Genomic DNA, 71,409 nt, shown 5'->3' on the forward strand with positions numbered 1-71,409 from the left:
AAGTTGTGTCTGACTCTTTGCAACCCCATGGACTGCAGCACACCAGGCTTCCCTGTCTTTCACTATCTCCTGGAGTTAGCTCAAATGCATGTCCATTGAGTTTGTGATGCCATCCAACCATCTCATCCTCTGTCGTCCCCTTCTCCTCCTGCCCTCAGTCTTTCCCAGCATCAGGGTCTTTTCCGATGAGTCAGCTCCTTGCATCAGGTGGCCACAGTATTGGAGCTTCAGCTTCAGCATCAGTCCTTCCAATGAATATTTAGGAATGATTTCCTTTAGGATTGACTAATTTGATCTCCTTGCAGTCCAGGGGACTCTCAAGAGTCTTCTCCAGCATCACAGTTCAAAAGCATCAATTCTTTGTCACTCAGCCTACCCAGCACAAAATATTCTATGTAGAGAGTGATCTTTTACAAACAGAAATTGGACAATGTTAACCCTTGGCTCAAATACCTGTCGTGCTTTTCATATCACCCAAAGTGAAAGCGGAAGTCATGTCCGACTCTTTGCGACCCCATGGACTGTAGTCTACCAGTCTTCTCTGTCCATGGGATTTCCCAGGCAAGAATACTGGAGTGGGTTGCCATTTCCTTCTCCAGGAGATCTTCCCAACCCAGGGACTGAATCCGGGTCTCCAGCATTGTAGGCAGACGCTTTTACCGTCTGAGCCACCAGGGAAGTCCCCAAATCATCCAAAGTAAAATTCATAACCTCAGGCTTCCCTGACCTGCCCTTCTACCTGTCTGACCTCATCTCCTACTGCTCTTCCCTCACTTCCCCAGGGCCACCTTGACCTTCTCTTAGAACATGAAGGGTTTCTGCCGTTGTTCTCTCTAACTGGAAGTCCTTCCTCCATACAGCCACAAGCTTCTCCCCTGCTCCCTCATTTCTGTAACGAGTGGGTTCAGTGCAATGATGAGAGGCCTTCCCGACCACCCTCATTAAAATAGCAACTCTCATGCCTCTCTATCCTTAGCCTGCTGTATTTTTCTTCATACTTCTGAATTCAACATCATATTATATATTTGCAAGGTGTATTGTATGTATGGGAGACTGGGGTGGCTCAGACGGTAAAGAATCTGCTTACAATGCGGGAGATCCAGCTTCGATCCCTGGTCAGGAAGCTCCTGCAACCCACTCCAGCACTCTTGTCTGGAGAATCCCATAAACAGAGGAGCCTGGCGGGCTGCAGTCCATGGGGTCACAAAAAATTGGACATGACTGAGTGACTTTCACTTTTCATTATACATATATGAAACCCACTTTTTTATTTTTAAAACATTTATTTATTTGGCTGTGCCAGGTCTAGTTCCTGGACCAAGATCAAACTCCCATCCCCTGTACTGGGAACACAGAGTCTTAACCATTGGACAGCCAGGGAAGTCCTGTCTTCAGTTTAAGTTATATTATTTTTCTACTCTTCTATTTGTGAAAGCATTTTTTTTTTTTAACAAAACAGAACAAGTTTAAACTTACTTATAGAACAGCTTTTTCAAGAGGTTAAAAACAGAGAATGGATGTTTTGGGAAAGCACGGAAATCTACTATATATCCTTTTTGGATCGGATGTGTGTGTGTGTAGCTGGGGGCAGGTAGTGAGGTTTGCAGGAGGTTAGAAAGAGAATCAAAAGAGCCATCAAGGGATACCACAAGAGAAAAACTTTCAGAATCATTTTCTGTGTTGAAACACTGCTCTCTTTGAAATACAATAGTGAAGATAATGGTGATACATAATTAACTCACATCATGTACATTGACTGATCTGTCTTGACAATCTGCTCTGAAAAAAGGAACCATATTAAAGCACTCTTTCACATCCTTTGGCACATTAGAATAAGCAGTGGCTGCTGACCGCAGGAGAACTTTTGTAGTGATCAAGGTTTAAAATGACTTTGCAGATTTTAAAATATGAGAGGACCACAACCACACTCTCCTGTCTTAAAAAAAAAATCTCTATTTAAGCATATGTGTCAGTGGTGATCAGATTTAATATTTTTAAGAGGGAAAATGGATTCTACCAAGCTTTTCATTTTGAGGGTTTCAGAGAAGTCTCATCTAAATAAATACTGTGCCCCCATCAGTTACCTCTGTATATGTGTGTGTGTCTGTGTGTGTGTGTGCGCTCAGTCATGTCTGACTCTTCATGACCCCGAGAACTGTAGCCAGACAGTCTCCTCTGTCCATGGAATTTTCCAGGCAAGAATAGTGGAGTGGGTTGCCTTTTCCTTCTCTAGGGGATCTTCCCGACCCAGGGATGGAACTTGAGTCTCTTGCATCTCCTGAATTGGCAGGCAGAATCTTTACCACTAGTGCCGCTGCTAGCCATTGCAATACTAATCTCAGTGGCATGCAACAGAAAGCATTTATCTCTCACTCTGTGGGTCACAAGGGTAGATCACCTAGGGTAACTGTATCAGTCCATTTGGGCTGCTATGACAAAACATCGTAAACTGGGTAGTTCTTAAGCAACAAACAATTGTTTCTCATAGTTCTGGAGGCTGGAATGTCAAGATCACAGCACAAACAGGTCTGGTGTTTGGTGAGGACTTTCTGGTTCAGATAGCCATCTTTTCTCTGTGTGTCTTGTGTGGCAGAAAGGAGCTCTCTGGAGTTTCTTCTATAAGGGTACTAATCCCGATCATGAGGGCTCTGCCTTAAGATCTAGTCACCTTCAAAGGTTCCACTTCCTAATACCATCACTTTGGGGATTAGGATTTCAATAGAAGAATCTTTGTTGTTGTTGTCATTCAGTTGCTCAATAATGTCTGACTCTGCGACCCCGTGGCCTACAGCACACCATGCTTCCCTGTCCATCACCAACTCCCGGAGCTTGCTCAAACTCATGTCCATTGAGTCAGTGATGCCATCCAACCATCTCACCCTCTGTCTCCCCTTCTCCTCCTGCCTTCAATCTTTCCCAGCATCAGGGTCTTTTCTAATGAGTCGGCTCTTAGCATCAGGTGGCCAAAGTATTGGAGTTTCAGCTTCAGCATCAGTCCTTCTAATGAATCTTCAGGATTGATTCCCTTTAGGATTGACTGGTTTGATCTCCTTGCAGTCCAAGGGACTCTCAAGAGTCTTCTTCAACACCATAGTTCAGAAGCATCAGTTCTTCGGCACTCAGCCTTCTTTTTTTTTTTTAATCCAACTTTCACATCCATACATGACTACTGGAAAAACTAAAGCTATGACTAGATGGACCTTTGTGGAAAGTAGGACAGTGGAAAGCTGAAGATCCAGCTATAACACGTCTGGAGAGATGAAACCTTCAGCCTCAGGCGAAGCTTTGTTAGCACAGTCTGAGGAAGTGGGTTAGCATAAAACCAATCCATGTTCACAGGGATACACAACTTGTACTAGCATAAGTTTATTGACTATTCTGGAACACAGAAGCTAGAACAAGAGAATCCACGCTGTCAAGAGCCAATGACACTCTCTCCATGCATGATCTGACTCCCGCGCCTCCTTGACTCTTTTGTCTGACTGACCCTCTGCCCCATCTCCAGCCGACTATGCTTCAGCCACTCTGCCTTCTGACTCTTTCCAGAACACTTCGAGAAACACTTCAAGATATCTCCTACTTGGATGGCTTGCTGTTCCCCAAGCCTGGAAAGCTATTGCTCATCTTTTGGCATGGCCGGCCCTTTCTCTTCTTAATGGGTCAGCTTAAACCAGGCCTCCTTATAGGAGCCTTGGACTATCACAACACTGCTTACACTGTGTGTGTATGTGTGTGCATACTTAGTCGCTCAGTCGTGTGTGACTTTTCTGTGACCCCATGGACTGCAGCCTGCCAGGCTCCTCTGTCCATGGAATTCTCCAGGCAAGATTACTGAAACAGGTTGCCATTTCCTTCTCCAGGGGATCTTCCTGACCTAGGGTTCGAACCCAGGTCTCCTGCATTGTTGACAGATTCTTTACCATCTGAGCGACCAGGGAAGCCCTATGCCATGTGTAGCACTTATACTTTGCAATTCTCCTGTTCATTTTCACTTGTTTATGATCTGTCCCTCTCTCCACGATGCAAGCTCCATGTATGTCTTTTCACTACTAGCGTATCCGCAAGACCTACAACACTGCCTGGCACATAACTGGTGTTCAATAAATATTCATTGAAAAAAGGGCTCTTCAGTGTTTAATATTTGGTTCAAGATCCTGATGGAATATGGGCCATGCTCTGGAGAGTGCTGGGAGGACAGAAGTCCCACTGCACACACTAAACTGAAAGAGAATCCATATGAAATTACTCGTGGGCCACAGCTACAGTCCCCAGTGCTCCAAGAAAGACATAAACAGCAAAAAAAAAAAGAGAGAGAGAGAAATTTGGAATTAAGTAAGCACACAGAAAAAACAAACCCAGCATGAATGGCAACATGAATATAAATTAAAACAATTCAAGGTCAAAACCATTAACATGGTCAAAGAAGAATAACATGTAATAGGAAAATGAAGAAGCTCTGTGTAAGTCATAAGCACTGATAAACAACATAGGAGCCAAAAATATGTAGCAAAAATCCCAGAAATACTAGGAGACGTTGATGAAAACACTTCTATTGTGGAATGTTTTTAATATTTTTGCCTCAGAATATGACAGTTCAAATATACAATTAAGACAAAGAAGTGATTTAAAAATACAAGTAACTATACATTTTTTCTTCTGCTATTCATGTAATACACAAATCATTCTTATACTTGGCATAAAAAATGTTTGCTAATTTTCCCAAAGCAGAGATTTGTTTTTCAACTTTCAAATTCAAAATCAACAATAATGAATTTTTTACTCCCCTAATTATTGAAAAATTAAGAAACCTCTTCCACATAATTCCTGGTTCAAAGAGGAAACCAGAATTGAAGACACAAAGTAAGTATCCAAAAGAGAATGGTGAGAAAACATTATATCAAAACCCACTGGATACAGTTATAATTAGGTGGGAATAGGTTGGGAGGCAAGGGATGATTTTCAGCCTTAAATGATTTTATTGTTTAAAAATAAAACAAACAAAATTACACAAAGTCACGATGAAATTATAATTCAGAACAATTTGGATCTTATTTTTTCTTGATTATTGAGAAAAGAACTCAGTTACTTTCAGGTGTTCTTCATTTGAACTATTTTCCTTTAAAATCTGTCCTTTGGTCCACATCACAGTAAGAGCGAATAAAGCGATCAAGAATCTGCCTTTCTGAAAATTATGAAGAAAAACAGGATGAAATTTTCCACTTAACTATTTCAGGGCTAAATAGAGAAATTTCTAAGGAGACAAATACCTGACAATAGTACTCTAAATATGAGTTCAATGAGACCAAAAGAATCATGATAATCAAAGCTATTATGTCTAATAGCTAAAAAGACTTCAATATTCAACATCTCTTGAATGTAATTATTGACTAAAAAGAGCAAACAATATTCAAGGGATCAGCGAGACTTCCAGGAAAGAGTGTGGATTGTGGAATGAAATAGACTTAGGCTTTTGTTCTGTGCAGCCACTCTAGTATTCTTGCCTGGAAAATTCCCTGGACAGAGGAGTCTAGGGGGTTACAGTCCATGGGGTTGCAAAGAATCAGACACGACTGAGCACACATGGCATACATCTGTCATCTCTATTTATTTGTTGCCTCATCTTTGAATCAAGGTACTGATACTTACCTAGCACAGTTGTTGGAATGAAGAGTGCTATATGTGAAGCACCTGCTACTGCTGCTGCTGCTAAGTCGCTTCAGTCGTGTCCGACTCTGTGCGACCCCATAGACGGCAGCCCACCAGGGTCCCCCGTCCCTGGGATTCTCCAGGCAAGAACACTGGAGTGGGTTGCCATTTCCGCCTAGACGGTGCTTGTTCTGGGTGACGCGGTGATAAAGAAAACAATACAGACTATTGTTCCAAAAGTTTCATGAAAGCCAAGGCTGCTTTTCTGCCCACCAGTATTGGTAGACTTTGCAGCCTTTGAGTGATAACTGATCATGGGAGGCCCCTCTCTCCCTGGCCTCCACTTCCTCATCTGGAAATTGAAGGAGTCTTATCTGGTTATGAACATCTATGGTCCCCTAATCCTAATTACATATTTTTAAATTGTACATGGTGGAGCTGTACAGCTTTGTCACTCTTAGCAATACCATCTGTGCAGCCAAAACTAAGAGAAAGGAAGAATGCAAGTGACGTTACCTGTCCTTGTGCTCAGTGTGAGGAATGCCACCCGAGGGCTGGAGATCAGGATGTGTGTGTGTGTGTGTGTGTGTGTGTGTGCGCGCGCGCGCGCGCGCCTGAGTTATTCTCACTTAAGTTTGCATTTCTTTTTGTGATCTCACATTTAACTTTGAATGTTTTATAATGTACATAACATGTTAGTTTGGTGATACAGGAATATGTGTCCTAGAAAGTGACCCAAGCAGTCCTGAATGACATTTATCTCTTTGAGGATGAGATACATGAAGATTCGCATGTACCCTAAGAAGACTGTCACACACACACACACACACATACACACACACAAACAAACCCACCAAACAGGAAATAAAGATTACACAAACTAAAACAAAGCTGTGAGAGAGTACATACTTCCACTGGAGAAATCAATTAACCGTAAGAAAAAGAGAAGTCGCCCTGGAGCAGTTCAACCACAGCAAAGTGAGATCAGAAGTAAGTCAAAAGCTAGATGTTTTCTTTTTAATAAGTGGGGATATAGTCACTGGGGCCTCTTCGAAGAAAAATTTGTTTTCAATGGGTTGAAGTTTACACAAAACTATATATGTTGCATGCGTGCTCAGTCATGTCTGGCACTTTGTGACCCCATTGACTGTAGCTCTCCAGGCTCCTCTGTCCATGGGATTCTCCAGACAAGAATACTGGAGTGGGTTGCCATGCCCTCCTCCGGGGGATTTTTCTGACCAAGGGATCGAACCTGCATCTCTTGCATCTCCTGCAATGGCAGGTGGATTCTTTACCACTGTGCCACCATTTTGTATTCACATACATATATATTGAACACCAGGGGCTAGAAATTGGGAAAGTTTCTATTTGGTGGAAAGCCATGTATTATTATGATCTGTAATTTAGCAAATAGTAACTTGAGACCTCATCTTACCTTTGTAGGAAACACCCTGAAGGTACTTTGTGACTTGAGAGGGGCTGAATGAATTCAGGATCGTCAAGAAATCCAGGTAGGCTTTCCCGTAATCACTTTGGTAGATGGACTGCTTCTTTGTGCGCTCTTGGCTCCTCATGTGGCTGTAGAGCACAGAAGGGACTAGAGAGACACAAGGGAAGGGAAGACAAGAAGCTGTCACTGAGCAGAGAATCCCAGCCTTTATTTGTGGGACTCGCCAGGTCCCACAAATGTGTTGTGGAATGTATTGAGGAATCTCGGAATAAGAACAGTCTACAAAATTGTTTTAAAAAGCTACAGGTGTACTCACCTAGACCTTGAGAAGCAATGGGTAGGCTTGAGTAGCATCCATATTTGAAACTAAAATCCTGTAACTCAGGAATTTTAGCTGGAATTTGGTAATTCCGTCGAAATTCTGTGTCTGCTGGTCGGGGAACTAACTTTTTCCATTCCAGAAACATCTGAGAAGGCTGTTTATCCTTCAGATCTGGGGCGGAGGTACAAATGGAAGGCAATAATTACTCCTTGTAAGGTATTTCTAAATAGCATCATATTTTCATTCCATTTTGCTTCCGGCAGTAGCTTCCAATTTATCACACTCAGAACCCTCTCTTCTTGCATTTAGAGGTATGGTCAATGTACTTTTTATGGACGTTTCAACCAAGAAATAATTTTCTGCTTTATCAGGCACAGGAAGCATAGGCTAAACTGATCAGAAGTAGTTTCTAATGAATATACTATTCATCAGTTAGGAGTGTTCTTTTGTTTCTGCTTCATGAACTCAGAAAGCACGCCTCACTCCAGTAGTCCTGCCTAGGCTCTGGGGCTGGGGTTAGGAAGCAGAGTGAGATATTTTAGATAGGGCTATGGTTGCCATATAAAATATAGGAGTTCAGTTAAATTTGTTGTAGTTGCTGCTTTGGTTGCTGCACAAGGCTGTTGCAATGGAAATGTGTAGTTAAATTTGAATTTCAGATAATGAATAACTTTTTGTGTCTGAATAAGTACTCATTTTTTACCTGTTATTAGGACCTCCCTGGTAGGTCAGATGGTAAAGAATCTGCCTGCAAATGCAATATTCTTGCCTGGGAAATCCTATAGACAGAGGAGCCTGGCAGGCTTCAGTCCATTGGATCGCAAAGAGTCAGACACAACTGACCCGGTAACACAATATCATTATTCAGTTTTAATTGAGCATCTTGTATTTTTATTTGCTCAATCCAGCAACCTTAGACGGGCAGTACACATCATCTCCATTACCTGGAAAAGAACCACTCAAAAAAGGACCTTACTGATGGATGGTTAGGCCAGATCATTGTTATTAGTGGGTCATAGTAGTTTTATTTTTGAAAATAACTCTGTTAAGAAATATTCACTAATACAATCATTAAAACCTCTGACACACTAGCTAAAGCCAGGTTCCATAAGCATTACCAGATTAACGAAGGAGAGAATCAGGTCATCTCACTTAGAATGAGCTCACCCCTAATTCTTGCTACAAAATGTTGGTTCAGAGGCACATCACACAACATCAGCTTTAATCAGAACAAAAATATTAAAAACAGGATTATCACGAGCAATGTCACAACAGTGCTAATTACTACTGACACTAACCTTGATTCTTCTTCCAAAATAGTTTTTCAATAAGTTTTATCAAAATAGACTCCAAAGTACATTGTATATCAAGCAATATGTGATGTCATCTACTGGCACCCAAGAGCAGTTTAATATTGATTTTTTAAAGAATGATCTCCGTCCAGAACAGCACAGTGGGAAAGGGTTTCATTACATGGTGTCTCTTAATTTAGATGTCACAGGGAGAGAGGACATGGGTACTCAATGGCCCTCATAATGACCTCATAAACCACCCAAGGAGAAGACAAGGTTATAGAGATGAGAACACTCTAGGGCTCCAACATCAGGACACTCCTTAAGATATTTTGGACAACCGTCTGGTATTGTTGCTAGTAAGCACCACCTATATAACTCAGTTTTTGTGAATTACTAATAGCTTTATTAATAAACAAATGCCCATTTGTTGCAGATATCTATTCCTTTTTCCTAGCTACCACTCAAAAGCAAATGCTTTCAGTTCCTACATGTGTTCTGTGCCAAAGTTAGAGATTATGAAATCATTGTTCTAGCTTAAGACAACCTCAAATGAGTGTGATGAGAAAGAGATAGACAGGAGACACAGATAAAGAATGTAATATCTTGCAACTGTAACAAATGGAGATAATACATCAGAATTACCTAGGAAGGATATGTCAAAATATACCTGCTGAACCTCATCCCAGACATTGAGAATTTCTAGAAGTGGGAGGGACCCAGGCACTTATACTGTGAATAAGCTTCCCATATACTTAAGAATCACTGACTCAGAGCTTTGGAAAAGGTGCTACAGAAGCCCAGAGGGAGGGACTTCTCTGGTGGCCCAGTGGTTAAGGCTTCACCTTCCAATGCAGGGAGTGCAGGTTCGATTCCTAGTCAGGAAACTAAGATCCCGCATGCCTCATGGCCAAAAAAACCAAAACGTAAAAAGCAGAAGCAATATTGTAACAAATTAAATAAAGACTTTAAAAATGGTCCTCATGGAAAATCTTAAAAGAAAAGAAAAGAAACCCAGAGGTGGAAGGGAGACAAGAATCAAAAGGCAGATACAGTGGAAGGGGACATGGGTAAACCTATGGCTGATTCATGTTGATGTATGGTAGAAACCAACACAATACTGTAAAGCAGTTATCCTTCAATTAAAAATAAAAAAAGACCAACACAATACTGTAAAGCAATTATCCTTCAATTAAAAATAAAAAAAGAAAGGCAGACACAGCAAAAGGTGTGTTTTGACGAATGGTCAGCACTGAAGCTAAAATGCATGCTGCATTAATCAAATGCAGTCTAGTTGGTGTGAATGTGAAGAATGCAGGGCAGAGAGGAGCAGTAGCTGTGGGTGAAGCAGGAGGGGAAGATTAGGATCCACACTGTGAAGGATCTTGAGAGACTTGTTCACAAGTAGAGCAACTGGAGATGAAGACCCAGAAATGACAAAAATCAGGCTCTGGATTTACTCCAAGTTCCTTCGAAGAGAAAGAGTAAGTCTTCATTGATCCTTAGTACATATCACCATAATAGACCTCATTAAATATTTACTAAATTGAGTGAACAAAAGAGAAAAAAGAAACCCAATCGTTATGTATTAGTAATTAATCTGAACCACACTCTAGTGACTGCCTACATGATATATGCTTACAGTAACTCTTAGTTCTTAATTCTTAACTAATGGTTTTATAGTCTTTATAATATTTCCTATAAATGAGTTCCTTCAGCACTATTGGGAGAAATTCCTGATACAGAAGGATCTGAGGAACACCACGTGAGTGCTGAAGTGCAGCTGTAATGTTGTTGAAGTCCCAACAGAGAAGATAACCTGACCCAATGCCAACCCCACCCCGAGGGACTATCCCTGCGCCTCAGGAGACCAATTCCCACTGGTTTTCCTTTCCAGTTGGTAAAGGTGATAGGGCTTCCCAGGTGGCTCAGTAGTAAAGAAACTGCCTGCCAATGTAAGAGCCGCAGGAGACATGGCTTCAATCCCTGGGTCAGGAAGATCCCCTGGAGTAGGAAATGGCAACTCACTCCAGTATTCTTGCCTGGGAAATCCCATGGACAGAGGGGCCTGGAGGTCTACAGTGCATAGGGTCGCAAAGAGTCGGACACAAATGAGTGACTGAGAACACGTGGACAGAAATAGGCTAAAAATAAAAGGAGGGAGAGATCGTCACACAAAAGAGGCAGAGGGCAAAGGGCACAAGGTTACAGGAGGCATTGTAAAACTGGAGGGTAGGGGGCAGTCACAGGGGCTGGAGGACACTGGGGTGGTGGGCAAGGACCAGATTATTCAGCACTCACCTTAAGGCACTTAGCTTTTATCCTGGAGATAAAGGTGGGGAGGGGGATATCACTGAAGGGTTTTAAGCTGGAAAGTGATGTCAATTGGCACATCTGGAAACTCACTATGACCCTAGTATGGACATGGACTTGAGGAGACAAAGTTGGAGAGGGGAGTGGATTAGAGGTCATCCAAGAGATAGATGATGATAGCCTGAATTAAGGCGGTGGCCGTGGGGAGGAAAAGAAGCAGATGGAGGTGAGAGATTTAGGAGGGAGTCTTGACAGGTCTGGGGTATTTATCCACACGTGGGGAAATGGTAATTTGTGCTTGCAGAAAGCACAACTCTAATTGGAAGCTCAAAGACGTCTTTTAAGAATGCTGACATTTCAGATGTTTTTCCATGACCCTTTATCTGCAAGTATGGAGGTCTTTTGATTCTGTTCCCATCCAGCTTCAGAAAGTATACTTACCAAACATTCTCTCCATCACTCAGATATTTACAGGGAATGAGGCTACATACTGTACTAGGTCCTGAGTGAATAAGAGCTTTAGGGGGCATACTGAGTAGTGGAGGAAACAGTAAAGCACAAACAACAGAACAAGAATCAGTCAACAAATGACTGCAAAATGCAAAGGCGACAGACAAACAAGATGACAGCACGCCTCTTCAGATAAATTTAGGAAAGGTCTCACAGGCAAGGTGACATTTAAGCTGGAGTCAAGAGAGTGACAAAATGAAACTGTGCCTTTCAGGCAGAGGGGACAGGCTGAGTGCTGACCGAAGGCGGGAAAGAGATTGCGATCTTAAAGGAACTGAAAAAATGCTCATGTAGCTGGAGACTAGTGAATGAGAGGGACGGAGTGAGGAGGAAAGCAAGGGCCAGGCCAGGCTTGCAGGGCCTTGTGAACCAAGAGAAGGAAGTGGAACATGGATTTTTTTCAAAGTGCAAAGGAAGACTGTGAAAAGAAGCAGTAGAAGTATTTGATCCAGTTTAGACTGTGAAAGAGCCTCTGGCTGCCATGTGGCGATGGAATTGCAGGGGTCTGTAGATAATACAGGAAGTTCAGTGCTAGGGGAAGAAGAAGGTGATGACTTGGAACCCTAATGAGGCCTCTACTTGGTCCCCCAATACACAAAATCAGGGCCCCAAGGAAGGACTTGAGGAAGAGATACACATGCAGAAATCCTCAGGATGATGGAGAGTTGCTTTTTTAAAGGAACCAGGAACCCTAAGGAACTCTGTTAGAGGTCAAGTAGAAGAGAAGACCAAAAAAGAAGGAGACAAAGCAATAGGGGAAACTGGGAGAGTGTGGTGTCACAGAAGTTCAAAGGAAGAGTGTTTCAAGAAAGAGCAAGCAGCCACCGACATTTCCTGCTGCCAGGTTATTGGGCATGTTGACAAGAGTGGCTTCGATGACCAGATGGGGGCAGAGACCAGACTGGAAGGGTTTGGAAGTAAAAGAATTAGCAGCGCTTCCTATGAAACCCAGTGGATGGTATCCATGCAAATGACTCCTCCCTCCCCACACTTGACCAGACTGAGAGCAGATTGGAGAGGTTAACACATTTTTAGAAGATGGAAACCAAATAGAGATGCAGCAGTTGAGTTAGCAAAGTAGAGAAAGTTGAAATGAAGGGACTGCAGAAGGAGTTAACAAAAACATGAACTAATCCACACAGCAAAACTGCAGCAGGCTCAAAGTCAGAGGGAATTGGTTCAGTAGAAGGCTGATTTGGAGGCTCAGGGCAGAAAACAGGTGATCTTGGTCAAACTTGGATACAGAGTGGTTAGAATTCCCTGGATCACCTTCTTAACCTCATGGTAGTCACATGCTTGCCCTTCCTAGTGAGGTTTCTTGTAACAAAATTGAAACAAAGAAGCTGTGGATTCAGGGACACCAGGCACAGCAGAAGGTGATATACTGAGATGTTGGACCAGGTGAAAATGGATTCAGTGAGTGTGACAGGGACATAGAAAACTAAGCATTTGAAAAGAGTTAATTATTAACTATGGTAAAAAAAAGCAAAAGAGAACTAAAAGGAAACATATCCATAAAATATCATTTGGCTCAGTAGTGTTTGTTGTTGCTGCTATTTAGTCTCTAAGTTGTGTCCAACTCTTTGTGACCCCATGGACTATAGTCTGCCAGGCTCCTCTGTCCATGGGATTTCCAGGCAAGGATACTAGAGTGGGCTGCCATTTCCTTCTCCAGGGGATCTTCCTGACCCAGGGATCAAACTCATGTCTCCTGCATTGGCAGATAGATTCTTTACCACTGAGCCACCAGGGAAGCCCAAGCAGTGTTAACATAATTATAATATATCATATGTTCATAATTATAATATAAACACTAGCAATTGCATTAATGCCAGATTTGTAATATAATTATATTGAGATGATGGATGGAGGGGACATGAGAAAGAATTGTAGGAGAACCACATCCTCAGTTACTAGAACTGAAGTCAATAATAATGCCTAAGACTGATGAATCAGAAATAATAGTGTGAGGATACGATTTTAAAATATGGAGAATCCCATAAGAATAAATAGTTGAAAGGATGGAAATTGATAGTCAGTGGGAGTAGGACTAAGAGTGGATGGGGGAGGGGTCAGGGAATTGCTGTTTCACTGTGAGCCTTTAGGTAATTATTAGATTTCACTCTATGCACATATCAGTTTAATAAAAGGAATTTTAATGTAAGTGTTTAAAAAATGGTAAACCAACAGTAAACAATTGAAGACAGCAGGCTTAACTCGACCCCATCATCTTCTCCTGGCTCGTCCTTGTCCTTTGGACCCAAGAAGCCTTTCTTGACCTCTTCCTCCAGGGTTAGGCTGAATGTCCTACTGTGCACCCACAGCGCCCTGCATTTCCCACAACGTGCACCTTTTTATAGGTGCTCACTAGGTCAACTCTTGTTTGCAAAATTGCCTTTCTCTACGTCTATACCGTGAGTGCCTTGAGGGAAGAGACCACATCTGCGACCACATCACTATGGAGACTCCGGTGCCTAACGTTTTACCAGGGAAAGGAGAGAAATGAACGTTTACCCTTCGATCGGTCCACAAAGTCTCTCTTTGTGATAGAAATAAACTGGTTTCCTATTGCCTTCCGAAGCTCTTTCATTGATGCAGCAATTTTCCAAGGAAAGTAGCTCTTTACTGAGGCTGTCGATTGAGGTAGTGTCCAGAGAAAGAAGTCCTATGGATACAAACACAACTTTCAAGAAAATCCACAGGGTTTCACCTCATGGGATGAAGAACACATGTGCTTTTGTATGTATGTGCTAAGTCGCTTCAGTCGTGTCCGACTCTTTTCCACCCTATGGACTGTAGCCCGCCAGGCTCCTCTGTCCATGGGATTTCCCAGGCAGGAATACTGGAGTGAGTTGCCATTTCCTACTCCAAGGGATCTTCCCGACCCAGGGATCAAACTCAGGTCTCTTACATCTCCTGCATTGGCAGGTGGGTTCTTTACCACTAACGCCACCTGGGAAGTGTTTTTGTATACACATTCTTTTGAGTTCTTTACACCCAGCTACCACACTGAAGTTGCAGTGTCTTGGAGAGCCATCGTCTGACCCAGCTATAACATGGAGCTTTGTCATTTCTTTGACTTTTCATGTGGAAGACAAGAAAATGTGACTGGGAGAAGTGATCATATTCTAAATATATTTTACAGGTAAATAAGGTTTCCTGATGCATAGAACATGGGACGTGAAGCAAAACAATGGGCCAAAAATGGCAGAGAGCCCTCAGAAGAGTAAAGAATGAAATAGACCTTCAACTTATGTGATGGGAGACTCTACAGGCTGGCAGAGGAACACTCATTGGCTTAGATAGCACAGGACCCTCCCACTATGGCTCTCATTGGTTGAGACGGCACAGGACACCCTGCCACCCTGGTTGTCATTTGTTGAGAGCCTTCAATAACACTTAAAGGGAAAATAAATGCTGTCCAGTATGTACGTGTATGTCATATGTATACATATACAGTGTAATATTGTAACTATTTTGCATTAATTATAAATCTTAAGGAAAATACTCAAGAAGTAAATAGATTATATGTGGGTGCCATGAGGAACCAAATTAAATGGGGCATGTGTGTGTGTTCTAATGACTCCAAAGTCTACATCTAAAGCTCACCTTTTCCATTCGAGCCACCGATTTGTGCATTCAACTGTCCATTGGACATATTCTCACCCAACATGTCTTCAACTGAGCTCACATTTCCCCTAAACCCTTCCCCACCAAACCTGGTCCTCCTGAAATTTCCAGTTCAGTAAATAGCATCAGCACAGACCCAGCCATCCACATAAAAAACAGGAACAGCATCCTTCATTCATTGCCCACCTTGTCTTTTACATCATTTCAGTCATCATATCCTGACCTTAAATTCTACTGACCTGACCATCAAATTCTACTACCTTATTACCTATTGAACATGTTCAGGTGATTCCATTCCAGGTGACATCATGCCGTGTGGCAACCCAATAAATGAAATCCTTTGCTACAACTGAGCTTTGCCTTTTATGATGGGAGAAGGGTACATAGTACCTAGAAAACAAAGAAGGTCAGCTACTTTCCTTTAGTGGAGAAGGGAATTCTAGCTGGCTCTTTTTAAACTAAGCCTATGAGTTTCCTTGGTGGACAAGAGAAGAGCATTCTGGATAATCAAAATGGTGTAAGTTCTGATGGTTTGAGACTGCATATACCAAATACAAATACTTGTACATGCCTGTTCATAGAAACTTTGTTCATAATAGCCAAAAGGTCAAAGTCACTCAGTAGTGTCCAACTCTTTGTGACCCCATGGACTATGTAGTCCATGGAATTCTCCAGGCCAGAATATTGGAGTGGGTAGCTGTTCCCCTCTCCAGGGGATATTCCCAACCCAGGGATTGAACCCAGGTCTCCCACACTGCAGGTGGATTCTTTAGCAGCTGAGCCAGCAGGGAAGCCCAAGAATACTGGAGTGGGTAGCCTATCCCTTCTCCAGCTTATCTTCCTGACCCAGGAATCGAACCAAGGTCTCCTGCATTGCAGGCAGAGTCTGCAGCCAAAAGGTGGCAACAACCCAAATGTCCATCAGTAGATAAACGAATAAACAAATTGTGGTATATACATACAATAGAATATTATTCAACCATAAAAAGGAATGAAGTGCTGATAGATACTACAATGTGAGTGAACTTTGAAAATGATGTTTTTAAACCATGCTAAGTGTGAAGCCAAACACAAAGGTCACATATGGTATGATTCCACATATAAAATATCTAGAGTATCACCCATAGAGACAGAAAGCAGATTGATAGTTGCCCGAGACTAGGGGAGAGAGAAACAGGAAGTAATTTCTTAATGGGTACAGGGTTTCCTCTTGGGATTATGAAAATATTTTGAAATGAGATAGAGATGGTGGTTGTAGAACATTATGAATACTAATTGCCAGCGATTTGTTTAAATGAAAATGGTTAATTTCATGCTACATGAATTTCACCATAATTAAAAAATGTTTCTTATTTAGGGGGATAAGGGAGAAGTAGTCAAAAATAATTGTGAGAAAGTGAGCAAAAAATAGTCTAAGAAGGACCATAGCTGCAGATGATGAAGGATCTTTGGGATATATCCAAACTCTCATTCTTATGGATTATGGATGCAATACTAAAGTCTAAAGATATGTAGATAGTATCTTACCTGACTAGGGTAAGATCTGTGGTTCTTGATTCCTCTTGAAGTCCCAACATTGATCGAATCCTCTTTAGAATATGATTTCCAGACATACTCATCATTGTACTGTGTTTGATTGGGAATAGGATCACTAAGTGAATATGTATATCCTAGCCTTCTGGTACTTTTCTGACTATAAGAAAAGAATAGAAACCAAACTAAGATTTACATACCAGATTTCACAACAGTACACGTGTCAAATAATTTTTCGAAGATTGGCTGGCTTAAGGCTTGATGCCAGAAATAATTCAATATCTAGGTTTCCCTGAAACAAAACAAGCCTGTATCTTAGAATAGCCCTTAACAAAAGTATGGGAGTCCTAATATGAAATTTAAAAGAATAATCTGAAATTCATTAATTTTTTAAATTAATTTTTTTAAAGAACTGAGTACTCTTCTGTATAAACAAGTAGTTCAGTGTAACAGATACTTGGTAAAGAAAAGTTTCTATGAAAAGTATTCCAGTTAATAAAAGGAAGAAATAAAAGAATTAGGATACCAATGGTTTTCAAGTCCCTACTGAAATAGTGAAATGATCAGCAGTTGCCACTGTGAATATACACACAAAAAACCACCTGTTAAACATTTTTGTCAAAATACCCAACCTGAATCAGATGAAGTCTTTGGAATATCAGATTACAGGAAATACATGAAAAAGAGGATGTTTTTAAATGACATGATGAAGGTGGAGTCAGAAAAATCCAGAAGAATAACTTGTTTCTTTGACAAAGAAATTCTCAAAAAAAAAAGAAAGAAAGAAAGAAAGAAAAGTGGAGGAACCTGTAGATTAAGTGAATAAAGATAATACAACGTGTAGACTTTGTCCGGATTCAATTTCTAGCCAACTTTTTTTTTTTTAATTATGAGACAATTGGGGAAAATTTGTTTGCTAATTGGCTATTTGATATTAAGGAATTGCTTTTTTAGGTGATATAATGGTATTGTCACATATTTTAAAAGAATCTTTATCTTTCAGAGAGACATAAAAACATATTTAGAATCGTATGTGTGTTGGTCATTCAGTTGTGTCTAACTATCTGCAACCCCATGGACTGTAGCTCACCAGGCTCCTCTGTCTATGGGATTCTCTAGACAAGAATACTGGAGTGTGTTCCCATTCCCTTCTCCAGGGGATCTTTCTGACCCAGGGATCAAACCTGGGTCTCCTGCATTGCAGGCAGACTCTTTATCATCTGAGCTACCAGGGAAGCCCAAATATTTAGAATTAACATGATATAATGCCTGGATTTTGCTTCAGTATTATCGAATGGGAAGGCTAAGTGGAGGATATACATTAAAAATGTCCATGTGTTGTTGATTATTATAGCTGGATGATAATCGGGAATTTATTGTATATTCCTTTTTCTATGTCTAAAATATTTCATATTGACTTTAAAAAAAAGAGGGATGGGTTAGATTCAGGTTATGTTTGTAAGAAACCAAACATCTGGAAAGTGGGATCCCTCTGGATGCTGGACTGTTTCACTTGTCATTCAGATGAGCAGATACAAGCATGAATGTGGTCCTAAATCAAACTGAAGTCATCAAAGGTGCATGAAGATTTTTGCAAAGGGAACACAGCACAGATTACTTTAAAGGAATCAATTTGCGTATCTGCATTTCTCAGTATACTCTTTCCCAACGTGTCTCCCCAAGTACAAATCTGCGTATCTATGTGGGTCTTTCTTTCCCACATTGCATCTCCCATCTCTTGCTCCCTGGATTCTTCTTCATCATTATACTTCGGGGTATAAGCTGCCAACCGTGAGAAGGGTGTCTGGCAAAGGGAGACTTCATTATAGTGATTTCAGGGAACCCTCTTGTAACCCAAATTCCATATACTTACCCAGGACTTGCTGTTCTAGGTCAAGAGTGAAGGGTGGGACTGTAACCAGAGTATTCTGGCCTGTATGGGGATGTCTTGAATGTAGGTATGCTGTAGATGGTGTTGCTTAGAGTAACAGCTAGTTTTCCCTGTCCTAACAACTATCAAATGTTCATCCCTCTCTAAGGAGAGCTTCTAAGAGAGCAGAGAATACAGATTGCTGAAAATGGCTCTTTCACATCTTTAAATGTAAGCATTTTTCCAGCTTTTAAAAAAGTCCCTAGGATATGTCGATAGCAGGAAAGAAGAGCATCTCTGTGAAGATGAAACAGTACAGGATGGCAATGCTGATTCTTTTCAGTGTAACTGGAATCTTTCTGAGACTATCACATTCTTAAAGATTTACTGTACAAAACTGGTACATGAAAATCTTGTGATCTTTTTTCAGATTTTTTTATTCATCATTCAATAAGATACTTAAATCAACTTTTTTAACCCATATGTATTATGAAACATTTACTTCAATATAGCCAGTCCTCATTTTATTTTATTATGTAAAATATTTAATACATGAAAGTATATGCTAGCTTATCATACTATTAATTTTACATATATAACTATATGCTAACTTATATAACTTTTTCTTTCATTAATGCATAGTTAATATTTTTTTGGTATCTTAAGAAATCAATTAAATTGTTTCTGGTTTTTAATGCATGGTATTATTTAATTATCTCCCAAAGTCAAGCACCAGAGTTCTGCACACACGAGAACATATTTAACTAAGAAACCTCATCTTTTTTTTATCATACTCCTCACTTCACAGACAGCTTACATATTTAGCTACACATTTCACTGCATTATTTTTATTACTTGGATATAATTAATCATATTAGACTTAAATCACTTTACACTTCCCCTGTCTACTTTTAATAATCTTCACTATAATATGCATTTCATAATTTATCAGTAGTTTCCATAATATTTTTCAAAACATATTTTAACATTTATTTGAACTAGAAGTGTAGCCAGATTTTATTTTGACAGGAAGTAAACCTAATTTCACTTGCTGGTTAGACAATGACTGATTTTACCAGCTAGATAAGCCTGATGTAAATTGCATGAGTTAAATCTTCAGCTCAAAGATTTGGATAAAAATAGATTTAAAGTATGTAATGATAAAAAAAATTATATTGAAAAACATTTACTGAAATTAATGTTCCTATTTTCCAAGTCCTTTTTGAGTATATAATATGAATTAAGTTTCTTCCAAGTGAAGGAGTAACGGATGTAATTTAGTAACATTTGTTAAGACATGCCTTTTCAGTACACGTTTCAGAAAATGAGATAGGGAATAACTCAATAACTGGATGACAAATCATCTAATTATTTGCTTTCAATAAAAGTGAAGGAGTACCCAACCAAGCTGTCAGCCAATCAATCATTAAAAATCACCTGTGATTTTGCCATAAAACCATGAAGAGTTCAGAGTATTGAATGGCAATGCTTCACTAAAACTTCTTTCATTCACATCTACTTAATTATGAGAACAAGCCTTCTCAATATGAGCATTTATAAATTGAAAAAAAGTAAGCAGAAAAAATTGATGCTGAGTGTAGTCATATTCCAAAAATAATAACACTCAAATATAGAGACATAAAGTAATTGAAAACAAAACATCCCCATTTATCTCATTAAGATGAAATTCCAAAAAATTTACTTTTTGTGTTTAGTAATTATCAACAATCTGTAATGTGTTTATTGCTTTGAGCAATTCTGTACTAAAAATAATTGTGATAACTCAATACTCAGAGTCATATAACATGTTTAAAAATTAATTTCAATTAATATACTGAAATAGTTGCAAAGAGGTTTAATGGAGTGATCAATAAATTGCTTTCAAACACAAAATATATTAGAGCAGGGTAAAATTCTATGGAGGAAGTGGACTGGGAGTAAGAGTTCAAGAAGGAAAGAGAATGAAATAAATAATCTATTAAAGAAGAGCTTGTTTGTATATATTGTTTAAAGGGTCAGAGAGTATCAATTTGCTAAGGTAGTTACATTACTCACTGGTTATATGTAAAGAAACGATTTAATGGTCTTGTTTTAAAATGTCAATATTTAGGATGGGTTGGAAGTTTTATGTTTTACAGCTATTTTAATTTATGATGAGAACTTTCCTGTGAACTTTAAAAAGACGTGAATTTGAAGACCACTGACCTAGACTCCGTAAGTACCCATTTGGTTTTGGCTTTCATCCCAAATGTTTCCTCTTCAGACAACTGTTACTGTCAGATGGTAAATCTCCCCGTAGGGGATATAATGTGACTCAGTGGGATAGCAAGCAACTCAGAAATCAAGAGTCTTGCAGCCCTGTGCTTTTTGGAAGTCTGTCATAAATATTATGCTGGGGGAAAATGAATGGAAATATGGGGGGTAATTTCTTCAGGCTAGCCAGGAGACTAGTGTGTTCAACTTGTCTTCAGAACAAACATGTTAGTCAGGAGTCATCATTCCCACTTTGCCAACCTTAAAACTTTTAGCTGAAGTAAAACTGGGCTTGTTACTTGTCTAAGGTAGCAGAGAAAATAAGGGCTAATTAGAACAGGAAGCTGAGGTTCAGCTCAGAACCCATTTCTGCCTGACTGCACTGCCACAGTCTGGCCAATACTCCATTGGACTTCTCAACAACATTCACTTCTAAGGTGAAAGGATCCTCTACTTTGGAAGCAATCTACAGAGTAAATACGGGCAAGGGAGGGTCCTCTATGCTAATTTCCCATCAACCACTGATGCAATGAAAGATGGCAGCCCCACCCTTGCTCACCCACCAACGAACTTAGAGGGGCAGCTGATGGAGAGAAATTCCCACCACCCTCGGTTCAGGTGGAGCTGGGGAGAAGCTGCAAGCCAATATTGCTTTAGGAACCAATAGTTAGAGGGGTGAAGGTAAAGGTAAGCGGACCTTGACCTTGTTCGACCTTAAGACTACAGTTGGGTGGAAGTGCTAACAATTCCTCACTTGTCCATTCATTCAGTTGTTATTGCCTACCTCCTATAAACCAGGTAATAGACTCAATTCATGCTCCGTATTTAGGTAGCACAATTATATTAACTATATACTGACTCTGTTGTAAAGCATGACACACAGTGCCTTTATGAAGGATCCATGTATTAAATTTCTAAATCTCCCTATAGGGGCTTGGGATACTGTTTTAAGGTGAAAACCCTCTCTCTGATGCTTGGAGGAGACCTGTGTGTGCATTGGGTCTTATCTGAATGCATTTTCTATAAGCCTTCTCTGATTACTCTCTATCAGTTTTGGACTCTGAATAATGAAAGACAGGTGAACAAGTTCAAGTGTGTACATCAATCTGGCATGAATAGGAATGTACCGAAACAAAGCAGGTGCTGTTCCTGTCTTAGGTGTGAATGCAGTCCTCATCGTGGTGGCATAAGAATCCCAACTGGTATCACCTGCTAAGAGCACAATAAACTGGTTTTAAATGTGGTAAGACAGCATATTTTGATCAAATTTTATTTCAATACTTAAAGCAATTTTGCAAGAGACAAACATTTTGAGTGGTAATGTAGAGTCTAAAGGAATGAAGGCCAACTTGTGACCTCCACTAGGGAAGAAGGGAAGCTCAATTTAATCATCTGAGATTCTCCCCTAAATAAAAATGTGTTCAGCCATGTCTGATCCTTTGAGACCTCATGGACTGTAGCCCACCAGGCTCCTCTGTCCATAGGATTTCCTAGGCAAGAATACTGGAGTAGTTTGTCATTTCCTTCTCCAGGGATCTTCCCCACCCAGGGATCCAACCCATGTTTCCCACGTTGGCAGGCGGATACTTTACCACCAAGCCACCTGGGAAGCCCTCCTTTAAGTTACTCAAATAGGTCTATTGTTTTCCTTGAGAATGCACATAGGCTATTTTCAAGAATTTGAGCAATACATAAAAATATAAAGGGAGTTCATTTGAACTTCTATCATCTTAAGACACTCACTATCACTGTTTTAATGCTTGACTTTTCATGCATCATATTAGATAAATGTAAATGCATGAACTGATTTTACACAAAAGGGTCATAGTTTCCATGTCAGGTTCTCTCCTGGACCCCTTCTCCTTACTCCTTCTTGCTCATGCTGTCCTCATCCTCCACCCTTCCCTCCTCCCACGTTAACAATTGTGCCTGTTTCTTTCCAGACTTTCAGATCAGCAGATATAATCATATACAGATTGATATATATGTATATCAATTCAGTAACAAACTGGTTTGTAAAATATTTTACTTTTTAAATTTCCCCTATTCTTTATTTATTTTTAATTTTTTGGCTGTATGACATGGCATGTGGGATCTAGTTCCCTGGCCAGGAATCAGACCCATGCCACCTGCCTTGGAAGTGTGGAGTCTTAACCACTGGACTGCGAGGGAAATCCCAATGTATTGGGTTTTAGTCCTATTTTGTTTTACAAAAACAGCCTCATTTTACACAAAGTAACCTTTGTGTATCTCTTCTATCTGTCACTTAATAGCATGATATGAAAACCCCTCCAACTCGTCTGGTGCAGCTCCAATTCATTCTTTGTAATGACTGAGCAAGATTGTATGGTATGGTGAAGTCACTCAGTCGTGTCCAACTCTTTGTGACCCCATGGACTGTAGCCCACTAGGCTCCTCCATCCATGGGATTTTCCAGGCAAGAATACTGGAGTGGGTTGCCATTTCCTTCTCTAGGGCGTCTTCCTGACCCAGGGATCAAACAACTAGGGTCTTCCGCATTGCAGGCAGACTCTTTACCAGCTGAGCCACCAGGGAATCCCATTGTATGGTATAGGTGTTCTTTAAAGCTGTGAGAGCGGGTGAGCTCAGCAAGGGACAGAGTGTCATTAGAAGAGCTGATGTCCAAAGGCTGAAGCCCAGGGCTGCCCAATGTCAAGAGGTTTGGGAGATGAGGAGCAGCTGGAGAAGGAGGCTGAGAAGAGCGTGAGGTGAGCAGAGAACCAGGAGGCTGTGGATGGCAGAAGGAAAAAGGAGGTTCCAGGAGGAGGGAGGAGCCACCTACAAGGCAAATGCTGCTGGCGGACCTGGGAGAGTGTGGACAGAGAATTCACTGCTGTGCTTAGTCACTCAGTTGTGTCCTGTTGTTTCTGACCCTATGTGCTATAGCCTGCCAGGCTCCTCTGTCCACGGGATTCTCCAGGCAAGAATACTGGAGTGGGTTGCCATGCCCTCCTCCAGGAGATCTTCCCAATCCAGATGTCAAACCCAGGTCTTCTGCATTGGCAGACCCTAGAACTGATCTGCCCAACTACCCATTGCCAACAGAGTACCACCAAATTACTTGGGAATACAGTTTTAAATTTTAATTCAATGGTCATTCGCTCCTTCATATCTTGGCAGTTAACCTGTGGCTTTTTACATTTCACTAGCACCTGGATGAAATGATCCCTTGACCTTTGGTGAGTTTCACCTCCACATGAGGCTCCCCCAGTCTAATGAAAGGCTTAGCCCCTGTCTGTCACGCTCTGTCCCTCTGCTTGTAGACTCCTGGCTGCTGTCTACTTTCTGATCCTGTTATACTAGAAATGACATTATCCTTTGATTCTCCTGCTTTAGTGGGAATCACTTTACACTTTAAAGCATTTTATTCCAATTGTAGAATTAATGCTCTTTGTTGAGAGAATTTCAAGCATGGACAAGTAAGTGGGGAAAAACTGTGAGGCAGTGTTGCTTTCTAAAGAACCATCACTGAGCCTAATTTGAAGCTCTGAGTTTGACTCTTAGAGAAATCAGGAAGTTTTTCCTAAGCAAGCAACACCAACCTAGGCCCCATCACTCTTGGCAGATGCAAGTAAGGATGTGAGGTGAGGAGCATCCTGGATTATCTGTTGGACCCTAAATGCAATTTCAACATCCTCATAAGAGAGAGGCAGAGGGAGGTTGAGGAGGCCATTGTGAGCATGCAGGCCGAGACTGGAGTGATGGGGCCACAGGTCAAGAGTGCTGAAAGACACCAGAAGCTGGAAGACGCAAGGCAGGATTCTCCTCGGAAGCCACCAGAGGGGGTGCAGCCATGTCAATAGCTTGATTTCAGGCTTCTGGTCTCCAAAATGTAAGAAAATAAATTTTGGTTGTTTGCAGCCACCCATTCATGTTAATTTATGATAGCCCTTGGAACAAATACAGCACTTAAGAGCCCAGTCGATAGTAATAGTTCGATAGCAATCAGCCCACAGTGGTCATCATCGACCTCATCCTATTTTGAGACCAGACCTGGGCAGTGACACATCAGACCCACCTTTTGGAGGGTGACCCTTCCAGCAGTGGAGGATGGAGCAGCACGGGGTGACTGTTAGAGATTTGAGACTGGGTGTGAAGGGGCAAACTCCCCCAGGGGGAAGAGGCACTTTGGAGGCAGAATCAATGAGACCTGGTGATGACCTTGAGGTGTTGGTGTCCTCCCCTCTACTTTGAGCAGCTGGGACCCCCCTCACTGCACTTCCGAGTCTAGGAAGACAAGGAGTATAATTTTGTGCGTGAGTCTGAAGCCCTCCTGTGACATCCAAAGGCATGTGGTAGACAGATGGATATTTTGGTCTGAGATTGAGGAGGAGTTTATGAGCTAAAGATTAGAGAGCCACGAATTGGCAGCTCTGTGTAGACTGGAAGCCCTGTGGCAGGATGTGGCCACTCAGATAGAGTACGTAAACCAAGAGGGATACACCTTGGAGGATCGCAACATTCCCAGACAAGAGAGGGGAGAGCAGACAGTGAAAGAAACCAAGACAGGGTGGCTAGATAGGGAGATGAGATTCAAGGGGAATGCAAAGGGGGAGATCCTGGGGAGGAACACCCCCCACACACACACACCTTCCTCTGCCTCTCCTGTTTGCCTGGACACCACAGAGAAACTCAGCGTTGTAAATATTTTTGTATTATTTTTTTTTTCATATGCTATTCGTAATTTACAAAGGGATGAATGGGATGAAAGTATGCATTTCATTCATTCTCCCCGGGACTGCAATCCTAGGGAATTTACAGTTGAACAATCCCCACTGCTCTGGAGCCACCAGGGAACCACAATTACCCAGCTAGAGGGCTGCAGTGGGTTATTATTGCCATGAGAAAGGCCAGGATGGAGCTGACTACACAGTAATCATGCCACTAGCATCACAGCTAGAGTGGCTCTCCCTCCACCGACACAAAAAGCTGAGTTAGTAAACCCGCGGCATTTGCATGCAGCATTAGTATTAAAAGCACTGCCTCTGTTAGATAAAAAATCCCTTTGAAAGAAAAGGAAGCGAAGATTAGAAGCGAGCACCAAACGCTCTAGTTCCCAGCCTCTGCTGCCTATGCGCCTGGGGGTCGCGTCTCTGCATTCTTCAGCCCTGCCCCCCTTTCTGGGCTGTTTCTCAGATCCTGCCTGGGATTAGGGCTGCCCCTGGGTCTGCTCTCTTCAGAGCTCCCCACCACCGTTCCGTCTTTGTCTTTAGCCTTCTTCTCCCAAAGGCGTCAGTCCTCCCTTTTCCTTGTACCCTCCTGGGCATTTCACGGGGCGTTTAAACAACTGAGCGTTTTAGGGAGGGGTTTGGCAGGAGTTAGGGAGAAGGGCTGGGGAGAGGCAAGGTCATGAACGCCCTTTCATTCTCCCTGACTCCCAGCCTCTATTTAAATTGAGTTCCATCCATAAGAGCGCGGCATCTTGAAGACCTAGGCAGCCTTCGCCCTAGGTACCCCAGCTCCAGGAGAGACCCCGCCCCCGAACCTCGCCGGGCCAGCTGGCAGGGTCCGCAGGCTTACTTGGCCATCTCTTGTTGCCATATTGAGAAGGGCACGCATCTTCCGGCCCAGGCTCTGCCATTCTTGCTCCAAGAGGCCGTCGTCGCGGGGCGCTTTCCACCAGCTCGACTGGGTGCTGCGGTGGAGGCTGTTTTGTGACGCGTCGCCATGGAGACGCAGGAGGCTCCCAACAGCTCATGCCCGGTGCACCGAGGTGCTGAGCCCTTCACCAGGTCGGCTGAGGACCCTGTGCGATGGTAAAAAGATGTATTTCTAGTGCTATAGATACCTTACTTTTGTGTATTTGTGTAATTCATGCAATGAGCTTTCCCGAGCACTGTCATACATTCGGGGAGAGGAGCGAAAGGGGATTAGACTGAAAGAAAGTAATAATGTCCGACTTTAACTGCAGATGTTCATCTTTGCGCAGTTTCCAGCTTAAGCGAATGAAGGCTAAGTTGTCAGGGATCTTGCAGAATCTGAGCAAGAGGAAGTAGGAATGGAGCAAGAAGACAAAATCACAAGTCATATGTGAAACTAGACCCGGAGTCTCTGAGATAGCTCCATGCTATCAAACGGGTGACCCCGGCACAGGAATTAGGGGACAGTGGGAAGGTGGAAAGTGTGTGTGAAAAGAGGACTGAGCAGGGATGTGCGAGACCCCATTCTCCTCACCAGGCCACGTTCCTGGCACCAAAAACCGTGTTTTATACTTATTGATTTAACTGTTCTTCTGTCCCCACAGATTGGACTGTGTCTCTCTCCCCCAAGTATGTTAGCATTTTCATAGCATGTGGAGGGTTTTATATTATTGGCAGCTACCTGGTAATATGGTACATACTAGCTCTTTAGTGATATTGAATGTCTCCAAGTTAAGATACAGCTATTACCCACTTCCTTAGCTGGTAAAGAATCTGCCTGCAGTGAGGGAGATCTGTGTTCTATCCCTGGGTTGGGAAGATCCCCTGGAGAAGGAAAAGGCTACCCACTCCAGTGTTCTGGCCTGGAGAATTCCATGGACTCTATAGTCCATGGGGTGGAAAGGAGTTGGACATGACTGGGTGACTTTCATTATCATTACCCACTTAGGGCTTCCCAGGTGGAGCTAGTGGTAAAGAACCTGACTGCCAGGACAGGAGATGCCAAAGGCTTGGGTTCAATCCCTGGGTCAGGAAGATCCCCTGGAGAAGGGAATGGCTACCCACTCCAATATTGTTGCCTGGAGGAGTCCATGGATGGAGGAGCCTGGAAGGCTACAATCCAGGGGTTGCAAAGAGTCGGATATGACTGAAGTGATTTAGCATGGGTTACCCACTTTGGTGCAAAGAGAAAACAGTAAATATGCATTGGAGACTGCCAGCTCCATGTTTAAAAAGCAATTTATGACAATCCCTTATCCTTTCAAGGAGTTATTCTAACACAGACCTTAGATAAACATGTTTACATGCAAGTGCTAAAAAAGGCTTAATTTTTAGCCTAAAAATGAAGTGCTAAACAAGAATTTTCTGAGTAGAGTCCCATCCATGTAATAGAATGAATATAACACATTTAGACTCTGAAATTTGTTGCAATGAATGGTGGGACACAGACTTCTGTCGATGTTATTAGAAGGAATGCATCTAAATTAAGATTTAGTAGTGGAGTCTAAATTAAGCAAGTAACACCCAATGACAGATTACTGTCTGGAAATAGTAGAGCTCATTAGCATAGTATAATTAAAAGAGGTATATTTTAAAAATAGAGCAGTGAGTATATAGAATTTTAAAAGTGAATTTCTATTAATATCTTATGTTTGTCTTCTCCTAGGCAAGCTGTGAAATGGGCAAGGGGTGGGGTGGGTTGTGTACACACTGAATTGAGAGCCAGAAGATCTGTCAGTTTTTACCTGGGGGCCTTGGGCATAAAGCAGATATAGCTCCAGGTCTCAGCTTCCTTATCTGTAAAGTGAATATACGAGTACCCACCTCACTGGGCTGTAAAAACGAATAATTCTAACGATACTTTATAAATCGTAAAGCCATACACACCTATGGTATTGCTCTTTTGTCTTATTGCTCCTCTGATCTTCATTCCTTTTTGTAGTCTTTCATTTCTGCTTCAAAATGGATGGTTCTTACAGGTCCATTTCATTGTGAGCAGTACAGTGCTCTTCTTGCCTTTGAATTTGGGTTCCTTGAGGCAACTCTGTTCAAGGATTAAGTAGAAATGTTTCCCTTTCTTCTTTCCCTTAACAGATACTGACTGAGCACTGGAAGTGAGCCATATGATGTATGTTAGAGGCATTAAGGGTTATTACTGGAGCTTCAGGGTGGGTGGGTGGGAGGGAGGCAGTGAAAGCAACCTAAAAGAAATTGCCTGAGCTGAGCTCCCTTGGAGAGTAAGATCAAACCAGTCCATCCTAAAGGAAATCAACCCTGAATATTCATTGGAAGGACTGATCCTGAGGCTGAAGCTCCAATACTTTGGCCACCTGATGGGAAGAGTCAACTCACTGGAAAAGGCCCTGATGCTAGGAAAGATTGAAGGCAGGAGGAGAAGGGGCAACAGAGGATGAGATGGTTGGATGGCATCACTGATTTAATGGACAGGAGTCTGAGCAAACTCCAGGAGACAGTGAAAGACAGGGAAGCCTGGTGTGCTGCGGTTCATGGTGTTGCAAAGAGTCAGACACGACTGAGTGACTGAACAAGCTTCCAAGGGTGCTCAGAAGGCAACCAGGTGAAAAGGGAGTGGCACCCAAAGGCTGAGTCAGGTCCCAGAAGCAGGGAACGGCCTGTGTCCTTTGAAACCCCTGAGAGCTTGGTGTTGCCATTCTATGAAAGATGAGGGGGAGAGCCTAGCAGAAGGCCCAGCAGCCACTCTGGGAAACTTGGGCTCCACCTGAATGTGAGGAGAACACACTGAAGTGGATTAGGCAACAGCATGAAGGGTCAGGTCGGCAGTTTAAGTAAAACCTCTTTTCCAGGAGTAAGAGAGGCAAGGTTCCATATCCCCTGCCAAAGTGAGTCAATCACACAGAAACTAAGACATCGAGTCTTCCAATATGCCTTTGAAAGAGTTTTGAATTGATCAAAACCAAATGGGGGCTTCCCAGGTGGTCCTAGTGGTAAAGAACCTACCTGCCAATGCAGGAGACATAAGAGAGGCAGGTTCATTCCCTGGGTCAGGAAGATCCCCTAGAGAAGGAAATGGCAACCCACTCCAGTATTCTTCCCTAGAGAACCCCAGTGACGGAGGATTCTCTGGGGCTGCAGTCCATGGGGTCACAAAGAGTCAGACACGACTGAAGCGACTTGGCACACACACAAAACCAGTTGAAAGTAGTTGCATCGAATGGGTTAAATGTTAATTGGTTATTCCCAATTTAAATGATTACAATCAATTTCTGTCTGCCACACATATGTACAGAAGAAGCATGAGATGAAGAAGTAAGGACAGGGGTGGGTGGTGGAGGAAGGAGACAGCAAGTAAAGAACACTTGAATTTTGCCCGTGTAAGAGAAGAGAGTCTAGTCGGGGAAAAGGGAATGGGTCAGGTGGAGGGTTATTACCTGAAAGGAGAGAAGAGTAACCAAGTTCATAGGCCAAGACTAAGGAGCCTTGAGAGAGAACTTGACCCTCCAGGGAGGGTGGATGGGGCCCCAGCCTGGAGGAAGTAGATGTGCCAGGAAGTGGTCCCCAAACTGAGCATGTCTGCCACCACCTGGATATCTGGTGAGGACACAGGTTCTGAGTCAGCAAGTCAGGGCAGAGGGTGGGGAGAGGGTACGATTCTGCTTTTCTAACAAGACCCGCAGGTGATTCACAACATTTGAGATGGATAGATTTAGAGCCTTGTCCAGGGACCAGCGGCCTCGGCATCACCTGGGAGCTTGTTAGAAACACAAATGCTCAGGCTCCATCCAGACCTCTTGGATCAGGATCTGCAGCCTCACCCTCAAGAGATTCCAGGGCATATGCCAGCCTGAGGAGTTCTGCTTCGGTTAACATGAGATGTGAGTTTGGAGTGAGAGGGAGTGGGAAAGTGTTGGTGGGAGACTCGGCCGGTGGCTGCTTCCAAAAACCCAGAAAAGGTCACAGATACACTTCAGCGATGCCAAGTGCTTTGGGTACCAATATGCTGAGTGGTGTTTTTCTGATTTGTTATATTTGGGCAAAAGACTTCCTGTTACTATGTAGTACGCAATTCTTTTATTTTTATTCAAGTCTCTTCATGTAAAAAAAAAACAACTGCCATTTCTATTTGTTTTAGCTGATTGATTACCTTGTAAAATATTTCCTCAATTTCTGTGATGGACTCTGGGTTATTAAGGGTTCTCTAGAGACACAGAACCAACAGTGTGTGTGTGTACAGAGAGAGAGACTTAGCTTAAGGAACTGGCTCCCACACTTGTGGGGCCTGGCAATTCCTAAATCTGCAAAGTAGGCTAGCAGGCCAGAGGCCCAGGATGGCCCGGGGTAGAACAAGGTCCAGGTCTTCCTGAGGTCACCTGGTTCCTGTCTGCCACAAAGAGGGGTTGTGGTTAAGCAATCCAAGAATGATAGCTATCCTTCCATTGAAAAATCCAGAAGAGAAAATCCCATACTAGTCTCTATTAGGACCGTCCAGTTTAACAGGGTAAATTCTAAGCTCTGCTTCTAACTTGCCACTCAGCAAACTCACATTTTATTCAAATAGAGCCATAACAGCAAGTTCAGACCTTTGATACTATCAAAACCTTGTCAATCGTACATACATGTCACCTCCCTCCTGGGCCATCTCTGTTGTCTCTGATTCTTGAGTTTTTGTCTTCCCTGAACTCTTAAGAGTAATTATTCATGCCTTACACTGTTGGTTCTCTCAAGTTTATTCAAGCTGTGAGTATCAAGTGTGAACATTTATTTAAAATCTGTTGGACCAGCATTTATCCATCCAAATGAATGTTCTCTTCTTCAAAGTAATCATTTATTCTAATGACACTGCTATTGCTTAAAGCATCTTTGAAATGCGTTAGAAACTCCGTTCAGAAATTGATGCATATTCTTTTGAATTTCTTAAATATAGGGGTATAACTTTGCTCTTTGAAGATAGACTGGGTACTTGAAACAGAAGACGTTCAAGCTGATAATTAAGGTAGGCAATCGAGTTAGGCAGTGTTATCCTTTGGCCAAAATTCAAACTCTAACCATGAGGTAATAAGAGAAAAACTCCCTCCTTCTGTAGATAATGTCCGGATTTGCATTCTTTTGGAACAAATTAATAGCTTCCAAGGTGACTCTTTCACTGAGAGCTTCCGTAAATCTGTCACTTGGATAAATCAATCATTAGGTGTTTGTTTTAAAACTAAATTTTACACTTATGTCATTAATTTTACCACCAAAACTGGATCATAAGCATTTTAGATGCTTTCATTTTTGAATCTGTCCCTGAGCACTGATACTATTGTTCTTACTAGCTGAGCACCTGTCTGTTACAAGACTGGACGCTCCTTGAAAGCAAGGGCCATGTTTTAGGCACCATTACTCACCAGCCCTTGGCTTCCCTGGTGGCTCAGACAGTAAAGAATCCACCTATAATGCAGGAGACCTGGGTTTGATTCCTAGGACGGGAAGATCCCCTTAAGGAGGGCATGGCAACCCCCTTCAGTATTCTTGCCTGGAGAATTCCATGGACAGAGGAGCCTGGCAGGCTAAGTTTATGGGGTTTCAAAGAGTCAGACACGACTGAACAACTAAGCACACACACAAATTTCCTTAGAGGCAGTGGATAAAACTTTGCTAAGTAAATACCTAAGGGTGAATGCTCTTGGATCCAAGTCAACTGATAACAAATTTTAATGATAAAAGATAACTTCTAGATCTTTAGTCCATTCCTGGAGTGATGACTGATGGCTTCCCTGAATTCAGCTACTTTCAAAAAATGGACTTCGTCAATTTTTGTGAATAGAGTTTCTATTCCCTTTGGGAAGCATATACTATTGGATATCCACCTAAGGTTTGTTTGCTCTGGTATAAAACTTATTTGATTGTTAATACTCTTCATTTTGCACTGAGTTTGAATAAACATTTATCGTCTTCTGTTATTAAGGAAAATTCCCCTTTTCTGAAACATCAGCATTGCTTTTGTTTCTCCAAATATTTCAGACTTGTTACTCAAAAAAGGCTCTTCTTTTTAAAAATCTGTGTTCATTTATTTATTTTTGGGTGTGCCCTGCAGCATGTGTGATCCTTGTTCCCTGACCAGAGATCAAACCTGCGCCCCCTCCTTTGGAAGCACAGAGTCTTAACCACTGGACCACTGGGGAAGTCCCCCAAAAGGCTCTTCCTGAGAAAGTAGCTGTAAAACCACAATTCTTACTCTAAGTGAGTAAGTTGCAAGGCCAACATACCACCTGCATAGCATGATGGAATGGTCACACATATTGGTCACAAATTTAATCAATTCTATGTTGAACGCTAAGGAAAAATTTAATTGCACAAATATGGCACATACCATTTCAAATACAAATGAAAGGATAATCAGTGGTGCTATCAAAATGTATCATACAGGCACATTCTTTAAAAGGATAAGAAAATTATACTCAGGACCGATAAATCTTTCTCACTAGAAGCCTATGTAGCAATTCATTCATGCAGGTTTTTATATGTAGATAGGATGATTTTTTCTTTTTGAAGAGATCCACTGTAACTATGAGATGAAAAATGTATTGATGTGACTACAATGTATTATGGTAATGTATAGCTTTCTTCTATTTTGCTTTTAGTGTTAGGATTGCTAAAAGCTTATAAAATACCCAACTGATATTATGTGCTTTTAATAGAGAGGACACGGCCGCATACATTATCCTTCTCCCGTCATGTCTGGTATCGCATCACCTGGCCTCTTTCTACACAGGCCACTTTGTTAGGAGGGAGGCCAAGGGAGTTCAGATTTCAGGCAGCGGGGGGCAGGGTTGCAGTCCTACCAGCCTGGCCAGTCCTCCAGCGAGCCTCACCTCGGATGTTTGTCCTAAGATTTCATCCTACCAGCAGGATGAAAAACAGACTCAACTTCTGGAGAAAAGATGTCCTGGACTTTTTGCTCAGCCAGGTTTGCAAGACAACGGCACTGCTAACCTCATACTTGCTGGGTTTAGGTTCAGACAGGGAGGTCCCCAAGCAGAGGGCCAAACCTGGAAATAGGAAGCATCTTGGGGCAAAACCTGGGTAAGATGGCTCCACCCGGGAAGCCCCCAGGATGCCAGGGTATGAGCAAAGCATTCAGGAGGGCAGGACCCTGCTACTTTCCTCTGGCTCTTTGCAGAAGCATTCAAAGGAGAGGAACCTCCCAGCCATGGGGCCAAAGCCTCCCATCCTGAAGTCAGCTGCATCCTGAAGGGCTGCCAAGGCATCACCCTCGGAAATGCAAGGAAGAGGTCCCTGTCAGAGGAGAGAGTCTGGAGGTACCCGCCTCCCCCTCTCTCACATCCCCTCAGCCCTCGATGCTGGCACAGGCCTGGGGTGTAGAAGGAACTGTGGAACATCCAACCCAATCAGATAAATGGGTTCGGTGTCTCCTCAGATTCCAGAACACATGGAAATGGCAATTCTGCCACAAGAGGCTCCATCAGAGATGATCTGGGTGACAGACTGCAGTTAAAAACCTCATCTATTGAACCTGAAAAAAAAGTAAAAAGGGCCTGCATTATTACCATCTCTGGAAAACCAAAACCAAAACCCAACAGTACTTAAAACCCACACAACATCCAACGTAACCATTTCAGTGTGAACAGAGAATCCTGGCTTCCCCAGAAAAACTCAAAAGACAGAAACATGTTGCTCGCTGTTCACCAAGAGGACGCGGATGGTCACTTGCCACCCCATGAACTGGGCGTGCAGGTACCGTTTTTCACTTGATGACAGAAGGCCCACAGGTGTGGACCAGATGCCAAGGACAAAGGTCAGTTTCTGAGAAGGAGACGCTAACTGATCACCAGGGCAGAGTCAGTGGAGATGCTTGCCTGGCCGCTGATGTGTTGTGGCTGAACCACCTGAGGTGCATAATTATGGCTCAGATGAGCCTTGAGGAATCCTTCCTCCCCTGCCCTGGAGTGGAAGGGGGCCCCAGGGCTGGCTCAGAGTAAACTTGCAAGGAAGCACTGCCCAACTTCACATGCCCCTCAGTGTCCCCGGAATAACCAGTGGATGCCCAGGCAGCCTGTAGGACAGACAGTGAGTGATGGTGAAACAGAGAAAGCCTGCTCAGCCTGCCCTGGCTAGTGCGTGAGGCTGCAGGGCATCCAAGGAAGGACCGGGCATCTGGTTTGGGCACAACCAGGCAAGGTAATCTTCCCCCAAAACGATGAGCATATAAACCCCTCCCTCTCCCCACTACCACATATGGCTGCGATGGAGCAGAACATTAAGGCATCTTTATAAGGAACATCCAGACAGAACCTAAAGCAACATGGAGGGAGAGAGGAGGAGGAGTAGGGAAGGCAGGAGGGAGGGAGAGACAGAGACAGAGGGAAGCTGCTTCCAGGATAAGAAATAACCGGGAGTAAGCTTCCCTGGTGGCTCAAATGGTAAACAATCTGCCTGCAATGCAGGAGACCTGGGTTTGATCCCTAGGTCAGGAAGATCCTGGAGAAGGGAATGGCAACCCATTCCAGTATTCTTGCCTGGAGAATTCCACGGACAGAGGAGCCTGGCAGGCTATAGTCTTTGGGGTTGCAAAGAGTCAGACAGGACTAAACAATTAATACACACTTCAAGCATTTTTGCTAGAAACATTGGAAGAAAAGCAACTGTCATTAAAAACAATTAGGGAAGCATCTGTATTTTTTAAAAAAAATTTTTTTAAACTGCAGGTTCATAGAGACTGGTAGATTTTTTGGCTTGTTTGAGTGTCTTTCTTTGTTGGTAATTAGCCGCAAGAGTCCTGGTTCAAAGAAGTTGCCTTTCAGCACAGACTAGCCTGGGACAGAGGGCAGGCTCAGCAGAAGACAAATCCAGACAAGACTTGACTGGTGTCACTGCCTTAGCCACACTACCTGAAAAGTCTTGCCAAATCCTGGGGAGGAGGTTCTGGAGAGAAAATCCAGAACGTACCAGATATGACCTGCAGTTTGTTAAGTGAAGAATTCTCAAGAGTTATTCTTTAGAGGTCTTAGAAACCCTGGAGAACCTTCCAAATATATTTCTTATAATTTTATCGATTTTATTTATTTGCTGGCTGTGCTAAGTCTTTGTTGCTGCGTGGCCTTTTCTCTAGTTGTGGCGAGTGCGGGCTGCTCTCTAGTTACGATGAGAGGGCTTCTCACTGTAGTGGTTTCTCTTGTTGCAGAGCACAGGCTCAATAATTGTGGCGCAAGGGCTTAGTTGCTCTGAGGCATGTGGGATCTTCCCAGACCAGGAATGGAGCCCATGCCTCCTGCATTGGCAGGCAGTTTCTTCACCACTGAGCCACCAGGGAAGCCCTCAAACATTTCTAAACATGGGTGTCTCCACCATGTTCTGCCTCCCCTAACCAACACATTTCCCTAACATTCTGTTGCCCTGAATATGCACATCAGGGAAGCATCATTCTTCTTTAGTTAAATTATTGTTAAAAATACTTCAACGAGCACTAACAGGTATTTATGTTAACAGTATATTTTAAAATTATTTTCTGAGTGTGCTGCACAGTGAAACCGCTGAGAGAAAATCTTAAGGAGCCTAAAAGGAAAAGTCACTATATTATTTTTTAAAAATTTTATTGGAGTGCAGTTGATTTACAGGGTTGTGTTAGTTTACTATATTTCCTTTTGGTAGTAAATGTTTCTCACTTCTTACTTTCTGAAAAATGTGATATTATATTTCCCCTTTATCAAGAGGCCTTTCCTTTTCCATTAATTGATTCTTTTCTCCCGTGATATTATTCTACCCTTTAACTATTGTTCTGGGGGTATTTGAGAACTTTCTTTAAAGGTCAGATTTATTTTTTCATTTTTAAAAAATTTCTGGCCCCTCCACGTGGCATGTGGGATCTTAGTCCCCTGATCAGGGACTGAACCTTGCTTCCTGCAGTGGCAGTGCAGAATCTTAGCCACTGGACCACCAGGGAAGCCCCTACCTGAGAATTTTTAACATACCTCTAGAAGTTACGCTGAATTTTCGATCAGAAAAACTGCTCCTTCGGATTAAAGGTTCACTCATTTTTTCCAGAAATAATTTAATGGTCTCCTTCTTTTCTGGGCTTGTACTTGACAAATTTAGAACTTTTCCATTCACTTTTACAGTGGAATTGCTGAGCCCAAACCAATAGAAGAAATCAAACAATGCATCGGCTTTGAATTCATACGCAAAGCTCAAATCTTCTCCGTTAACAATCTTGTTTCCTGGAGGGAAAAAATTCTTTACTGCCTCTTGAAAATCAAACTGAAAGAGAAAGAAGCATTTAATCAATTACATGGATATGACTATAACATTATATTATAGACATACATTACCGTACAATTATATGATAGAATTAACAGCTGTCCAAATGTCCAAAATATCACACCCTTTATTTCCCTTTCTGACATAATTTTAAATAGTTGCCTTTATTTTTAAAACAAACAAACAAACAAGCAAATCTTTGCCTTTGCATCAAGTTCCATCACGTTCGAGGTAAAGACCTTGAACTACTTGGTCAAACTGATATTTATTCTTACCCCATTTCTCAGAAGTTGCTAGAAACTAAGTTCACTTTATTGGTAGTGATAATGCAGCAATAGAAAATGTCAGTCTGGATTCAGTTAAGTGAGAGTTAAGCTCTAGGGACTCCATCCTGGCCTGAAATGTCCAGACCCCCTTCTGTGTTGGCAGCCCTGGATTAACACAGGCCAACCCACCTGGAGCCGGTAGCTTTCTCCAATCACCGAGGAGATTACCATGTCCATCCCCTGCTCTATCTGTCTTCTTATCTTGGGGTGCCTTGTGTTCACAAGAAACGCGTATGTTCTTTCTAGAAATGAGGAAGCACAAGTCAAAAACAAGGGTGCACTTGTGACCTAGACCTACTTCTTAGAGAACTGTCGGCTTTCTGGTCACCAGCAAGCCAAATGACATCAAGGGCTCAGACGCGCTAACAAGCATTCCTTGTTACACTGTGATCTGTTCCTGGACCCTCCTGCAGAGAAGGGCATCTTGACTTTGAATTATGAAGTGAGCAGGGCATCTGAATGACTCCGAACACAATAAGCAGAGAATCGGCTCCATGAATCTGAATGAGGAAGTGTTTGAGGAAGTCTCTTTGGAATTTGTAGGCCCATTCTTACTCTCTTGGACTCATTTTTAAGAACATTTTAGAAGTAAGTTTAAGAAATTCTAATGCTATCACAGAACTTATGCTCGTGACTCTCCACATATCACTTTGAGCAGGAGGAAGATGGGCAAATGGAGATATTTTCACATTGGAATTTGAATTAATTTAGTTGCTATCAGTTTGATTTCCTGGAAGAAACAATAAAGAGATACCTTTGAAATTTGAAGGCCACAGCATGAAACGTGAAAGCATCTACAAGCATTTTTCTTTTCTTTAAAATTAATTTTTATTGAAGAATAATTGCTTAATAGTGTTATGTTAGTTTCTATTGTACAGCCAAGTCAGTCAACTATACGTATACATATCTCCCCTCTTTTTGGGATTTCCTTCCCATCTAGGCCACACAGAGCACTGAGTGGAGTTCCCTGAGCTGTACAACAGGTTCTCATTGGTTATCTATTTTACACAGAGTATCAATAGTGTATATATGTCCATCCCAATCTCCCAATTCACGCCACCCTCCCTTTCCCCACCTGGTGTCCAGACCAAGCTTTGCAAATAGCATTTATTTTCTTTATCCTAGTTTTCTCATCTGTAAGAGAGAGAGAGAAAAAACTAGGATTCTCATCTGTAAGAATCCATCTGCAATGCGGGAGACCTGGGTTCAATCCCTGGGTTGGGAAGATCCCCTGGAGAAGGGAAAGGCTACCCACTCCAGCATTCTGTCCTGGAGAATCCCATGGACTGTATAGTCCATGGAGTGGCAAAGAGCTGGACACATCTGAGCAACTTTTACTATCACTATCTCATCTGTAACATGGGGATGGTATAAGTACCACATAGGCAGGATGACCAGGCATCCTAGTTATGCCTGAGTCAGTTCTAGTTTATACCTTTGTCCCAGCATAATTATTACAGTTCCTGTTTTCAGGTTCAAAAATGTTCTCCTCTGGATGACATGCCCCACAGGGTTGTTGCCCAATTATTGACATTAGCTCATTCCTCACAGGAGTGTTTGATACGGGGTAGACAATATGATACATCATCATCATCGTCATCACTCCAGTCATTTTTGCAACCCCCGCAGGCTCAGAGATCACTTCCTGCCAAGACAGGAAGTATGAAAGAAAACTCAGAGGCAGACGGCTTCTGCTGCAGGGTCATTTAGAGGTTTGCTCTGCATGCCTATGCTGATGGCCTAACCCATCAAGCTTCCAGCCTTGCACAAGCTGACATCCTCTCTGCTTTCTCCACGCCCAACTTCTACCTCATCAGCAGGCCACAGTCCACAGCCCAGAAAGGCGGAACCAAACCCAAACTTTATACACCTACCTTTTGAGGAGCCCTTTTTGGTCTGTACATGAACAAAGAAGAGCATCGGTTTGCTCAATATAGTTTCTCTGTAGTCTTTATAATCGCAGTAGTTGGTCAGTTCCACATATCTGAGAAAAAAGCAGAGAAGATTATAAATACAATGCAGCCTCCCACTGAAGTCAGGACAGGGACATACTGGGCATGTGCCTGCTATATCCACAGACCCTTAGAGGGAAGTCCTCTAAAGTGTATTCTTTGGGAGGCAGCCATATCTTGTATAAAATAAGTAATTCCCCCTTCCCTAGTCGACTGACAGATCAGCATGCCACCCAAGGTGGCCTGGGCCTGGGGTCGCCTGGCACCAACGCTCAGCTCTCAGGGGCAGCCTTTACCAGATGATGATCACTACCATCTGTTTGGGCTGTAAGATAGCAGAGTGTGTGTATGTATGTGTGTGTGTGTGTGTGTGTGTGTGTACACGCACGTGCGCGCACACACTCAGTCGTGTCCTACTCTCTGCGACGCCATGGATTATAGCCCACCAAGCTCCTCTGTCCATGGGATTTTACAGGCAAAAATACTGGAATGGGTTGCCATGCTCTCCTCCAGGGAATCTTCCCAATCTAAGGATCAAACCCTCATCTCTTATGTTGGCAGTTGGATTCTTTACCACTAGCCACCTGGGAAGGCCCTAAGATAGTGCTACCAGAGCACTATATATCCCTGGATTGAGAATGAATTATTTTTAATAAGTGGACTTTTCAAGGTCTTCTCCAGTGCAGTCATCCTAACTGGTGGATCTGAAATTTTCCTTTCCTTCTCTTCCTCTCTTCCCTTTTCTAATCCTGAGATAAACCCAGCCCTCTCCAGAGATGCACAATCAACCACTAGTCACATGAACTACTTCACATCTTCCCCGATTGTGAGCTTGTACAGTTTTAAAAAACCAATGTAGGATTTCTGCCCAGGGCCCTATTCAGTTCAGCCTCTTTGGTCTTAGTTCATTATTCCAACCCAGGAAGATCTTTTTGCTTTTTGACTGTGTCTTCCAGCATGTCAGTTTCCTCTCCCTACTCTACACATTTTCCAAGCCGCCTTTCTGTGTCTCTACCTGCATTGTTGATTTAAAAGCAGATGCAAATTGGCTTCTTTCAAGAAGATGGCTAATTTTCTAGCCAAACCCAAGTTCAGAAGCAGCGTGGACTGTGGACTCGGGTGGGCTGAGAGGTACCCAGCGGGCTGAGGGATGCATCTGCCCCAGGCCCTCTTCAAGACAGAGCGGCCTCCCCACTGATGGGCACCGCTGTAAGGTCTGCATGGGGTGAGTGGGGGGCTTTTGCTATATGGCTGTGTGTTGGCTTCTAGTCCCAGGCAGAGACCACTCCTGCATTTCTGGCTTGTTGTCCTTCCAGAACCTGACCTGAAGAGTCACAGCCTTGGGGACCGCCTGCAGCTGGGGAGCTCTGGCCACACAGTTCGCAGCCTCCTTCCCCATCAACTCACTTAGAGGGGCTGAAGCTGGAGACCCAGACTGAAGCCTGGGTCAAGAGCAGTGGGAGAATTTATCTACCCCCGAGTCAGAAAAACACAGCTTCCGCTCGTCTGCCTCCAGCTCCATCTCTTAGAAATCTGTGTCATCATCTTTTTTTTCTGGGATTGTCAGATCCGATATTGAGAGCTTTTAAAACCTGACCCCCAATGGAGCATCTGAAATGCTTCCTGCCTTCTATTTCACCAGGCTTTTAATGCGGCCTCCACCTCCCAACCCTGGGCACGGTGGGTGGTTAGGAGGCTGATCCCGTGGTGGGGGAGGGGGACACAGGCTGGTGCATCCAGGCAAGGAGAGGAGGGGCTGGTGTCCCTGTTCAGGGGTGTGGATGTGAAGGGGGCAAGAGTTGGAGAGGGGAGGGTTGGGTGGAGAAGGGGGGAGCCACGGAATGGACTGGGTGAGATAACACAGATGCACACTGGGATCTGCATGGCTCTTCCTCCATGCCTCCTGCACCCTCACCCTTCCTGGGCAGAACAGGGTGGGGTGAGCATGGGGAGAGCGGGCCCCTGAAGGGCAGGGTCACCGTTCTTCTTTGTCCCAGCTGACCAACTGCCAAAAGGTCCTGGAGAAAGGAAGCAAAGGAGAAGGAAGGAGGAAGGGACTGACCCTTTGCTGGATTCCTTCACTCTCATTCATTCATTCACTAAGCATGGGTGCTCACCTGTGCCTTATGCAGCTGAAGCGCTCAGGACCCAGGAAGTGGGGGTGGGGTCGCAGGGTAGCAGTACAGGGATCCCCCTGTGCTCCCCACCCCCTCTGCCATCCATCTATTTGGCTGCCAAGGACCTAACACAGGCAGCTGAGAGTGACCAGGGAAGCAGGTGAGGAGAGGCCAGCCAGTGAGGTCTGTGATTTCAGGGGGTGTGAGACCGGGTAGAGGGAGAAAGAGGAGGAAAAGCTTATAGCAAAAGAAGCAAAGACCAAGTCTGATTGGAGTAAATGCCAGAGAGACAGATGCATGATGCTGGGCTGGGAGTACCACCTGTGATCCATCCAAAGCAATGTTCACACTCTCCCCACCTTGATGATCGTGGAGTGAATTCATAGTCACTTAAGTACTTAATATTTCCCTCAAGGTGATTCCTCTGCTCTCAGTAGCTATGGTCTGATGATCACTCTCTAGGGCGTGCATGTGAGAGAGAGAGAGAGAGAGAGAGAGAGAGTGTGTGTGTGTGTGTGTGTGTAATACATTCAGAAAGCCTGCAGTTTGGACTACCCAAATGACAGTGCACTACTTGCCTCTGCCTACAAAATCGATTGACGTCTCATTGGAGGTTATCGTTGGGAGGAAAAAGATAAAAATCTCAACTTGGAAACAATCACTGGTTGGGAAAATAATTGCTTTCCCCCAGAATTCCGCGGACGGCTTTTTCTGAATGCTACTAGCCCTGATCAAAGATGAGGGACTTGGAAGAAGGAGGGGAAAGGGGGTCTTCTGGAGAGTCACATGTTGAGTTAAATGCATAACCTAAACATGAGTCACTTCTTCTGGAGCCTGAATTTAATAAGATATCCTGAATAATAAGACGACGCTCAACATCATTTAATCTTCCTTTGATGATTTAGAGGCACTTTTAGGATCTTACCCAGGCTGTCAACAGCATCACCGAGCAGTGCCAGTTATCGCTGTACCACAGATAAGAGAAAATGCTGCTCACGTGAGAGCTCTGATAACAGAATTGACAGACGAGATTGTGGCAAGATCCCTGCTTAACGCTCTGTTGAAACCAGGTCGCAAAGAAGAAATATCCCCTTATGTTCATCCTTTCCCAGCCTCCCAGATTTGGTCCAATTGTTAAACACCTCAGAATCACAGTGGAATAAATAAATGGGAACATCCCTTTTGAATTCAGACAGATGCACAGACACTGCCCTTCAGGCGCCCGCTGGTACGAAATTTGGATATGCAAGTCACTAAGATACAAAAAAGACTGAGGACCTAATTGTTAAGTCTCACAGGTCTTCAAGTACCTGACGTTCAGCTAACAGTTTTAAGATGAGCCTGACTAGACTACCTTAGTCTGACGAGACTAGCTATCTCATCTTTCATTATGCATATTTCTGAACTGCTAATGCAGATATTGCTCCTGTGTCCTAGATATTTATTGTATTTGCTGAAGTCATCCCTAGGGAAGAGAAGCAAACGGTTGAAGAGAGCTGCTTTAAACTCTGATTTCTTCAGTGCTTTTATCCTGGCGCCAGAATGCTCCTAGGTTGGAACTTTCTACACCTGGCTTTCATCCAGGGATTGAAAGGCAGAACACTGTGACGGGAAAGCATGGCGGTGGTGGTGCTTTAGTCACTAAGTCGTGTCCGACTCTTGCGACCCTACGGACTGTAGCTCCTCTGTCCATGGGATTCTCCAGGCAAGAATACTTGAGTGGGTTGCCATTTCCTTCTCCAGGGGATCCTCCCAACCCAGGGGTTGAACCTAGGTTTCCTGCATTGCAGACAGATTCTTTACCAACTGAGCTATGAGGGAAGCCCCAGTGGAACACATAGTGATTCAAAATAAGAAGATTTAATTTGTATCCTGATTGACTGGCCGTGTGAACTCAGTCCCAGAGCCACAGTTCATCATGACCTTGAGTGAGTTACTTAACCCATCTGACCCGGTCCCCTCATCTATAAAAGGGATATAATAGAATCACCTTCCATTTGATGATATAATGACGTGCCAATAACATAGACATACAGACGTGGGCTCATAGTAGATGCTCAACAAACATTATTAGTGTCTTTAACTCTGGCCAACTCCGCTGGCCGTAGAGTGAAATTCTGTAAGCTTCTGACGCACAGCCAGGGCTGTGTTCGTTGAAGTTACTAGGAAAAGAGGACTATATAAGTATCTGAAAAATAAATGAGTAAGAGTTTCTCCTTCCTTGATCCAATTTCTTTCCTCATCTTTTTAGTTTGGAAAGCTAAAGGGAACAGCTTAATGAAGGCAATATCTGAAAGATGGGACCAAGAAAGAACATTGAATTTTTGCTTCTAGCAAATCAGGGGTAGCTAAGATCACCCACTCCAAAGATACCCATTCTTCTTCAGTTTCCTTCAGCTTTTACATCATCTTGGAATGATTCAAAAGTCATTCCAAATTTTCCTGGCCCCTGACAATTTAAACTGGCTTCCCTAATGGCTCAGCAGTAAAGAATCCACCTGCTAATGTAGGAGACTTGGGTTCAATCCCTGGGTTGGGAAGATCCCCTGGAAAAGGAAACGGCAAACCACTCCAGTGTTCTTGCCTGGTGAATCCCATGGACAGAGGAGCCTGGTGGGCTACAGTCCATGGGGCCACAAGGATTTGGACACAACTTCGCAACTAAACAACAACTGACAATTTAATACTCAAAGACAGATAGAAATTCAAACACATGGCTCACATTTGTGTGTGTGTCCATTTCTAAAATATGTAGGGAGGAATAGAGAAAAAGGAATATATTGGATAGTCCTTGTGTAAAAGGCCCAGAAATCGCTAATATCTTCCACAATTCTTTGCTGTGACTAAGCAAAAGCTTACAAGGACATTCTTTCCAGTGTCAACAAACCTCCCCTAAACACTCAAAACAGTTCCTTCAGTTCATCATCTCACCTTCTTCTTCTGCCCAACTCTTGTGAAATAAACAAAAATTTCAGATTCATCAGTCTGATGTCTGTTAATCATTGATATGCATGTTCAATCATTCATTTCTGCAATAAACATTGACTATTAGGACAAATACTAGGACAAACCTAGACAGTGTGTTAAAAAGCAAAGACATCACTTTGACAACAAAGGTCCATATATAGTCAAGGCTATTGTCTTTCCAGTAGTCATGTACAGATGTGAGAGCTGGACAGTAAAGAAGGTAGAGTGCCGAAGAATTGATGCTTCCGAACTGTGGTGTTGGAGAAGACTCTTGAGAGTCCCTTGGACAGCAAGGAAATTAAACCAGTCAGTCTTAAAGGAAATCAACCCTGAATACTCTTTGGAAGGACTGATCCTGAGGCTGAAGCTCCAATACTTTGGCCACCTGATGCAAAGAGCTGACTCATTGGGAAAGATCCTGATGCTGGGAAAGATTGACAGCAGAAGGAGAAGAGGGCAACAGAGGATGAGATGGTTGGATGGCATCACCAATTCAATGGACATGAGTTAGAGCAAACTCCAGGAGATGGTGAGGGACAGTGAAGCCTGGCGTACTGCAGTCCACGGTGTTGAGAAGAGTTGGACACAACTTGGTGACTGAACAACAAAGCACCTACTATGTGCTTGGCACTGGGGACCTAAAAAGGAAAATAGTCTTGCTTTCTAGAAGCATACAGAAGCCCTTAGGAGAGGGCTAAGAAAACGTACCATTTCAATATGAAAGGATTCACAACTAAGACCTCATTGCTTATAGTCTGGTTATTGGACCTACAGCACTGACATCATAGGGGAGCTTGTAAAACTGCAAAATTCTGGGTCCCTCTCCAGTTGTACTTGATCTAAAATCTGTGTTTTAACAAGCTCCTCAGGGGACTTGCAAGCTTATTAAAAGTTTGAGAAGCACTGGCCTAGGACACAACCCCTGTTACTCAGAGGCTTACAAACTCGTTAATCATTCAAACACACACAGACCAGAGGAATGCACAGTGCTCTGCTTCCTTGGGTCCACAGGGCTATGTCCTAGTGATGTAAATAAGAAGAAGCAAAGCCAAGAGGCCTGGAGTTAGAACCATTTACTGAGCTGAGTCAGGTATAGCAGAAGGGTTGTTCTGTCAGGCCAAATAGACTGCCAATGGGTTGGCAGAAGCAGGAGATGGGAGCCCAGGTGGGGGCAGGGAGTCATGGCTTAGCTAAGCCTTGGGGACTGTGGGTAGCTGCATCCAGGCCTGCAGGTGTGTGTTTGCAAGGACTGGAGTGTGGCTGGAAGGACAAATCCAGGTTCCCAAGGAAGAAAGCAGCAATGGCTCATGGCTTTTTTTTTTTTTAATTGCACCTGGTCTTAAAAAGTATCGCAGCATGCATACTCTTAGTTGAGGCACATGGGATCTAGTTCCCTGACCAGGGATCGAAGCCAGGCCCCCTGCACTGGGAGCTCAGAGTCTTAATCACTGGACCACCAGGGAAGTTCTGTGGCTCATGGCTTTTGAATCACCCCATCTGGGTTTAATTTCTGCCTCTGTGACTTCAGCAAGTATTTTAACCTTGTTGAGATGTATATTCTCATCCATTAAATCTGGCTGACAAGAGGTGCCCCATGAGGAAGCTGAAAGATTAAATAGTATGTGAAGCATTTGGCGTTGGGGCTGCTTGATGAGAACATAAGCTGACATTGGCCCCATGATGAAGATGTGCCACTGACTACCTTGAGGTCTTAACAGATTTTAATTCTGAACAACTTATAAAGTTGTTGGCATTATCATTCTCAGTTTACAGCTAAGGAGATTGAGTCACAAAGATGAAGTAACTTTCCCCAGTCACTCAGCTAGGAAGCAGTGGGACTAGGGTACAAACCAAGGCAGCCTGGTCCCAGCGCTCATGCTTGTCCATACTTTGTTGTTGTTGTTCAGTCAGTTGTGTCTGACTCTTTGTGACCTCATGGACTGCAGCACGCCAGGCTTCCCCGTCCTTCACTATCTCCTGGTGTTTGTTCAAACTCACATCCACTGAGTCAGTGATGCCACCCAACCGTCTCATCCTCTATCATCCCCTTCTCCTCCTGCCTTCAATCTTTCCCAGCATCAGGGTCTTTTCCAATGAGCGGGCTCTTTGCATCAGGTGTCCACACTTACCCTGAACTGAATTCCCTAAAAATCATAGTTCAACACATAAGAGGTTATTACTTCATCAATACCGCTATGCACCCTATTTAAGGGGCTGCTATCCTGGGCAGGTCGTTAAATCCAAGACTCAGACCTGGGGCCAGAGCAGAGGACTGGTCGTGTCAGGAGCCCAGTGAGCACAACAGTAAGGGTGGCCAGGCTCCACGCGGAGATGCTTCTGAGAAGTGGGCCTGGGCCGCAGACAGAGCCCAGGCACCTCCCACCCCCCTCGGATGGAGCTGACACTCCCCCCAGTGACAATCTAAGTATGAGCCAACTGTGGCCCATCCTCCCCTGAGTCTTCACCCCCACGTGTCTCCTCCCCGCCTCCCCTGCACTTCCTGCCCCAGGTGGCTCACCTCGAGGGGGCTGAGACCATTACCCAGCTAAGAGATGCTCAGATCTGAGCAGAAGCAGGTCACAGCGCTACTTTCAGTGGCTTCCTTCATACCACTGGACTTACTTTCTCTTTTAGGCTGATTATATGTGTACTGGCTGATGTAATCCCAGTCATTTATTTGAGGTTCGGGAAATCCATGAGCGCGCCTCTGTGTCCTAGAGGAAGCCAGAATTATTCCAGGTTGGAAGCAGCTAGCTGACAGCCTGGGCTGTAGAGTTAGACAACTCTGCAGAGAGGCCCTGGCCCTGCAGTTCACTGGCATCTCACCCAGGGAAATTACTTAATCTCTCTGAGTCCTAATTTTCTCATCTGTAAAAATGGGAAACAAACAACGGCGCCAACTTTGCCAGCTTTTGTGAGACAATAGCTGTGAAATACTTTGCACCAATGCTGAGACTCAAGTAAACATTAAAGAAAAATGTATTTGCTTTTTTTCCAAGCAACCTCTTACATGCTAGAGGACCACTGAAAACGAGGGATTAGAGCTCCTCTTTGTCAAATGTTGGCCATTACATCCCACTAACAGGCTGCATTATAGAAAAAAAAAAAAAGGGAAAGGTATGTGTATGTGTGTGTGATAGTTAATGGTAATTTACACCTGGTACCCTGAGTAAATTTCATTTGCAACATGGGTGGGAATTCTGAGCTTGATTCTGGGATCTTTAGAAGTGTGCTGGAACTTACTGGGAAAGAGTAAATCATGCAAATTCCTCTTCAGTTGAGTTGGTTAGAGATCACCGAAGGAAGGAAGAAAGGAAGAAGTGAAGGATAGCTCAAGAGCAACTATTGTGAGACAGGAAGCTGCATCTATCTTCAAACCAAAGACAACTGGGTAAATCTGGGCCAGTCTGAGAAGCAGCAACTTCAGACACCTGAGTTTTGACTGTGCCTCTCACTCTTGATCCATGAGGGCAAAACCTCTCACTGCCATCCACAGCTGTCTTCCCCTTGTTTCTAGAAGGCTCCCTCTGTTCAGACCAGGTTCCCTCCCAGTCCTCTTTCAGGGCTGCACACCCATCTGCCACGGTCTGTCCCCCAAGAGGAAGGCAGGTTGTTCCACCTCCCGAATTATTCTGAGGTGCACCTTGCCATTCCCAGGTACAAATGCCCTCACACTATTGCTTAGCCCATGAGAACCTTGTATTTGCTGAGTCTTCTTTGCACCCTGGTCTCTGTCACCTTGTCATTGTTTGTTCTGGACTCCAAACTGCCGGGGGAACCACTGCTGTTTAATTTTCCCCTATGGAGGAGGTGTTCAAAACAAGAGTTTAACAACCAGACTTTAAAACCAGTTCAAGTTTTGCAGCGCTGTTGGCTGAGATTGGGGGAGTCAGGACTGCCTAAGACCTAACCTGTAGCTTCAATTAACTCTGGACATTTTTATTTTTCATACTCTGTTCTCAAATACAATGCTTACCTTCTTTTTAAAATCTCCCTAAGATTCCTTAAAAAACTGGGAATAGAACTGCCATATGACCCAGCAATCCCACTGCTGGGCATAAACACTGAGGAAACCAGAACTGAAACAGACGCGTGTACCCCAATGTTCATCGCAGCACTGTTTACAATAGCCAGGACATGGAAGCAACCTAGATGTCCATCAGCAGATGAATGGAAAAGGAAGCTGTGGTACATATACACAATGGAATATTACTCAGCCATCAAAAAGAATACATTTGAATCAGTTCTATTGAGATGGATGAAACTGGAGCCCATTATTCAGAGTGAAGTAAGCCAGAAAGAAAAAACACCACTACAGTATACTAATGCATATATATGGAATTTGAAATATGGTAACGATAACCCTATATGCGAGACAGAATAAGAGACACAGATGCATAGAACAGTCTTATGGACTCTGAGGGAGAAGGTGAGGGTGGGATGTTCTGAGAGAATAGCATTGAAACATGTATATTATCATATGTGAAACAAAACATCATTCCAGGTTCAATGCATGAGACAAATGCTTAGGGAGGGGCAATGGGATGACCCAGAGGGATGGGATGGGGAGGGGGTGGGAGGGGGGTTCAGGATGGGGAACACATGTAAACCCATGGCTGACTCATGTCAATGTATGGCAAAAACCACTACAATATTGTAAAGTAATTAGCCCCCAACTAAAATAAATAAATTTATTAAAAAAAAAATAAAATCTCCCTAAATCTGATCTCTAGCTCAGTTCCTACCACCAACCCCTGCTTATGGCTTGGAATTTTCAATTCGCTCAGAAAGGGAGAGATTTTTTCTGGGGAATCCTGCATCAGGTGCTCAGTGAAAGCCCTCACTATCTTTTGAGTGGAAAAGCAAGGTGTTCCCTAGCAACTTTGAAGAAGGCATTTTAAATATCTCCTTTGGTTTGCTTGCCCCTCTTTACTTTATTCCACCCATAGGGTGCCCAGGGCTGCTGTCTCTCCCTGGAGCAAAGGCTTTCTAGCTTAATAGCTGTCTGCTCACTCATCTCAGAATCAACCTGTCCCGCTTCCTGATACCCAGCTCCACAGCACAAATGCAAGCTTCCCACTCCCCAGGTGACCTCTGGAAGCAAGAGGCCCCAGCAGAACCCAGGGTGAAGCTCCCTCCTCCTTTGCCCTACCAAAGCCCGCCTCAGATGGGCTTCAATCCTGCTGCCTTCAAGTCCCCTAGGAAGTGCTTCAGGCAGTTTTCCAACGCACTTAAACATCCTGTAACCCTCCATCTAGTTGTTTTGGCCTCAGCTCTGCTCCGGGAAGCCAACGTCACTGCACTCATCTTCCCGGAACGGAACTGCCCACTCCACAGCCACCTGCCCGCTCGACAGCCCACATGGCCCCTGGGTTGGACTTTACAGGCTTTGGTTTCTTCTCAGACACGGTTTATTAATTTCCTTTTTGAAAAGGCAGTGAGGCTAAAGATGGGAAACTGTAAACTTATGCGCGCTCTCACCGGGTCTCCTTTCTGGATCCAGCTGATAGAGCAGAAGAGAACAACCTCTCCCCGCCCCTTCCCCCCAGGCTAAAGCCAGGGTGTGAGTCTCTGCTTAGCAAGGGTGTGCCCCCAGTTTGAGCTCATTTGACCTGGTTAAGGAGCCAGGAAGGAATAATCATCAGCCAGTTCCGCGCTCCCCTCCCTGCCCACCCCCCACCAGCCTCAGCTGTGAGATGTCGGTGCAAAGGGCAGAAAAAGCCAGGGCAGGGAGAGCTCCGCACCTCTGGGTGATGTTAGCAATGAGAAAAATCTAGAAGTGTGATGGGGGTGGGGGGTCCAGGCTGGATCTCTGGAAGTGAGGCATGGGGATGGGGGTGGGCAGCGTGGAGGCCTCGGCGGGGACCAGGCGGCGGGCCGGGGTGCGCGGCGAGGCCACCCACCTCCTCATGTAGCTGCTCAGGCGGTAGAGCTGCCCGTCGAGGCGCACGAAGCCGTCTCCGAAGACGTTGAAGCCCCCGCGCGCGGCGGCGGGCTCCGCGGGCGCGGGCACCACGAGCTGGTCGCCGCGCAGCTGGAAGGCACCGGGCTGCAGCCGCAGCAGCTGGCCCAGGGGCAGCAGGGCCAGCTCGCAGTCGCATGTCCACAGGCTGCGCAGCTCCCCCGACGAGATGGACGTCAGGCTCGGCCTGGCCGCAGGCGCGCTCTCCAGCTCCGCCATGGCCGGGCTCGCGCTCCAGCTGTTGATGGCCCCCGGGGAGGCGCCGGCGCCCCGACTCGGACCGCCCGGGACCCCGTGACGCCGCTCAGGTCCCCGCCGGCGAGGAGCGCAGAGCTGCGGCCACCGCGCTGAGAAAACGGCCCCGGCGCCGCGCGGCCCTTTTATCCCTCGCCGCGCCCCTCCCGGCCCTCGGGCACGACCCCAGACGCTCCTGGCGGGCGCGTTACAGCATCTCAGGATTTGGCACTCTCCCACTCGACCGCGCCCGCTCGCGGCCAAGGGTTTACTCATCGCCCTGGGGTCCGCCGCTCCACGCCTGGGGCTGGGACCGCCCCTGCCTGGACACTGTGGCGGCCGGGGGTTGGGGGGTGACACAGACTGTCAGGGGACACTGCCGCGGGGACAGTGCCAGGAGGGAGGGAAGCGTCCACCGAGGGTGCCGGGTCAGGCCCGAGGTGGGAGCCAGAGCGTGCAGCTCGCCCAAGGCACCACACCTCCACGCACCGGTTGGAGCGAGGCGTGCGTCCCTCTCCCAGCTCCCCACCTGGGACCCTGGGTCGTGGGGCAGTGTCTGACCTCTGATCTCTACTCCCATGCCCCGCCCCCAAGCAGAAGTCAAATGCCAACCACCATCTCCTATCCTTGCTTTCTGTTTTTTCCCTTCCAGATCATTCCGTGAATCTCCCCTGCTCGGCCCTTCCTTCGCCTGGATTCCCTTCCATGTGGAAATCCCACCGGTCATCGTGTCACTTTCCCACAATGGCTTCGTGAATCCCCCGTAGATTGCATCACTTTGTTCTGCTTGCTTCTCTGGCACGGCAGACCACGGGGAGCAGTGTGCCCACAGCAGGGGTCCGGGGAGGCTCGGGGGATGGGGGGGGAACCGAAGGGACCCAGAGGTCCTCTCCTCCCCTGCCTCCCCAGAGGCTGAGCTCCGCGAGTCCTGGAACACCTCCGTGTGTTCAGTCTGGAGATATTTGAGAGTTAGGTGTGGCTTGTTTTGTGCAAGGCGTGAAAGGAGGGCTTTCCCATTCAGTTTAATTGTACTATTTCCAAAACATCTACTAGGGGACAGGCAGAAAGCTAAATTCTGAGAAAAGTAGAATGAATAAACATAAGCCCTGCCCTTGCCTAGCCTGTGTGTGTCCTTCAGTCGAATCTGACTCTTTGGGACCCCGTGGACTGTAGCCCACCAGGCTCCTCTGTCCATGGGATTCTCCAGGCAAGAATACTGGAGTGGGTTGCCATTTCCTTCTCCAGGGGATCTTCCGGACCCAGGGATCGAACCCTCATCTCTTATATCTCCTGCATTGGCAGGCAGGTTCTTTTCCACTAGCCTCAACTTACTGTCTATTTAATAGAGAGGTGGACAAGCAAGCATTCCAGCGATTCTGACACTGAATGAAAATCTCTGTTGAGGATAAACCTGAATTTATGGGAAGAGAGTCCAGTCCAGCGCTGAGGTGCTGGGAAGACTTCCTCAAGTACTGTAATTTAGGGCTGAGTCTCAGCCATTTCCCAAAGTTTGAGTAGAGCTTAGAGAATATCTTTAACTTGTCTGTGTGTGCCGCCACCAGGACCCTGCATAAGTTTAATCATGTGAAATGAGGTCTTTCTGTCACATCTCATTGAATCTCAGAATATAAATAAGCTCCATTCACTCCTTCCTCCCGACAAGAGTCCCTTTGCCCCAGCATCTGTCCTTATGGCTGTATCTTCTTGAGCAAATCTAATTTGTCTGGCCGGCATTGATACCAAATCAGTCTTCTGCGGGAGGAAGGGGGCGTCTGCCTGGGAGATAAGTACCTGAGGGCATTCTTTCGCAAGGTGAAGCCTGGGGATCACCACACAGGAGGTAGGTGTGGAGGAGGCTGAGGCTGTAGGTGAGACCCAGAGCCTGGGGCGTGCGAGGTGGTACCAGAGACAGGGAGGTGGTACCAGGAGTAGACCCACCACAGCCTACTCAGGTGCTCATTCATTCTCACTCCAAACACTGCTGTAGTTACTGCTGCCCACCAGGCACCCAAAGAAAGGTCTTGATATATGGACCAAGGATGAGAGCAAGGTCAAGAAAGGGGTTGATTCTACCTGGCAGGTCCAAGGAAGGGTTCTCAGAGGAGGTGACCAAAGGGCTGGACTCTGAATATAGGGTCAGAGCATCATCAATAAGAAGTTAGAAGATCCTGGGCCAACCTATGCAAAGGAGAAATTATGGTCTATTTGGGGAAGAGTAGAAAATTGTGTGGCCAAAGCAGGTGACACCTATTTAGGGTGCTGTTTTTGTTATTCAGTTGTTAAGTCGTGTCTGATTTTTTGTGACCCCATAGACTGTAGCCCACCCGGCTCCTCTGTCCATGGGAATTTCCAGGCAAGAATACTGGAGTGGGTTGCTATTTTTTCCTCCAGGATTTAGGGTGAGAAGGTGAGTTTTGTAAGGGATGAGACCAGAAAGGGAAGGTGGAGCCAGATAGCAATAGGTTGTCTGAGTTGTCTAAGAATTAGGATTCTTAGGGTACTGAGGAGACTTTGAGTGCTTTGAAGGAGGGAAGTGGCATAATTATGCCTGAGTTTAAATAGATGCTTTCGGTTATGACTACACAGAAGAGGTTTTGAAATAGGAAGATTGGAGGCATAGAGACCAGGAGATTGATGTAGTAGTCTAGGTAAGATTTAATGAAGGTCTGACACAGCAGCTGTGGGAATGGAAATGACAGGATGAATTGGGGACATTTTTTAACTAGAGTCAGCAGGATTTCATGAGCTAATCTACAGAAGACGAAAGTGCAAGGCAAAGGAGTAGAAAGATGCTTTTAGTTTCTCACTTGGGTACCTTGAGGGTGATGACAGTAATGAAGTCAGAGGTCATGGGAGAAGGAGCAGATTTGGGAGGGAATCCGATGAGTATGTACAGTTGTGAGAGCTGGACTGTAAAGAGGGTGGAGCACTGAAGAATTGATGCCTTTGAACTGTGATGCTAGAGAAGACTCCTGAGAGTCCCTTGGACAGCAGGAAGATAAAACCAGTCAATTTTAAGGGAAATCAACTCTGAATACTCTTTGGAAGGACTGATGCTGAAGCTGAAACTCCAGTAGTTTGGTCATCTAATGCAAATAGCTGTCTCACTGGAAAAGTCCCTGATGCTGGGAAAGAATGAGGGCAGAAGGAGAAAAGGGCATCAGAGGATGAGATGGCTGGATGGCAACACTGATGCAATGGACCTGAACTTGGGCAAACTTCAGGAGATGGTGAGAGACAGGGAGGCCTAGTATGTTGTAGTCCATGGGGTTGCAAAGAGTCAGACGTAACTGGGTAGCTGAACAACAACAACTGATGAGTACAGGAGGAAACATCCTGATTTGGGGCTACATATGGAACACCCACCTGGACAAGTCCAGTAGGCAGTTAGTGAGGGGGATCTGGAGTTTTGGAGAGAAGACATTGTTAGTGATTGAAATCTGAAAGCCATTAGCTCAAAGACAGGGATCAAAGCCAGAGAAGTGGATGGGAACATCTACCAATAAGTGAGAAGGTAGGAATTTGAACCCAAGCCTTTAGCTCACTTGCGCAGATGTTTGTGGAGCACTTGCTATGTTCCCAAAGCCAGCAGTTTGCTGGAGATTCCAAGGTGAATAAACAGAGGAGTGCCCTTTCCTCAGGTCATGGAGAAATGTAGGGACCAGCACAGCTAATTTTCTGGCACCATGTCCAGACTTGTTGCTGAAGCCTAGTTATTTCTTTTGCTTATGCCAGGTCTCTGATGCAGCAACAGCAATAACAGCTCCAAAAGTTGCTTTCCCAATTATCAGGTCAATGAGAGCAGGTCTATGGCAGAGCTCCATCCAGCCCCACGTGGACCAAGTTCAATACTACTGATCACCCTTAAACTTTTACTCTCTATGAACGGTTTGGCTTTGTTGAGAGGCAAAATGTTTTGTGTCAGAGTTATATGCACTTGGTTAAGATGAACATAGCAGCTCTCCCAGCTTCCCAGGTGGCTTCCACCTGCAATACAGGACACCTGGGTTCAATCCCTAGGTCAGGAACATCCCCTGGAGAAGGAAATGGCACCCACTCCAGTATTCTTGCCTGGGAAATCCCATGGACAGAGAAGCCTGGCAGGCTACAGCCCAGGGAGTCCGTCAAAATATGTTTCGGATGCAGTAAAATATCAACATTTATTATCTGAAAAGAAAAATTCAATGAGATTTTTCTTTGTTTTTCCGTAGTTCTCTGATTTTCCAATTTTTCTGTATTTTCCAAATGAGTATATATTGTTTTGTACAGAAAAAATGATGTGGAACACAATAAAAATATTTTAAAGACACTTTCCTGATGTGTTATCTAGAGGCATCATTTCATGCATTTTCAGTAAAACACCTGCCTTTCTTAATGGGTAATCTATGCACTACCAGAATGCCAGAGAAAGACATGAAAAAGTGAACAGAAAAGAATAGCATTCATTGTAATGCCAAACATTGCTAATTAGTGGAGAGTTAGACAGATCTTTTCATGTGTTGTTTCCTTTTCATTATCAAAGTATTAACCAGGCAAACGTAATCAAGTCTAGCAACGATATCTTCAGTCTTTTTTATATTGTTGGCTTGTTTACACAGTTGTGTTCATACGGTAGAATTTTCATTCTGCTTTTCTCATTTAAGACCATTTATATGTGTGTGTGTGTATATATATATAATGTTTCAAAAATTGTTTTTGTAAGTAGTATTTTAAGCCACCATTTTTTTATCAAGTGGATATATTATAGTTTGTCTCGACATTTCTTTGCTCTTAATCTCTTATGTTATTTCCAGTTTTTTCTTATAAACAATGCTGCAATGAGCATCTTTGCACATTAAGTTTTTAATCCAAACTCTCAGAAATGGAATTATTGAGATAAGTGATATGACAATACACAAGGCTCTTAAAACATGTACCACTGTTTTCCAAAAGAATTGTAGCCAATGTCTTCTCACCAGCAGTGAATTCTCATGGTTTCAAATCTTTGGTCCTAGGGGTATGATACCTCAGCTATCTATATTTGTAGTTCTTAGATTACAAATGAAGATAACAATTTCGATGTGATGTTGCCATTCAAATTTAGAAGACTGTTCATAGCAGAACAATCACCCATGGGTGAGTCTGTGGCTATGTTTGCAGTTCAAGCAAGACAATCAAGATCTTGCCATCCCCACATGTTCCCTTTGGGGTGACATCACCAGCTCACAGGCTCAGTTCCTCAGGTTTGGAGGTTCAAGTCAGCCAGACCCAGAGACCTTGATTCCAATTAACCAAACTCATAGCAGACTGAAAGCCAGTTCTCCGCTAGCATAACCCTCATCCTTGGATTTCCTGTCAGCATGCAAATACATGCAAGTTTTCCCCTCTTAACAAAAAAATGATTTTTGAGCATTTTTATCTCTCTCTTTTTAGCTGCTCTCCCATCTCTCACTTTCTCTCTTTACTCAAACTTCCTGAAAGGACCATCTAAACTAATGCCTACCATTCACTCTTCAAGACTTTACCACCAGACCTCCACCCCATCATACCACTGAAACTGACCTTCCTGACTCCCCAGTGATGTCCATGCTACCAAATCTAACAGATGCTTTCTGTCTTAATCTCACTAGACAACACTTTTGCCTGCAATTCTTCCCTCCCTTAGCTTGTGAAAAAGTTGCACAGACAGCGGATAGTGCAAAGGTTTTATTTTAAAACTCGGTGCTGACCCTTATTGGCCATGTCGTCTTCACTTCTCTGGTGCTTGACTTGCTTGTTCTTAAAATCCATGCAAGGCAGGAGGAGGCAGAACAGTCACATGGCTCCTAGCTCAGATGTTGCCGCCTTATCACCTGGATTCCAGTTCTATGTTCAGCTCGCTCTGTGATCTTGAGCATCTGGTTCCTCTCTGCTCCAGTTTCCTCCTGTGTAAATAGTGAGACTTTGTGAGGATTCGATGAACTACCACCAAGTCTTCTCAACAGTGCCTGGCCTTCAGTAAGTGCCCTTTAAGAGTTTACTTTATGCCTGTAAGAGGGGACTTCTGTAAGAGTCACATGAGATGCTGTCAAGGCATCTATTAGCAGAGCACGGATGGTCATGCCAGCTCCCCGTCGTCTGCTGGTCTTCCTCCCACTACTCAGGCCACTCCTTTTCTGGAGTCCCAGGGTTCTGTCCCTGGCCACCTTCTCTTTCCCTGGGTGATCTGGTTCAAATCCTGGCTCTAAATTCTCAGCCCCAACTTCACTGATGATTCTCAAATCTCTAGTTCCAGACCAGACTCGTTTTCAGATTCTCTGACCATCATCCCCAACTCCTTGCTAAACTCTCCTGGTGGTTTTCCACTGACACTTCTAACTCATCAACTTCCTCCCCCTCCAGACCTGCTCCTTCTCCCCGTTCCTCATTCCAGGAAGCATCACCATCCTTCGGTTCAGGACTTCAGAGTCATCCCACCCTCTTGCTTCCTTCCTTCCCACACACCCTCCTGCACCGTCCCTCTGCCCAGTCCTCCCTGCCGACTCGCTGCCTCCGCCTGCAGGTTCTGCTGCAAATCCCAGGAATCTCCTGCTTTCTCCCCAGGCCTGCTGCGGTTGTTCCCTTAACTTTGCATCACTCTCCCCTGGACTAGTTGAGTAGCTGCCACACTGGCCTCAGCCCCCATCCCCCCCCACCTCATGGCATTCAGATGAATTATGTTGCCTCCCCCGCATTAGGGAGGGGCCCTCATCCAATGGGACTGGTGTCCCCCAGAAGGATGACTGTGTGAGGACAGAGCAAGAGGGTAACATCTATAAGCCCCAGAGAGGCCTCAGGAGGTAACTAAACTGCTGACACCTTGACCCTGGGCTAAAGAACTGTGGGAAAAACCAATGTCTGTTTGTTTCAGCGCCCCCAGCCTGTGGGATCTTGTAGGGCAGCCCAAGCAGACTGAGACCCCACCTCAGCCTCAGGTCTAGGCCCCCTGCTCTAGGCTGGTTGGGCTTGCTGCTCCCCAGAGCACAGGCTGACTTTCCATCAATGCCGAGCTCAGGCTTAAACATCACCTCCTCAGGGCTGGTTACGTGTGCTTCCTCCTCATACCCAGGACAAATGATACCTGCTGTGCGTGCCCCTATGCCAGGCATTGTGCTATTGATTTCCTTGTCTGTCTCTTCCACTAAACCCATGAGAGAGAGAGAAAGAAAAAAAAAAACAAACAAAACTGTATCCAATGCCTTTTTCATTCCTAGCACAGTGTGGTTTCACAGAACACATCCGATTTATTTTTATTGAATGAATGAATAAGTGAATGAAAGGCAGCTTCGTGTCATTATACATAAGGTTCTCAGAATGGTACCTGACTCTGAATACGTACTATTGAGTGTTTGCTCAATAATGGACAAAAAAAATAAAATGCTGAATATGCTTTGAATCACTTTTTCTTCTGTTGTATCTGTTGAAGTCTTACGAGAGGTAAACTAAGAACATACGGGAAAATAAAAGCCCAGATTTGCAAAGAGATTTACTCATGCAAAGCAGTTCAAACTCATAGTTATTGCACTGATTCCTGACAACTTTAGTCATGGCTGAACCAGAATGGAAAATTTTACCTCCTTCACTGTATGCTGACCTCACTGGGCTCTGACTGTGTTTATCTCTGAGTTCACTGTCTGCCCAAATAAACACTCCCTTTCCGCAGCATAGTTCACAGGCAAGCCTACCCAGGCCAGTTGGTTCATCCCATTACGTTCTTTGGAGCTTTGGTTAAAACTTCTTTAATTGCTGGTGGGGCACTGAGTGATGTGGGCAAGGAGGCAAATGTGGGTTAGGATGTTGTAGCAGCCGGAAGCATCTAGCACAGGAGAGAGGCTGGAGGAAGGGAGATGACTGGAGAAGAGCACTGTGTTGATGAGAACCAAGTGTGGGAACAAAGGGCCAATTCAATTCTACAGACGCTGATTGAAGGCTTGCCTGGGCTAGGTGCTTGGGAGGCAGAGCCGCCTAAGACTTGTTCCCTGCTTCCAGGGACCTCAAACCAAGCCAATTCTGAGAATTCAAAGCCTAAAATATTTACATCCAAAGTGGGAATATAATGCTGTACATATGCAGCTTACGTAATGTTATAAACCAGCATTACCTCAATTAAAAAGAAATATTTATTTTTAGAAAATAATAAAATATTTACTGCCTGGCCTTTTACAGAGAACACATGCCAGTCCCTGCCTGGGGTCCAGACTGGGGTCTGGAGTGAGTTCCTCTCACCAGGGCACCTCCCTCTCCTGGAGGCAACTCTCTGCCCCCTACTTCTCCCACAATCTCTCCAGAGCTACCACCCACCCTTCAGCCATGGAAAAGACTCCAGACCAGTAGAGAATAAAAGCTAGCCCCCAAACCCAGACCCTCAAACCCCCAAACTCCTCTCTCAAATTAAAAAAAGTAACCTGACTTCATGGCCACTTTTGCCTTCTTTGGCAGTTTGGTCCACATATTCATTCACCCAGTCATTCATTCATCCCATAAACACTGCTTGAGCCCCTTGACCCTGGTGCTTTCTAGGGTGGGTGAGAGAGTGAGAAGTAGACCTTCAGCCTCCACAGAGTCAATAGTTACCTCCAGTCTTAGACCCTGATCTGAATGGTTAAGGCACAGACTTGGCACTTGGGTGAGTGAAGTCGCTCAGTCGAGTCCGACTCTTTGTGACCCCATGGACTGTAACCTACCAGGCTCCTCCGTCCATGGGATTTTCTAGGCAAGAATACTGGAGTGGGTTGCCATTTCCTTCTCCAGGAGATCTTCCTGACCCAGGGAATGAACCCGGGTCTCCTGCATTGTAGGCAGACGCTTTACCGTCTTGAGCCACCAGGGACTTGGGTAGACCTGGGTTAAGACCCTGGTTCGGCCCCTTGCGAATTCTGCCTGCATGAAAGTGACTAAACCAGCCAGCCCTGAGGAAGTGAAGGGGTGGAGTTGCTCTAACCCCTTCTCATTTCTGTGCATAGCCCTTCACATGGTGCGGCAGGGGTGGGAGGTGGGGGATGGCATGGGGTGGGAAGTGGGGTGAGGGAGCTGTGAAAGGGTGGGGGAGGGGCGCACAACCCCCACCCCAGAAAACTGTCATCTCCATCTCCAGAGACTGAAGAATCCAGCCAGCCGCACCTCCGTGTTGATAAAGCCAACACAGATTTAGAGAAAACAACCCCGGGTGTGTTTTCCCTTTTTAAAAAATTTAATACCGGGAAACACTGCACTATTTCTAGGCCCCTTGGTATTTGTTACAATCTCAAGAGCCAAAATGATTTGAGTCAAGGGAAAAAAAATGAGAATTTTCCTCTCACCGCTTACCTCTGGGATTCTGAGAAAATGCAGAGCAGAAATAATAAGGATCTTGGCAATGCCGGGCTGACAGCAGTGGGAAGAGGGACCCAGCTGCCGGTCCCAACGTCAGGCCTCTGGAATGCTGGGCCCTAGTGCAGTAATCCTTTTAGAAGAAAAAAAAAAAGGCCCAGCACAGAATGTTCAGAAAGAAGTGAAATTTAACAAACAAAAAAAGAAACAAGACATTCTGTGTCTTTGGGAGGCTTTACAATCAAGGGCTTAGCAGAGAAGGGGGTTAGGAAAGCTGAGCCCCTTCCTTAATCCTGTTTTGACCTGTAAATTACCGAAACAACCCAAGGAGGGGGAGAATGACTGCTTCCTCATCACTTAGGGCAACTCCACAGCTTTGAAAAACTTGTAATTCATTGCCAGTAAGCAATGTGTGCTAAACGCAGAAAAATCAGAAGACATTGAACTGATTTTTTAAATTAATACACGGAAGTCTCCCCTCTAGAATTTCCCCCACCCAAAGGTAAGCACTGAAAGCTGGTCAATGTGTGATGCCTTTCTTTCTCCCATGTAAAGGGAGCGTGTAAAACACACTTTTTCACCCAGTGTAGCTGGGCTGGTAGTTAAGACCAGGCTCCCTGAGGACACACGACCTGGTCTGGAATCAGGCTCTGCCCTCACCAGCTGTGTGGATTCAGGCATGTGCTTCCCTCTTTCTGCCTCAGTTTCCTCTTTTGTGAAGCAGAGTTCTTTACAGCACCCACTTGACAGGGTTGTACTGAGGACTGCAGGTGTGTGTGTGTGTTCAGTCGCTTCAGTCGTCTCCAACTCTTTGCAACACTATGGATTGTATCCCTCCAGGCCCCTCTGTCCATGGGATTCTCCAGGCAAGAGTACTGGAGTGGGTTGCCATGCCCTACTCCCGGCGATCTTCTCCACCCAGGGACTGAATCCACATCTCCTGCATCTCCTGATTTGCAGGCAGAATCTTAACCCACTGAGCCACCTGGAAAACCCGTAGTGAGGTTTGAGTTGTATGTGCGTGTATTCATTAATATAACACGCATTTATCTTAAATAAAATTACATCAAACTATTCATGGTATTTGGTAGCCCTTCTATTTTGGGTAAATTATAATGACAATATTATGATTATTGTTAGTATTTTAACTTGTTTCGCATTTCTCACTATTATAAAAAAAAAAGATACTGCCAAGTTTTTGCACTTAGATCTTTGGCAACTTGTCCAATTACTTGCCTAGAATTCATTGCTAGAAACTGAGTCAGATGCTATGCCTCTTTAAAAGGATTTGGATACATAATGCTGAATTATTCTACAACAGGTTTTACCATTTTAAATTCCCAGTAGCATAGTAAGAAGGTGACTTTTTTCCTAAAGTCTTGAAAGTACTGGATATTTTGATCCTATTCCATTTCTTTTCCCCATCAGGTTGGGGAGTTTTATTGTTTTAATTTTTATTTATTTTGCTACCAGGAAGGTTAAACATTTTTGTTTATATTTATTGGCTACTTCATTTTTCCCCTGGGAATTTGCTATTTATGTCCATTGTTAACATATGGATTCATCTTTTACTTATTGGTTTGTAAGCGCTCTTTATATATTCAAAGTGTTCCTTACATTTTTAAGTTTATCATCTGTCTTTAAATTTTGTTAAATACCAAAGCATATCAGAGTATATTTTTTATCATTCAGAAGGTTTTTGTGTGCATGTGTATTTTAAGTACTCAAATCCAGCAATATTTTCCACTATGATTTTTGTCCTAAAAGTCATAGCTATTAAATCCTTCTCTACTATCATCTCTCAAGTTACAACAATCTATTTGCTCCCAAAATACTTAAAATTTCATTTTTACATTTGAAAATTAAGTTTATATCAAGCAACTTGTAGCTAATATGTATGGTTTCTCCTGCAGATTCAGTGATTCTATAGCATGATCACCATCCAATGTGCTTGATTTTTTTGAACATCAGTGTTTTCTTCCAAAAACTGAAAATGATGAAATAGCCTCTGCTTGTAATTGTGATTGTGCATATTTTGAAAAGTATTAAGTGGTGCAGTGGTGTACATAACTATCACCGAATTCAACTTGAAGATGTGAAAGGCATGAGACACAGAAGAAAGCTTTGAGAATTTCTTTCAAGACTTTGAGGAGAAGTGAGACATCTTCAACTCTGATTCCCTGATTCTGAATGACCAATAAGCTTACAAAAGCCCAGAGCAGGGAGGTGTTTGGGATTTTATGGCATAAAGATATGACTTAAACATATAAATGACATTTTATGCCTTTTGATATCACAGAACTGACTTTATATGCTGTCTAGAAGCAAACAAACAAAATTCAAGTTTTATAATTTAAAGAATTAGAAGTGGTTATTATTACATGGGCTTCCATGGTGGCTCAGATGGTAAAGAATCTGCCTGCAATGCAGGAGACCCAAGTTCCATCCCTGGGTCGGGAAGATACTCTGAGAGGGAAATGGCATTCCACTCCAGTATCTTGCCTGGAAAATCACACGGACAGAGGAGCCTGATGGACTACAATCCATGGGGTCGCAAAGAGTTAGACAACAAAAGTCCGTCTAGTCAAGACTATGGTTTTTCCAGTGGTCATGTATGGATGTGAGAGTTGGACGGTGAAGAAAGCTGAGCGCCGCAGAATTGATGCTTTTGAACTGTGGTGTTGGAGAAGACTCTTGAGAGTCCCTTGGACTGCAAGGAGATCCAATCAATCCATCCTAAAGGAGATCAATCCTGGGTGTTCATTGAAAGGGCTGATATTGAAGCTGAAGCTCCAATACTTTGGCCACCTCATGCGAAGAGTTGACTCATTGGAATGGACCCTGATGCTGGGTGGGATTGGGGGCAGGAGGAGAAGGGGACGACAGAGGATGAGATGGTTGGATGGCATCACTGACTCGATGGACATGGGTTTCGGTAGACTGCGGGAGTTGGTGATGGACAGGGAGGCCTGGCATGCTGCAATTCATGGGGTCGCAAAGAGTTGGACCCGACTGAGCGACTGAACTGAACTGAACTGAGTGACTAACACTTTTCACTGTCTTATTATTACATATTGCAGCTAAAAAAATAAAAAACACCAAAGCCCAAAAAACTTCCGTTTCCTAAATTGGTTTGATTCTCCATAAACCTCACGGCAAATTTATTAGCATTTTGCAAGACTGTCACTTTTGTTGCTCAATATTTGCAAACTCTCACTTTGTTATTTTCTCTAAATAAGAATATGTATGCTCAGCCGCTCAGTCATGTCTGACTCTTTGCGACCCCATGGACTGCAGCCCACCAGGCCCCTCTGTCCATGGAATTCTCCGGGCAAGAATACTGGAGTGGGTTGCCATTTCCTTCTCCAAATCAGAATAGTGCAGATAAGGAATAGGTCAGAAGTGGTTGGTGGGGCCATCCCTTTCAGCCTGTGTTCTGGCCTATGTTCAGAGCTGCCTCCACCCACACCTGGTAGCTTTGCACCAGGATTCATCCCCAGAGAAGGTGGGAGGAGGGGGTAGGAGGGAGCCTACAGCCTCCCACCCTTCTGCTTTATCCTTGGTCCTTAACAGGAATAAAATCATGCCATTGACAGCTGATGTGGGACTCAGCTTCAGAGACACATTACCCAAGGAGAAACAGCACAAGTTCATGAGTAAACAGTTACAAAACTGTTTTTCAGCATTTCTGAAAGGCTGCCGAGAACCCACTGAATAATCCTCAGTCATCCATCTCTTTTATTGTTCGTTTGCTCAGGTTCCTGCAGGACACTACCAGAAACATGAGGCACTTCGTGTGGTTTTCAAGGATGTGAACTAAGCCTCCCTCATTTTCTCAGAAGGAGGTAGTAAATTTAGCAATAAGAGGTACACGAGGGCTGTGTTGCACCCTCATTATACAGCTGTAATTGAATTTTGGGTAAGAAATTTTGGTACTCTGGAAAGTACCACATGTTCTTCATTTGCTTTTTCCTTTCTGTGCTATCGAACACTTTCTGAAATCTTTTTCTGATAAGAAAAGCAAGAAGTAAGTGTGACAACACTTTTTTAATGAGCCCGAGTTTGTCCTCCTTATATAAAAAGTACAAAAAAACAGCTGCCATTTCCTGCATGCCTGGTGTACACCGGTAAGGAGTCTGCCTGCAATGCAGGAGACTGGGGTTCGATCTCTGGGTTAGGAAGATCTGCTGGAGAAGGAAATGGCAACCCACTCCAATATTCTTGCCTGGAAAACCCCATGGACAGAGGAGCCTGGCAGGCTACAGTTCATGGGGTTGCAAAGAGTCGGACACGACTGAGTGACTTCACTTCACTTCACATATCTGACTGCCATACACCCTGTTAAGGTAAATATTATCACTGTTTTCTAGGTGAGGAAAGGAATTTCAGAAGGATTAAGTAACCAGCCTGAATTATCAGGGAATTTGAACCCAGTCTCCCTCTAAAGGATTTTCTCTTCCCACTCACTGCTTAGGGCTGACTTTCCTAAACTTGACCTACAAAATGCATTTAACAGACAGCTCTCTCTTTTCCCCACTCTCATGCAGAACAGGAAAAGGGGAAAAAAAACCTTGCTGAGTCTTTAAATCATGAAATGATTTTCATCATCGATTCTGTGATTCAATTCTCTGAGGTTTCTATTAGATATTAAGGACTTACACTTCTTGGTTGTGTCTTTTTTCTGTTACACATTCCGTCCTTGGGGAATTACAGTTCAGGCTGTTTTCCGGACTACTTGGTGAATGCCTCATTTCCGCAGGGTCATCTTCCTTCTACTTTCTTGTTACTCTAAAATCTGACAGAGTTTCAAATCCAAGTATTGCCTTCTCTCATTAAGGATGGATTTCTGATCTACTGTGATATACATTAAAATAGGAAAAGTCCGTCTTCATGGTTCCCCAGAGAGTTGCATGAACGGACATTCTAACAAACTGTCAGAAAGAGACTCAGACTTTGAGAAGACTGTAATTCAGTATTTGTGAAATATTCAGCTGCACAGAACACTTACAACATATAACCACTGACGATTCTTTCTACCTGAGAGGTATGTACTCCTGAGTTCAATGAGGCAGAAACCATGGATATGAGCTACAGAAAAGAGATTTTAAAACACAAAGATTCCTCTCTAGCAAATCATTGCAGTCTTTTAAATAATCTCTTAACAATTTGAAATTTTTGAAAAGAGAATAAGAAAGACTTCAATAATTTTCTCTTTTTTTCACATGAGAGGTGCTGGCACAAAGAGTATTTCATTTGAACATGTAGCCTCGTGACTTGTACATAGTAGGCATTTGATAAATATTTGTTGGGAAAAATGAATGAATAATTAAAACAAAGATTATTACTCTTTTTTAAAATTTATTTTTAATTGAAGGATAATTGCCTTACAATATTGTGTTGGTTTCTGCCATACAATCAACATGGTTCAGCCATAGGTATATATGTCCTCTCCCTCTTGAGCCTCCTTCCCACCTCCCCCCATACCACCCTTGAACAAAGATTATTGCTCTTTTTACTATTTCAGTTTTGTTCTTCAATTTATTTATTCAACATTTATTCTACCCTGTTGACACATATGGTAAAAGATGCTGAGAATACAGCACACTGCCTGTCCTCACATAAGTTTTTGACTTAACCATCTGTTTAACCTAGGGCAATGCCTTCGTGGTCCTTTTCTTCATATAAGATGAGAAGAATTACAACCTCTCTGAATATGTTGTGAAAATGAAGCAGGGTAAGATGATTCGTAAAGTGTTTAGTTGTCTATTAATATATCATCAATAAACGCTATCAGAATGCAAGTAACAGAAGATTTCACTCAAAATGGCTTAAACCATCAAGGAAATTTGTTAGTTCAAGTAACTGAAAGTATTAGAGGTAATAGCGGCTTCACACAAGGTTTGATCCAGTAACTCAACAATGTCACTTCCAGTTTCTTTCCAGTTCTTCACTTTGCCCTTTTTCGTGTCAAATTCTAAGGCTTACTCCCCTAAAGGTCTCCTGTAGGTTCCAGCAGCTCTCAGGCACTGTACTTCCTAATTCAGGTTCAGAGAGCAGAGAAAGCACCCCTGCCCAGTTTTTCCAAAAAATAAAAATAAGATTCATTCTTATTGGGCCTCCTTAGGTCACATGCCCACTCTGCAACCAATGTCTGTGTCCAGAGGGATGGAAGGCACTGATTGGCTCAACTTAGACTACACGCCCCAAACCTGAAGCGGGATGTGGAATCGGCTTAGTCAGAACTTCATGGATCCCCAGGTAAAAGTGGTGGGCTTCTGGGTAGAGAATGAAAATGGAGGGAAATGGATGATGAATATGCAGCCAACAAACTGCTCTGCTAGCTGAATGCGAAGCAAGTCAACAGTGTTGCCTGAAATCCATTTTATCGTCGCAGGTGAACTAAAAAAAAAAATCCCAATAATTGGAAAATGAGAGGCATGAATAAACAGTGTATGATGTGTATAAAGGTTATAGAAACATAAATAGGTCTCTGATAAGTAAGATAATTAACAGATTCACTGACATAGTTCACTATTTTACTCCAAATAATAGTCATATAGTTATAAAATCTTACTTTTTTATTACATGATACACTTTACACAGCACTTCATACCATTATCCAATTTAACAAAACACTCCAGAGCGAAGCACTTGGCAAAGAATAAAATGCTTAACATATGTAAGGAATTCTTCTCTTTCTTTGAAAACTGCTCTGGGTGGTTCGCCTATTGTTTGGTTAAGAGAATTATACAATTTTGAGACAGGCTTCCTTATCTCGTGTAGACTGAAAGGCAATTAAACAATTATTCATGTCAGAATCTGAGGTAAAGAGAAGGCTGCTTCAAAGGGTCCACTTGACAAAGTGAAAAGCATTTGAGCAGAAACAGAGAGCCGTATATAATTTCCTTCTGGAATATCCACTCCATATGGCCCAAAGCAAGAATTTTAAACTCCTCTGTGGAGAAAGAGACAGAAATAAAAACATTAACTTTTTTGCTCCGACTTCTCAGCCATTTTCTGAAGAGCCTTTGGAAACCATCCATTCTTGTAAACAGAAATCAACTGAGAGACTCCAAGGAGGTTTTTTTTTTGTTTTTTCCTCTCTGTGTAGGGCTTGTTCAGTCATGAATCAATGTCTTGTTCGGAGAGGAAAGTGTCAGCCACAAAAATTGGTTGTAAGAAGGACATTAAACTTTAGTATGCTCTTCATGGTGCCTCCTATTTCCGGTGGCCAAGGACAGAAACCTCGGAAGACACAGGGAGGGGAAGTTCCCCACCCACAACCCACCAGTCAGGACGCCAGGATTCCAGCTTTGCAGCAGAAGACTATAAAGTCAGTAGCCAACCCATCTGAGGAGGGCATGGCAACCCACTCCAGTATTCTTGCCTAGAGAATCCCATGGACAGATGGGATTCTGCCTTTTCATCAGACAGACTACAGCCTATAGCATTGCAAAGAGTCGGACGTGGCTGAAGCAACTTAACACAGCACACACGGGCAGTGCCAGGCAGGGCTAAGTCAGAAGGGTTTGGTGGGCTGAGGGGGTGGAGGCCTTGAATGCTGTCCCCACACAGTGATTATACCCGCCTTGAGCTCCCTTCATTCCTTGGCCTCCTCCACGTCATCATCTTGGGAGACATGACAGCTTCAGTGCCTGAGCTGCCACTCAGACCGCTGTGTGTTGAGGGGGTGGGAGGGTGCGGGGTGAGGGGAGATGATAGCACAGAGTAGAGTTTGGTTTGAGAAATCTGGAGAACAAGAATGAAAGTTCTCATTACTGCCTCCTCATTAGAGCAGGACAGGGAAGCCTGGCGTGCTGCAGTCCACGGGGTTGCGAAGAGTTGAACGTGACTGAGCAACTGAACAACAACTGCCTCCCCACCTCCCACTGCAGCCCCTCCCTATGCTGCCCTTGAAATCTACTTCATCAGAACAGAAGTGATGCTGTGCAAAGCTCCTTCAAGAGCTGTAAGCCCATGCCTCTGCCACACCCGCATCAGAGTCTCCACCCTCGCTGGAACTTCCTCTGTGTGGAACTGAGACCCACCAACCAGCCTGCTTACCTCTGGAATCTTTCTCGTCACATCCTTGGGGAAGGGAAGGGGCCAGGATTGAAGAGGGGTCTGGGCCAAGTCGGGACCTTGTTCTTTAACTAAATTTAACCTTGATTCCAAGGACAGATATTTCCATTTGAAAGGATGTCTCAAAGGGAGCATTTGGTGTGCCTAGCAAACCATGGTGTAATTTGTGGCTTTTAACGTTAGTCACCTCCCTGCTAGGGAAGACGTTAGAAGTCCAGAAATAAGGATATTGCAGAAATGGACAAAACCACTGGGGAAAGGGTGGAGGAGCAGCTGCTGCCTTGCTTAAAGGTCACAAAGCTTTATTTGTACTTTAATATCCAGAGTCCAAGTGAGATAGACTGAGAGGTTAAGATCCAAGTGAAAATTAGCTGAGGGCAGCTGTGCCTTTTGGATTCTCTGAGTTGTGCTTGGCTGTAGGAGAATGCAAACCGTCTTAGCTATCTCTCTGTCCATGAGCATAGATGAGGAAGGAAAAGGCATTAATAAGAATAAACAGAAAGAAAAAGTGCTAATTATTGGCATGGAATGGCAAGAAAAAATGGTGGCCTTCCCTCCCATGGGGATTCTTAGAACAAGACAGATATATGAGTTAGGTACAGATGCATGTGGAAACGTTTTTCTTCCCTTGAGAATGTGATTCTGTGTTGTGTGTAACCCCTAGTTCTCTGGGCCACCAGAGTCTGAGTCATTCTAGGGATGCAGGATGCAGGAACCATGCTAGAGGCAACCCACTGGCTCTTAGCCCCAGCCCAGACACACTGTGGGAGCTCTGACCTCCTTCCTCCTAGCAGAGTCTCTGAGAGGTCACATCTTCTCCTTGTGATTAATACAGATTTCCTGTCTGTTCCCAGCCTGTGACTTAATGACCTTAATCTGTCCCCTCTCGTGTTGCTGATGGTCATTCCTGTATCTGTCTCGACCTGATGGCTCTCCAGCCATTGATATTGACATTCCTTCAGGGAATGTTCACAGAGAAGGAGGTGCTGAGTGTTTCTAATAAAAAGAGGGGCCCCGCTTTCTCAGTTTCTGGTCAAAGTTCCCCTGGTGGAGATACACAGTTTCCCCCACAGTTGAAGGATGTATATGAGGACACTTTCTCCTGACACGTCTCCAAACAATAGTCACCTTGAGTTCCAGGACAGATGCTGAGAACAATAACCAATCTATACCAAGTGCCTTTATGCACTAGATGACATGCCAACTGCTGTACATGCATTAGCTCAGTTGGCCTTTGCTTTAAGCCTGCGAGGTAGGAACTATCACGTTCCTATTCTACATGTTGGCAGAGACCCAGCACCTCAACTCTCTGACCTCAAGGTGACAGGGTAGGAGGTGGCCTGGTGTGTTTTTGCTTCATTGCTATAACCAACCTTCACTTTCACTGTTGTGTCACATCAGGTGCCCTTGGGTCATTAAGGCCATGATTCTCCAGTGGACATCAGGCTTCACTATATTACATGTGTGGTTAGCTTTGGTTTTCTTTTAGCTACGATGCAATTAAGAAAATATGAATAAAGTCTCAAGAAATAGAAGATGCAATCTGAGCAATAACAAAAACTGAGATAGTTGTTAGGGAACCATTGATTGAAACCAGCGGCAGTGGCCCAGCATGATGATAACCACGTGCATGAGTTGTCTCACAACAGGAGGTCCCGATAAGGAACTCAGTGCTGAAACTAACTGGGAGAATGCAGGAGGGGCTGGAAGGAGGGAGGAGGCACCAGCCCATAATATGTCCTACCGACCTCCCAGAATCCTTTACACCAATGTCCATCATGACTGAACAGTGCATGTGCCACCAGAAAGGACCCTGAGTCAGATCCATACAGACCAAGCAAGATGATTGGTCAGAGACAACCTGGAAACTAACCCCATCACCATAAAACCTGAGACTGCGAGCCGCATGGCAGAGCAGTCCTCCTGGGTCCCCTCAGCCTCCTGCTCTCCATTTGGGCGCCCCTTCCCAATATAGTCTTTTATTTTGTCAGTATGTGCATTTCCTTGGACAATTCATTTTGAAATGTTAGATAAGAGCCCACTCTCAGGTCCTGGAATAGGTCCCCCTTCCTGCAACATACTGAGTATTTAATGTCATCATTTTCTGTTCTGTGAGGACTCAGTCCTCATTGCAGCCCTAGGAAGTAGGAACCATTATTATTCCCATTTTATAGGTACAGAGAGGTGAAGTGACTGGCCCAAGATTGCACAGCTCTTCGTTGGAGAAGCCAACATTCAAATCCAGCAATAATGGGAGTCTATTCCTTGCAAATGCCAAGTTCAACAAAGCTTTCAATCTTCTTGTATGCTTGTTTCTTATCTTACTTTAGAAAAGAATCCACCAAAAAGATCAGAATTAAGATGAGAAGCAGCTAAGAGGAGGGACTCAAATCCAGGGAGGGCTGCAGAGTTCAGGTTTTGTGAGTGGTCCCTCCTGTTGGTTCAGCAGAGAATGCGATACTGCACATAAATTGTAACAAATTCGGAAGAGACAAGTGTCCTAAGAAGGACACAAATACAGCCCTGTGGGGGCTTAGGTAACACAATGCTCCCTGCTCGTTCCTACCCACAGGAGACACCACTGAGTTAGGGCTCAAAAAATCACTAGGATCTTGGGTCTCTGTGGATGGAGACAGGACAGATGGCTGGGAACACTCTCTGCAGAAGGAGGGCTTCTTGTGCAAATGTCCTGGGGTCCAGAAGTGGTTACTGAGACCCATGGACCAAGGAGGAAGTGATGGATGATTCTGGAAGAGAAGATGCCTGGATTTATGAGAACGACCAGCAGGTAAAGGTTGGCAACGTTTCTAGCCCACAGGGGGCCTTCAAAAGCCCTTGGTCGTGGCCCAGCGGGGGTCTACTTCAGACTGTCTGCAGGGACCCTGTGTACCTGTTTGCCAGGATGTCCTGGTTTACACTTGCTGTCTTGTCATCCCACCTCCCATCCACTTTCATGGACAAAGAATCATATGGCTACCCTGTATCTGGCAAGTTCAAAGAGCCTACAGGTAGGGCTCAACACTTAGGTGCATTGAAAGTGCTCAAAAAACTGTGTTTTTTAAAAACCTGTGTCACAAACACTAGCTAAGCATTGTAAAGAAGATGGGTCTCAGATATCAAACTTGTAAGCAATTGCAACCAAAAATAGTTTTGAAAGCTAAAGTCAGTTTTCTTCCTACACCTTATTTGGTCTGGGCCCAACTTAATACAAAATAATCTAAGTCGGTATCTATCACAAAGATACACAGGAAAAGCCAGCCTTTGATAAATAAATAGCTTTCTGACTATCTGCAGCCAGTTAGAGCAAGGAAAAAGCTTACCACAGGCTTATAACACATATTGGCACAATCTGATAGTGCTAACTTTTATCCAGAAACCTTTGAGCTTAAAACAACTGTATTCCAAGAAGTTAATTAAAACCACATAGAGTTGTCAGGGAGCTTAAAAATCAAATACACAGTAACTTTGAAACAATGAGACTTACTAATTGTGGTAGACAAGTCGGGCCAGTTTTTACAGAGGAGCCAGACTATTTGTAGATGAGCTAAAACACTTTCAGGAAAGAAAGAAAATTGCAGAGTGTTCACAGAGCAGAGGGCAGAACAAGGAGGGGGCAATTCTAATCGTCCTTTCAACTTGGACATGGAATCTGTCTACAGGGATCCCTTGAGGGTACGTGTAGTTTTTTTTTAGTGAAGTCTTATTTAGTTGATTGATGCTGTGTTGTTGCTGGGGTTTATTACTATGT

General features: G+C 44.0%; 2 protein-coding genes and 1 long non-coding RNA gene across 5 annotated transcripts; 1 reads left to right on the forward strand and 2 right to left on the reverse strand.

Annotated features, from left to right (window-relative positions):
• Positions 1 to 4,956: 4,956 nt before the first annotated feature.
• TEX26 (testis expressed 26) lies at positions 4,957 to 26,586 on the reverse strand. 3 transcript variants are annotated; one of them, XM_081549268.1, is made up of 7 exons: positions 26,361 to 26,586; positions 21,947 to 22,028; positions 16,691 to 16,856; positions 14,048 to 14,198; positions 7,413 to 7,589; positions 7,082 to 7,243; positions 4,957 to 5,182 (listed from the first exon to the last, which is right to left on the reverse strand). In XM_081549268.1, exons 1-7 carry the CDS (start codon positions 26,536 to 26,538, stop codon positions 5,109 to 5,111), a joined length of 990 nt encoding a protein of 329 aa, XP_081405394.1. In that variant the 5' UTR covers positions 26,539 to 26,586; the 3' UTR covers positions 4,957 to 5,108. The 3 variants fall into 3 exon arrangements, with proteins under 3 accessions (XP_081405394.1, XP_081405395.1, XP_081405396.1); XM_081549269.1 differs by lacking the exon at positions 21,947 to 22,028 and having other exon boundaries at positions 26,361 to 26,470; XM_081549270.1 differs by lacking the exons at positions 16,691 to 16,856; positions 21,947 to 22,028 and having other exon boundaries at positions 26,361 to 26,470.
• LOC145529267 (uncharacterized) lies at positions 26,515 to 40,596 on the forward strand. The gene is made up of 3 exons (XR_014071077.1): positions 26,515 to 26,596; positions 31,383 to 31,451; positions 40,310 to 40,596. It is a non-coding gene; the product is annotated as an uncharacterized LOC145529267 (long non-coding RNA).
• Positions 32,767 to 51,194, reverse strand: MEDAG (mesenteric estrogen dependent adipogenesis). Its single transcript, XM_081549267.1, has 5 exons — positions 49,981 to 51,194; positions 38,916 to 39,025; positions 37,171 to 37,283; positions 36,430 to 36,715; positions 32,767 to 33,974 (listed from the first exon to the last, which is right to left on the reverse strand). Exons 1-5 carry the CDS (start codon positions 50,547 to 50,549, stop codon positions 33,850 to 33,852), a joined length of 1,203 nt encoding a protein of 400 aa, XP_081405393.1. The 5' UTR covers positions 50,550 to 51,194; the 3' UTR covers positions 32,767 to 33,849.
• Between the last annotated feature and the right edge of the window lie 20,215 nt (positions 51,195 to 71,409).

Source organism: Giraffa tippelskirchi, chromosome 12, assembly GCF_054371585.1.
Source record: "Giraffa tippelskirchi isolate mGirTip1 chromosome 12, T2T-mGirTip1v1.2.pri, whole genome shotgun sequence".
Taxonomy (NCBI): Eukaryota; Metazoa; Chordata; class Mammalia; order Artiodactyla; family Giraffidae; genus Giraffa; species Giraffa tippelskirchi.

Excerpts from the sequence above, each read along its gene's own strand:
- MEDAG (XM_081549267.1), bottom strand. The coding sequence starts at position 50,549 with ATGAGTAAACCCTTGGCCGCGAGCGGGCGCGGTCGAGTGGGAGAGTGC. Across the intron at positions 37,284-38,915 it reads CAAAAAGGGCTCCTCAAAAG|AAAGAACATACGCGTTTCTT; the intron begins GTAGGTGTATAA and ends CCTCATTTCTAG. Across the intron at positions 33,975-36,429 it reads ATTCAGCGTAACTTCTAGAG|GTTCAATAGATGAGGTTTTT; the intron begins GTATGTTAAAAA and ends CTTTTTTTTCAG.
- TEX26 (XM_081549268.1), bottom strand. The coding sequence starts at position 26,538 with ATGAGCTGTTGGGAGCCTCCTGCGTCTCCATGGCGACGCGTCACAAAA. Across the intron at positions 22,029-26,360 it reads TGGCAACAAGAGATGGCCAA|GTGATACCAGTTGGGATTCT; the intron begins GTAAGCCTGCGG and ends TGCTCTTAGCAG. Across the intron at positions 5,183-7,081 it reads TCAGGGTGTTTCCTACAAAG|AAAGGCAGATTCTTGATCGC; the intron begins GTAAGATGAGGT and ends CATAATTTTCAG.